The sequence below is a fragment of the Balaenoptera musculus genome, chromosome 5, assembly GCF_009873245.2.
Source record: "Balaenoptera musculus isolate JJ_BM4_2016_0621 chromosome 5, mBalMus1.pri.v3, whole genome shotgun sequence".
Lineage (NCBI taxonomy): Eukaryota > Metazoa > Chordata > Mammalia > Artiodactyla > Balaenopteridae > Balaenoptera > Balaenoptera musculus.
This window is the reverse complement of record NC_045789.1, coordinates 68996948-69056755: the sequence shown is the minus strand read 5'-3', so window position 1 is coordinate 69056755 and position 59808 is coordinate 68996948. Positions and strand designations below refer to the sequence as shown.

At 38.6% G+C, this 59808-nt stretch overlaps 1 protein-coding gene across 1 annotated transcript; it reads right to left on the bottom strand.

The window, feature by feature from the left end:
* Positions 1-11984: 11984 nt before the first annotated feature.
* On the bottom strand, positions 11985-59509 carry TXK (TXK tyrosine kinase). The gene is made up of 14 exons (XM_036853258.1): positions 59445-59509; positions 58304-58406; positions 57395-57600; positions 54785-54850; positions 50054-50108; positions 40910-40989; positions 39847-39974; positions 35211-35285; positions 32559-32730; positions 22386-22602; positions 19787-19851; positions 17501-17619; positions 15319-15476; positions 11985-12629 (listed from the first exon to the last, which is right to left on the bottom strand). Exons 1-14 carry the CDS (start codon positions 59507-59509, stop codon positions 12561-12563), a joined length of 1578 nt encoding a protein of 525 aa, XP_036709153.1. The 3' UTR covers positions 11985-12560.
* Between the last annotated feature and the right edge of the window lie 299 nt (positions 59510-59808).

Here is a 59808-nt window from a genome sequence, read left to right as displayed (position 1 = left end):
AGCTGCGGTGTATAGGAAGCCTCCAAGAGGTAAGCTTAGGTTACAAAGAGTCTTAACTTTTATCTGTAACAATGAACAACATATGTTTCCCAGTGAAAGCTTTGCTTGCAAAAAACAAACAAAAAAAGTTTTTTGAGAGAGCCAACTACCTGAGATACCTTTTCCTACTTCGGTCACAAATCACAAAAAAACCTTTCTTCCTGAGGGAAAACCGAATCTCCACTAATGCCATTAGTATGGGAGAAAGCCTTTGAGATAGAAGCCGCTTTCATTTTTATATGTGGAACTTCCCCTGTGGCTGGGGACAGAGGGGGCAGAATCTCTGCAGGCCAAGCCCTACCAGCCTCAAGCCTGTCCAGCCGTCATGAGACAAGGCCTCTCACCAGTTTTCTGCACTGGGACCCTCATAAGACCACATGGCTCTCACTCGCACCCAGCCACATGTAGGTCCCAGCAACTACTTGACTGGGGGGAAGCACATGGAGGGGGTTGGTAGTGGAGATAAGAGCCAAGTTCTGAGCACCATGTTCCCAGAATCCCTTCCCACCCCCTGCCTTCTGTGATCCAGCCAGTAACTCTTGATTGCCAGCATGCAACTCAATCTGGCCCCAAAGCTTGTGGCACTATTTACAATAGCCAAGACATGGAAGCAACCTAAATGTCCATCGGCAGATGAATGGATAAAGAAGATGTGGTATATCTATACACAGTGGAATATTACTCAGCCATAAAAAAGAATGAAATAATGCCATTTGCAGCAACATGGATGGACCCAGAGATTATCATACTGTCAGAGCAAGATAGATATCATATGATATCACTTATACAAGAAATCTAAAAAAATAATAATAATAATACAAATGAACTTATTTACAAAAAAGAACTAGATTCAGACATAGAAACTTATAATTACCAAAGGGGATAGCGGTGGTGGGGGGGAGAGAGAGAAATTAGGAGATTGGGATTAACATTTACACACAACTGTATATAAAATAGATAACAAGGACCTACTGTATAGCACAGGGAACTATACTCAATATCTTATAATAACCTATAATGGAAAAGAATCTAAAAAAGAATAGATTATATATATATATATATATATAATCACTGAATCATTTTACTATACACCTGAAACTAACACAACATTGTAAATCAACTATATTTCAATAAAAAATTTTTTTAAAACTAGGTACAATAAAAGCATTAAAAAAAAAAAAAAAAGCTTGTGAACTGCATTGTGAATGACTTCTATAGGGACTCACCAACCACAGAAACCAAATACAGGGCCCTGATTGTTTAGCATCTATGGATAAAGTCTCTAGATGTTGCCTGGAATGGATCTGGGTAAAGGTAGGTGGCTCCTCCTTGAGTTAATTGTGCCTAACAAACATTCAGAAAATAAACTCAAGGAGATCCCATAGCCTAAGCTCAATAAAACAAGATTGTTTCACAGACCAGGAATGGACAAACTAGCTCTCCGGCTCAGAAGGTCTCCTTGTCTCTCAATTAGCTTTTGCCTTTGTTTTCACTATGAACATTTCATCATATTACTAGAAGAGATTTAGATAAAGTATATTTGAATAAAAGAGATCGCTCTTCTTCTGAAGCCATGGAATGGCAGAGCTGAGTTATAATGGGCAAGCCTTGCAAGAAACAGAAAATAAATTCTTATGGATAGAATGGGGTTTTATTTACCCTTGTTACCTTATTTGCACTTAATTCCTTCTGAGTAATCTTGCATGCACAGAAAAAAGGGCAAGGCTTTGAGAGTAGGTATCACAGGAGCGCAGGGTGTAAACTTAAGGAAGGCAGTGATTCAGCCTTTTCAGCAAGTACTGAGACAGACAGACACTCAGCAAAGGGAGGGTGCTGGATTGAGTCCACATGGGCAAAAAGGAGGATCAACATCAGCGGCTTCACAATGTGGTTTCACTGTGAGAACCAAACTGGTTTAGAATCAGGCAGGCTTAAGGAATTCAGTGCAATTCAGGTTACACGCAGCAGTTCCACTTCTTATGGGGACGTGCCTGCTGATGGGAGATTAGCCCGCAGCCAAAGGAAAAATAAAAAGCGTGGAGGAACTGGTCAAACAAGATCAAGCGTTATATTACTTGTTTTGCTGCACAGTGTGGAGTAGCTGGGGCTGGATGAAGCAGGTCACCACGACATGATCACATGATGTACCTTTACAACATCAGGATAATTCACAGTCTAACAGATTGAAGGTTAAACGCCTCTACCAAACACATTTGTGTGTCCAGTGTCTCTGAAAGTCCATGACTTCAGGATCGTCAATGAGACATAAAGGCTGAGATCTAAAACATGTAGCTGAACAGAAACACGTCCAATTTGGTTCCCAAGCAGACAAGAAAACGAGGCTTACTTTCAGAGTCAGAAGTCAATTCACCTGACTTTCATTTCCCCCAATCAACCAGCAGATTTCACAAAACAACAAACCCCCTTCCTAAAATATTTGAACTTTTGGCTCTTTCCTGAGGTTTCATGGAATTCTGCATGTCGTGTGTGCCACTACCCACCTCCCCCCATCGCGCCCCCATGAGATATACAGAGTAGAATCCTCTACCAGGTTCTTGGCTCCTTTAATATCTTCTCCAGAGACCTGGTAGGACCGCTATCAAGTGAGGAGAAGCTGCAGACTTCCTGCCTCTGGATTTCTGGCTCCTTGTAAAAAGCCATTGTATTCCCTCTGCTCTCCTTGGCTTTGATTCCCTGGCCATGCTGGTGTCTTAAGGCAGGCTGGCTAAAGCATCCAATGCTTAGTAAGGGGCCTCCTGTTGAACAGCTGTTAGTCATCAGGCATTGATGAGACATCTTTCTCCCTTAGTTCCACCTTTTAAAAAACTTCACAAGAAGCCTTGACCCAGAGTAAACACATCTATACATACATAAAGTATTTTATCTCATACAATGATGTTTGGCCCTAACTGCACATTACTTCCACCTGAGAAGGCTTTTGTACATTCCCGTGCCTGCGCCCCACCCTGGACCAATTAAAGAGAACATGTGAGGGTGGGGTACAGCAATGTTATTTGTTAGAAGCTCTCCAGATGATTTTTCATATGCAGCCAGGGTTGAGAACAACAGATCTAATCTAAGACCCCACCTATACAAGTCACATCCCAATTGCAAAGTTGTGTTTTTAAAAGTGCTGAAATATAATATATGCACATTCTGTGGTTGTGGTTATTTTCAATTTCTTAGACAGATTTCAACAATCTTTGAAGTGAGGTACATAACCTGCACCTGCGTAGAAGCGTATAGTAGCTTCCAACAGAAGAGCTCTAGATAACTGCCAACAGAAGAGTCAGTAGAGATGTATCATTTAGGAACAGGTTTGGCTTCAGGTAATTCAACGTCTGACTAATATACTGCCGTAAAGAAATGGGGATTCATTTGTCTCATAAACAAGAAGTCTGGAAGTGAGCAGTGCAGAGTTGGCGCAATGGCTCCACAACGACAGGAGAGACTCATGCCCTTTGTATCTTTCTGCTCTATAGATAAGGCTGCCAGATTTAACAACAACAACAAACGCCACCCAGCTGAATTTGAATTTCAGACACACGACACATCAATTCAGTATAAGTATGTCCATACAATCTTTGGAACACACTTACTGTAGCAAAGAGTCTGACTCCATTTTTGATGTTTGACTAATGAATGACAGTTTTCAAGCCCCATCAATGTCTCCTTCTCTTCTGCCCACGCCTGAGCGAGCTAATAAGAACGGCTGCTCCCTCCTTCGGTACCAGCCAGAAGGTCAAACAACGCAAGCTCAGCCCCTTCCCCTCAGCTCCAGCCCCCCTCACCACAAAACCCCAAGGCAGCTGCCCCTCCCTGCTCTCTCAAGTCATTTTTGGGTCTGCTGGGGAACCTGTCCCCTGATGTCCCCAGAAACCCTCACTATGTGAGTCGGAAATCTTTCCTACTCTCTCGGTATGTGTATGACGTCAACAGTCTCAACATCGGAATCAAATTTGGGATAGGGGTTCATCCATTTCTGGGGGTGACCACAACAGGAGAAAAGGCTACAACACTTTCACTAAAAAATTGTTTGTTGGGACTTCCCTGGCGGTCCAGTGGTTAGGACCCGGTGCTTTCACTGCTGAGGGCACAGGTACGATCCCTGGTTGGGCCACGCGGCGGCCAAAAAAAAAAGATTGTTTGTTGATTATCTGAAATTCAAATATAACTGGGCTGACTGTATTTTATCTGGCAACTCCATCCATGGGCCTTCATCTTCATGCTTATTTCCTCAGAGTCACAGATAGGCATTATACCTTCAGGTCTCAAAGCCATGTTCCAAGCAGGAAGAAGCAACAGTTTTCCTTTTGGTGAGACTTGTTTTTTCCTTCAGGAAGGGAAGCTCTCATCAGGTGCTTCTGGCTGCATCTCGTTATGTGGAACTTTCTCATGTGGGTATGCTTGCCACAAGAGAGCCTAGAAAATTGAGTATTTCAACCTTTCATAACAGGAAGAATAAAGGGTTATACCTGACTTTTGGAAGATAAACCCCCAACTCCTACAAGGAAGTAGGGAACGGGTATACTATCTTTGAAATACCTTCACTTACCCAATACCTTCTCCTGACCAATTCAGGAGAGGCCAACCTATACCAGCCACCGATATGGTCTGCAAATGCCAGCAGGGCAAGCAGTGACCAGGCTGATAAGAAATGTTGCTGAGACCAGAGGTGCCAGGGGACATTGCTCCAATCCAAGCAGCCCTCCCATTCACGTCACCACCTCGAGGTCACCTTGCCAGGGCTGATAGTCGCCGTCTGCATCAGAGCGGCTGGACGGATTATTGGCATCAGCATCCATTCTGATTGGTCTGTACCTGTACCAAATCAGTTGGTAAATATTTTGAATATCAACCCCAGATAAAGCCACCCTTCTCTCTTCTATGCCCAGATGCTACCTTGGCAGAAACAGAGGGAAAGGCAAAATCTGAGAGACAACCCACTTCACCCACAGAGAATATTTTCGTTTTTGTCCTGGACTAAAGTTACAAGATTGAGCTAAATTGAGTTTTCCCAGCAAGTAGGGACACCCGAGGAAAATAGGAAAATTATAGACAAAATAAAGTATCTGCAGGTTGCTTGTACATCTGGCAGTAGTGTGAGGAAATTTCCATCCTTGCTGCAGACATAAGGATTATCCACTTCCTCTATTAAATATTGATGTGTCTATATGGATTTATATTTCTCTGTAGATTTATTCAGGTATCTTTTTTTTTCTATTAATCTGACATCAATCCCTAACATAATGTATTTTTCTCTACGTAAATAGGGAAAGGGAGATATAGAAAATTTATGTGTAAGTCGAATTGTTCTGGAAAAAGTAAGATTTCTTCCAAAAAGAAGAATGGACGACCACCTGAGGTTATACACTACAACCAGAAGGAAAAATGATCCACCATCGTGTGGAAAAGCAATGGATTGGCCCAGAATCCCAAGATGAGAGCTGCTTACCAGACTGGTCCCCCACCTCTGGAAGACGAAGCCTCTGGATAATTCCACTGCTTTTATTTCATTGGGTTATCCCATGAGTATTTATTTAGCTTAACTCTGTGTCAGGCCCTATTCGAGGACCTGGGGATACAGCAGTGAACAAAACAGACAAAAATGCCTGACCTCACGCACGTTACAGTTTCAAGGGTAGGGAGACAGAAAATAGACAGAATAAATAAAAATAAATTTTTTTTTTTATATAGTGTTAAGAGCTATAGAGAAAAATTATACAGTAAAGGGAGACAGGGAAAGTCCATGGTGGGGTTATAATTTTAAATAGGGTGATTCAAGAAAGCCTCACAGAGAGGGTGACATTTGAGCAAGAACCTTGAGGAGATGAGGAAGCAAGCCATGTAGATATCCAGGAGAAGCACTCCTGGTAAAGGGAACGGCAGGTGCAAAGGCCCTGAGATGAGGAGTGCCTGGGACATGCGAGGGGCGGCATGGCGAACAGGGGAGTAGCAGGAGACGTGGTCAGTGTGTGCATGGGCACAAGTGACAGAAGGAAACAGTGCACTGCTTCAATCCAAGCCGATTCTTCACCTGCACTTTCAGCTTTCCCAGACAGCTTATCATACAGGAAGTCACCAAACCCGCCACTACTGTCACTAAAGGAAGGCACCTCATAGGACTTTTCAGCTTTTTCTTAAGATCCTCATATATTGCTAAGGCTCTCTCTTTAATTGTGAGAAAGTTTACCCCAGATCACTTCAAAACATTAAAGTGCTGGAGAAAACTGAACCTGGCCCAACTGGTACTTAATACTGACAAACCCCCAATTTACCAATTATGTTTGAGCTAATCTGCGTTAAGGAAGTAGGGATCAGAGCCGAACAGCTCCAAGTTGTTACTAGTGAAGATGGTGGACCGCATGTTAAATGGCCAGAAAGCAAGAGAGTAATTGGGAAGAGAAGAATGGTGGACATTTGTTGATTATCATTCCTGCGTCTATTACTCACTGCCCCCCTGCCCTCCCCAGAGCTCTCAGTTTCTATCTCCAGGTGGTTGCAGGTAAATGGATTTCATCCCTGGCTCTTTTGGGAACATGTGACCAAGGCTAAGCCAATCGAAGCATTCCATGCCCAAGCTGCAGAGACTTGTTCAGGGAGGCTTGTAGATCTGATCCAGTCAGAGAGAATATGAGAGTATCAGGACTCTGGTGGAGATGCTGGGACAAAGATGTTTCCTCCCTATGGATAATATGGTGTGTCAAGGTGAAGTATGTAAAAAATTAATAAAGAGAAATCTCAATGAAATAGAGTTGGGAGACCAGAAGCAGGAGCTCTCACGCCCTGAGATGACAGCAGAGCCCCACAGGAAGAAGAAAGACTCTTCTTTCCTGGCAAGGACTCAGCCAATGAAAAGCCACAGACTCTGTTTACTAGAGCCCTCCCAAGTTAATTTTCCCCTCTATAAAAACGTTCTCCTTCCCTTGCCATGCGGGAACTTGTACGTGGCTCATCATGCTTGCAGAATCTGAATTGCAATTCTCTGCTGATCCCAAGTAAACCCATCTGTGCTGGAGAAATATCTGGCCGTCTATTTATTTCAGGTCAACAGGTATGTGAGTATAGCAGCCGCTTTTCATCTGGGGGTGGAGAGGGGAAGAAAGGGAGGCAGCCTGAAGACCAAGAAATGGAGCTGGAACTATGATAACAGGGTGAATTTCTGCACCCCTGGACTTCAGTCACCTGGTCCAATAATACGCTCTTCAACCTTGGCACTATTGACCTTGTGGGCTGGACAGTTCTTTGCTGCGAGGGATGTCCTGTGCATTGCAGGATGTTGAGCAGCTTCACTGGTCTCTGCCCACTAGATGCCAATAGCATCCCCTACAGTAGTGACAGTCAAAAATGCTAGTCTGAATTGGGTTTGGGGTTGGGGTGGGGGGTTCCTTCTTGTTTTGGAAGTGAAATGGAGCCTACAGAGAGATTTGATTTCATCTACTTTCTCCCTCTCCAACTGGCCAGATGTGGGAGCTCTGGGGGAGAAGAGAGGCTGAAATGCTCATCTGGGGTAGGACTCCACACAGGCTCGAGGAGCCGGTTGGTATCCAGCCCCTCTCTGCTGCCAAACATGGGAGCAGTTGAGACTCTACTCATCACACCTTGGTCCCCCGACAGGGGCAGAAGGCAGGTGGAAGGAGGACACCCAAAGCAGAACTGAGGAGCAGCCCTGACAACGTATGGAAAGTGGGCAGGGAGGTGGCTCTGAGGACGGATGTGCACACTGGCCAATCAGCCTACAGGACTGGCCCAAATGAAATCCTCATGGGGCTTCCTTTAAGGCAATGATAAGCATTTGATGGGTGTGGCCTAGCACATACAGACCTTTGCAAATTCAGAAACTCTGTTCAAAACAGGGGTTCTTAATTTTTTTAATGGTACGAATCACTTTGGAAGTCTAGTGAAACCTTTAAACCCCTTCTCGGCATAATGTTTTTAAATGAATAAAATAAAAATACACACAACTAATAAGGTAACCAGTTATACTGAAAGTTATCAAAATATTTTAAAAACATGTGTGCCTTAGTAACATGTCTTGTTTACTGTGTTAAGTGACAAGATCTAGTGGCAGTCCTAAAAGCTGAGACTTTGAAGTAGTGATGAATGCAAATTCTTTCTCAAGAAAGCTGAAACAACTCCCACATGATATGAAAATAACAGTTCTTTGCATTAAGACAAAGTCACAGACATTGCTAATATAAGGTACTGGGGTTTTGGGGGGGCAGGGGGTTGGTTGTTTTGAGGTTTTGTTTTGTTTTGTTTTGTTTGCCTACATTTAGAATGACAGGAAATGCTAAATTTTAGTTAAAGCCTAGTAAAAACAAAGATGTGATTTTTCTTTTTTCCTTTCAAGTTCATGGATCTCTTTAATCTCAGGTCAAGATCCTTTTGTAATTAGATCAGTGGTTCCCGAGCAAGGGTGGCTTTACCCCGCAGGGAACATTTGGCAACGTTCTAGAGACATTTTTGGTTGTCACCACTAGGGGGAGTGGGGTGTGTTACTGGCATCTAGTGAGTAGAGGCCAGGGATGCTGCTAAAGATCCTACAATGCACAGCACATCCTTCCACAGCAAAGAATTATCCAGCCCGAAATGTCAATAGCACGGAGACTGAGAAGCCCTGAACTAGAGGAAGATTTTCTAAAGGGAGTTGGGAAGTCGGCCCCTGGCCCAAACCACATACCCAGTCCTTAGGAAGCCCCAGAAGAATATAACCCTCCACCCTCACTCTAGGTGCTGCTGTGTTTGGAAGATGCTTCCAAGGGAGCACAATTTGGGGCAGATACAAGGAAAGAGCAGAGGACAATACAGGCAAGGGAATAGGGTGAGTTATTAAAAGAACAGCAACCAACTGGTAAAAAGGCATTTGGACTTTGGCACTATTTACAAAAAATGAACCTAAACATATGTTTTGGCTCTGAATTCCACCCCTAGGCATATACCTAACAGAAATGCATACATATTTTCACCAAAAGACATGTAGAACAATGTTCATAGCAGCATTCATCTTAATAGCCAAAAATTGGAAACAACCCAAATATCCATCAAGAGTAAAATAGATAATTTGTGATATAAATAAACAGTAGAAGACTATATGCAAATGAGAATGAATGAATACAACTATATGCAACACGGACGGATCAAACAAACGTACTAAGTAAAAGAAGCCAGGCGCATAGTGTACATACCATAGGATTCCATTTATAGAAAGTTCAAAAATACCTCATACTAATTCATGGTGTTAGAAATCAGGATACTGATTACTATTAGTTTAATGACTTAAATAGAAATGAGAATGGATTCTGAAATTCTAGAATGTAACCATTTCTTGATATGAGTGCTAGTTACACAGACATATTCACTTTGTGAAAATTAAGCCATATACATATGATTTGTGTACTTTTGTTTATGTATATGTGAGCAAAGGGTTAACAGCAGGCCTGTGCTCTTTTTCTCCCAGACCTAGACCTTCCTGGGAGGATTTTAGGTTTGTCTTCTCCCAGCATCAGTCCCCTAGATATGTCCCCAAGTTAAGACAGATTTGGAATGTTGGGTACCAAGGCCAGACATGTATTTTACACACTGTGAAATCTCTGATCTGTGAGACAGCACACGGGCTGGGAGACCCATCATCTGTAGGCCTACATGACGGGTGATAAACCCAGGGAGAAGCTTCTTTGTATGAAGATGAACCCCACACCCCATGGCCTCATCACCAGCAACTATATACAAGTCTCTAGGCAAGAGAGGAGGGGCCCAAGCATCGATGCACATGGAGAATTGTTGGCTTCCACTGAGACTGAAGGGCTGTGCATGCTCTTTCCTGTCCTCAATCCTTCTAAAAAGCTAAGCAAACTAAGAGCTGGATCAAACGCTACTGTGTCTTCTGAGTTTGATTGCCAGTCAAACCTGTTACCAATGCAATAGCGGGACAGTGTATTGTACTTCAATAAAAAGTTTACTAAAGAAAAAAATTCCTTCGGCTATTCTTGCCAACCTATTATTCACACTGATCATATCTTCTGCTTGGCCTCCAAATTCCTTCCATTTTTCTGAGCTTCTCCTCTCTCCTCTGACCTCCTGTCTTCTCCTTTTAGGACTCTCACCCACAACCAACCCTTAAACTTCCTGTTCATTTCTAACACAGAGCTGATTAAGTATTGTACTATCTCACCCCAAACTAGTTAAGCTACCCACAGAGAGCCCACATCAATAACTCATATTGAGATTCATCGCAAAACATAGTTCTCTTCCAGGAGAAATCGTGTGACTACTTCTTAAAGAATTTTTTTCTTTTGCTAGACGGAGAATGCTGAATCTCTGTCCATAGACATTCCAAATTCACACATAATCTGGAGTCTCAGTTACCTATGTGACAATCCAGTTGTTCCTTTCCTAATTTGGTGTCTCAAACTTTCCTGACTTGTTAAAACGAATAGAATTTGCTTGCCAACACCAATATATGCTCTTAGGAGTGCCAGCTGCTGCCATATGATCCCCAGGCATAAGTCTGCTCTGTACTGTCTCCCTGCATTGCATCTATAGGGGTGGTAGATGCCCTGTGTTTGCAGTGTTTGGGTTTGGTTTTTTTTTTTTTTTTTTGGAGGGGGGAGTAGGGACTTCTAAGCTTAGCAAAACCTGAGAAAGACATCTTCCTGCATATATTAATACTTCTTTATTTCCTATGTCATAATATTAACCTCGCCTCCCTTGGCTTTTGCTGTTAAATAGTCTCATGTCTTCTGGAGCTAGGCTTTCACATATCTCACTTGAACTAAGGTCTCAGTAGTAGGAGCCCTCTGTCTCACCTCCCCATAGCAGGAATCATTAGGAGAAGGGAGATGATAGTTTCAGAAACAGCACAGTATCTCAAAGATTTCTGAGACCACCCCTTGCATGATCAAGATTGATAATTCTTGTGTCTGATGCTCACTATTTCAATGCACACTGACTGAGTACCACTGATAGTGAAAGATGTCCTGGAGTGGGGAAATATGATTTAAAAGTCACAACTACTGACAGCCAGCATCTTAGAATCTCATGAGAATCATAAAACACGTTCCCCCAGAACCATGATGCAGAGTGGGACAATCCACAAATAATAGGCTCCCATTGTTAAACCTAATGGTAACGACTCCAGCTTTCTGCAGCACCCTTTTCCCTATGTACTTCCAAAGCACTCAGGATGACAAAGATCAATTTCCAATCATTCCTACAAATGGTACATGAAAAATTAAGATTTAATTGTGATTCCTGGTTCTTTCATCTTGAATCCAATACCCTGGACTTCAGAAATAATGGAACTTGGTGTAATATTTGAATATCTTGTTTTTGCCTCCTCTTGTTCTTTTTTTTTTTAAATTTATTTATTTTACTTATTTTTTATTTTTGGCTGCGTTGGGTTTTCGTTGCTGCATGTGGGCTTTCTCTAGTTGCGGTGAGTGAGGGCTCCTCTTCGTTGCAGTGCACAGGCTTCTCATTGTGGTGGCTTCTCTTGTTGCAGAGCACGGGCTCTAGGCGTGCGGGCTTCAGTAGTTGTGGCTCGCAGGCTCTAGAGTGCAGACTCAGTAGTTGTGGCGCACAGGCTCTGCGGCATGTGGGATCTTCCCGGACCAGGGCTCGAACCCGTGTCCCCTGCATTGGCAGGTGGATTCCCAACCACTGTGCCACCAGGGAAGCCCTCCCCTTGTTCTTGTGGAAAAAGAAAGTCCTCTTCTAGAAAAGGTACTGGAGGTACTTCCTACGACAAAATGAGGCTTCTTCAATTGTCCAAGTTCACATGTACAAAGTATGAAATCTCAGAATTGAGATTCGGGTTCTGAATTGTCCTGGACAATGGATCTCACTAGAAATAGAATCATCACCAGGACCTGTTCAAAGAAGAACTTTCTCCTATAACACTATTCAATACTGGAACACCGGAAACTGTCTCCAAAATAATCAGATCTGTGCAAAAATAATTTGTTAAATAACATAGGGAAGATTATGAAAGACAGTTCCAGAATGCCCACATTCATGTGGTTTGTAAAGGTGCGTTTTTCATATAGATCTGTACAGTTCAAAAGCATGAGATTCTGCAGGGGTGGCTCCTTTATTCCAGGAGCGGGCAGAATTTATTTTCATCTCCCATGCATGGGCCACCAAAATAAAGGATGTTCCTCCTCTTCAGTCTTTTCCTCGGTAAAGGATCAGGTTGTCAGGTATGCTCAGGGCTCTCTGGGCTCTTCCTGTGAACAGCAGCCACCATAAGACCACTATGGAGCATTTTTCCCTTCTTCACATATGGGACATGAAGAATATTACAGAAAAATCCGAGTTTAGAAGTCACTGTCAAACACACGTAGAAAAATTATTGTCAGAATATTCTTAAGCTTTAAAAAGTTGGAAAAGCCTGTGATCTTTGAACTGTTTCCAGGAGTCAGCGACTCTAAAGGAAGATATTCACCATCAGTGACCCCACCCAGGGTTTCCTTTTGTGACCATCGTGCACCACGATCCTCGGGGTTGGCATTCTCTTCAGGTCACCAGGTTTCTGCAATCTCTGTGAGAACCTGCAGCAGCTCAGCAAACGTCGGGCGGCCTTTAGGTTTCTGGAAAAGGGAAGTAGAGGTGGTCAGCTCAGCTTAAGACCCACTCAGACACCAGCTCTGGAACTTGCTGGCAGGACCTGGATCCGGGCTGGCTCACCACAAATGGAAGAGAAAGATATCTTGGCTGATAGGCAGGACATGAATGGCAGTTGAGTGAGGCATGCGTGAGAAACTATAAGGGTAGAGAGCACTCCAAAAGTAAAATAGCTAGAGCTGCAAACACTAGCCACATGTGGCTATTTAAATTCAAATTACTTAAAAGAGGATACATTTTAAAATTCAGTTCTCAGTCACACTTAGCCACTTCTCAATTCTTCAATAGCCAGGTGTGGCTACCATATTGGATAGTGCAGACACAGCACATTTCCATCATCACAGAAAGTTCCATTGGACAGTACTGCCCTAGAGATCTATTTGGATGACTTGATACACAGAGTAAAGGAAGAGCTGGGAGAGAGGGGCCTCTAGAGCCCCAAGCCCCCAAGCTCAGCCCCAATTATTCACTACACCTGACCCCCTGTAGAAAGATGGATTTTAGTCAAAAAGCAAAAGGCATGTTTTCATGAGGGACTTTGCAGGTCTTGGAGCACAGACTGTGCTGTCTTAAGGCTCAGTCAACAAAATCTCCAGCCATGAAACCAAGGATTGGAGCCTTTTTCCTACTTCACAGTGGGATGCGGTTTGACTTTGGCTCCAAGAAGAATCTCCACGGCATCTTTGAAATCCATGGGAAATAGAACTATTCATGGTAGCCACATTCTCACAGAGGTCCCTGGCAGCAGGGTTAGCGGGGAGACACCACCCTTAGTGGCTTGTAAACAGAAGGCATCAATAAAAGGAGAGAGCAAGAAACAACCTAAATGTCCATCGACAGACGAATGGATAAAGAAGATGTGGTACATATATACAATGGAATACTACTCAGCCATAAAAAAGAATGAAATAATGTCATTTGCAGCAACATGGATGGACCTAGAGATTATCATACTAAGTGAAGTAAGTCAGAAAAAGAAAGACAAATACCATATGATATCACTTATATGTGGGATCTAAAATATGACACAGATGAGCTTATTTATGAAACAGAAACAGACTCACAGGCATAGAGAACAGACTTGTAGTTGCCAAGGGGGAAGGGGGTGGCGGAGGGATGGAGTGGGAGTTTGGCAGATGCAAACTATTATATATAGAATGGATAAACAACAAGGTCCTACTGTATAGCACAAGGAATGATATTCAATATCCTGTGATAAGCCATAATGGAAAAGAACATGAAAAAGAATGTATATATATGTATAATGGAATCACTTTGCTGTACAGCAGAAATTAACACAACGTAAATCAACTATACTTCAATAAAATAAATTTTTAAAAAATAAAATAAATAAAATTTAAAAATTAAAGGACAGCAGAAGGATATGTGAGCACACATGAGAGTCCTCCTTGAGACTTCAAGAATAAATAGTGGAGCTTTTTGCTGGTGCTGAGGTTGTGCAGGTAGTAAAGCCTATGAAACAAGTGTATCACTGCTAACATAATCACATTTGAATCTAGAGGTGCATAAGCGCCTCGTTTACTTCGTCCTCTCGTCAGCATCTTATATACTCCTTTCTCTGTCTCCTCTCCACAGATATGTAAAATCTCAATAAGTATTATATTGTATGTGCATGTACAAGTATATTGCTTAATATACAATATATATTCCTAAGCTATTTACATTGTTATTGCAAAGATGCTCTTAAGACATCTGTTTGCTACTAACAGCTTACTTAATATTTTTTATGTCTTTCAAGATTCCTTGCAGAACAGTTAATCATATGCAAAGTATTTTCATACACTGGGGATCTTTATAAAATTAATACTTCTCTGGAATGGAAACAACCATGTCACTCTTGAAATATTGAATTTTTTTAGTGTTTGTGAATTGGGAGTCAAGTGATTTCTTTTTCAGCCAGGAGGAAATCCTCATCCAGCTGTAGTTTTTTCTGGGCTGAATCAGTCAGCTGGAAAGAGAGAACTGTCAGAATCACAGAGGGGTCTGATGAAGGGGAGGGGTGTGCTGAGTGAGTGCCCAGAAAAGACAGAGATGGGATATAAACCCTCTGGCTTTATTTTCAAGCTTGGCATTTCAAGTAAAAGAGAAATTGGCCTCCCAGGAGATAATTTTCCCAGTAGAAGTTCCTGGCACGCTTTCTGCCTTCATTTCTATTCTCGTTTAATCTCTCTATCAGGAGTCTTGAGTGCCATAGGAGAGATGAAACCCATTACTTTTAGCCTTGGAAAAGCAAGACAAATTAGAGTGAAGTAAATACAAACACCATCCTTCTCTTTCAATGTGGAAATTGAACAAGCCTGATTCTACCCTTAGTTTCCACCCAGCAGTTCTTAAAAGGAGTAAAACGTCGCATCACTAAGGCTTTATAACATTGAGAGTTTCTGCAGGAACCAACTTCAGCAAGATAAGACTTAAAAAATGCACTGAGTTTCCTCAGATGAAAGGCCATTGTTAAAAACAAAATGGATTAATGATTTTGTAGTGGAAGTACTTCTTCTGGCTCTCAGGGGTCATTACCGAGAAATAGACACCTTTTCCTGCCATGACGAAGTCCTGGAGTAATGTGGGTGATAACCAGATCTACTCTCAGATGGTGGAACTGCCAACCTTTGCAGGAAAGCAAGGGACACTCACCTCATGCCAGCAGCTGTACATGACTTCATATATGGAAATCGGTGCCAGGTGAGGTCGGTACAGCCTGAAGCCTTTAGAAATTGCTTCCACAACTTGCAAATTTGACTTATTTTCAAAAGGCATTTTTCCTTCTGTAAAGACTTCCCACATCAAAACTCCTGCAAATAAAATGCATGAAAATAAGAGGTTAGAGAAATGGTTACTTGGAACTGAAACAGATGTTTCAAATTACAACCCATTATTTTCCTCCTGCAGTCATTGAGTTACAATCATCCAGAATGACAGCAGTTCTATCTAGGAAGCAGACCCTGTGCATCTTACTTTTTGAAGAGGCCTATGAACTGAATATATTCCAAGTGAAAACAATGCCTTTCCTTTTCCATTGGTCATGACTGCCTCCTTATTGGAAGAAGAATGCTGGCAGCATCTTCATTTCAAAGTACTGCTCATGTCTCCACACCCTGAAATCAGTGAAACTTTGCCATTCCATAGAAAATGACAGAATTGTGTGATCCCCTGCTGCCTGCTAAAGCCAAGAGTTTACCAGCCAGTAGATGGCATGCGTTCCCATCTTCCCACTGAAAGACTGCTGGGTAGAGTCCCAGAAAATCTGGCAGGGGCTCTGTTTATAAGCAGGTGTTCAAAAATCATTGATTGATTGATGAAACTCCTTCAAGGCTCCCAATTTGAGTTCATTTAATTATTCACTTATTCTACAAATATGTATTAGGTATTGATCAGAGGCCACGCCTATGCTAGAGCCAGAGGATTCTTAGACTGAAACCAGTCTATATGCTCAAGAAGCTCACTGTACAGTGATGAAGAAAGACAAGTGGTCAAGTAAAACTCAAGGAGTTCTAAATGTTCTGCAACCACCTGATGAGATCCTTGTGTTGCTATCCACTGGTCTCACAACTTAACTGCTCTCCAGTAGAGCTTATAATGTCACCTGCCAAGACTACCACATGTCAGTGGAGAGCTAATGAGATCAATACAAGCTTAACCTTATTGTGGGCAATAATATTCACACCCTTTGAGGGTGCAGATGTCTCTCCAAAGCCAAGAAGCCACCCAGAAAGGTACAGGTGAAAGAGAATAGATAGATTATTATACATTTGTTGCCATTTTTTGAAAGTCAACTCAAAGAACAAACTCCATGGGACAGAGGTCCACAGTATCTCTTTTTCAATGAAGAACATTACCCAATATAAACAGCAATTGCTAGATCCCAAGGAAGCCTATGTCTAATTTCACAAAATAGGAAGGTGATAATGTAAATGAGATGGCATCACTCAAAGTCAGACAATGAAGTTTATTAATTACACTCAAGATTCAATGATGCCATAAGATCAGTTTTCCTTGCAAGTCTCTGTGGTGTGGGAAAGTTGGCTGAGTTCGTTTTCTAGATCAGTAGACTCTGTTACGGTTTTACAGCAAGTGCTCAGTGGGAAAGGAAAAGATCCAAAAGGCAAACAATGTAAGAAGGTGTATGACACCAGTTGCCAAAGACAGCCTGATGTATTTAGAACACCTAAGACAGAAACACAGTTATAAGAAGACCTTTAGCTACATCATATTAAGAAGTCAAAGTTAAAAGAGCAATCTCTATTTTATGAGAACCTACTGTATAGCACAGGGAACTCTACCCAGTGCTCTCTGGTGACCTAAATGAGAAGGAAATCCAAAAAAGAGGGGATATATGTATACATATAGCTGATTCACTTTGCTGTACAGTATAAACTAACACAATATGGTAAAGCAAATATACTCCAATAAAAAATAAATAAATAATTTTTTTTTTTTTAAAGAGCCATCTCGGGCTTCCCTGGTGGCGCAGTGGTTGAGAATCTGCCTGCCAATGCAGGGGACACGGGTTCGAGCCCTGGTCTGGGAAGATCCCACATGCCGCGGAGCAACTGGGCCCGTGAGCCACAACTACTGAGCCTGCGCGTCTGGAGCCTGTGCTCCGCAACAAGAGAGGCCGCGATAGTGAGAGGCCCGCGCACCGCGATGAAGAATGGCCCCCACTTGCCGCAACTAGAGAAAGCCCTCGCACAGAAACGAAGACCCAACACAGCCATAAAAATAAATAAATAAATAAACCCAAAGTTTAAAAAAAAAAAAAGAGCAATCTCTATTTTATTAAATCAAGCTCCAACAAATGAACATCAAATTCACTCACCAAATGACCAGACATCAGATTTGCTGCTATACTTATTGAAATGGAAAACTTCAGGAGGGGACCACTTGACTGGGAACTTGGCTCCAGAAGAACTGATATATTCATCATCCAAAACGTACCTAGGGCCATGAGATTTCAGAGCACATTGTGTTAATTACCTCTAAGTTCAGTTTACTTCAAATCCTTTTAGTTAACTCTGATTTCTAAAATACAAAGTATTTTACCACAGAAAGGTTCAGTATACCTTCTCTTCTTGCTATCAAAGTGAGAAAGTAGCCCTTATAGAGTTTCCTCCTTAAACCAAGCCTCAATTGCGTTTATTGTATTTGGATCTCAGAAAACCATAGCAATTCTTCAGTCTAAAACATGCCCCACTGATTAGTTATGATAAATTCTTAATTCTGCAAAGAAGCATGCTGAATGCACTAACAACCAAGGTTATTTTTTTAAAAAGATAAATATATGTGAAAGAATAAATTTGAAGTTTGATGCCTTATTTTCTTTCTATATACATATAATTTTTGCAGGACAGAGAAGGGGAAAAATAAAAGTATTTGAACGTAATACATTTAGCGTATAAAATCTCTAATGCCTTTATTCAAATGGAAATAAATCAGGAACAACTATCATCTCCTTTAAAAAAAATAACAACACAACAAAATTAAACCCTCTCTCTTTTTTGAAAATCATACACAGTAACATCCAAGTGTGGGAATCTGGAGAAAAGAGAGGATAGCTAACGTGTGCTATGTAGCTCCTTGAGTATGCAATATAGTATTTTTGAAATACTATATATATATATATAGTATGCTATATATACTATATATATTCAATATAAAATTAATATATTTATTAATGCTTCCCCACACACCCACTTGTTTCCCACATACCTTACCTCACCGCACCTTTAGTCCTTTATTGAGCCAGAGGTCATTCTACTAGAGGAAAGAATGAATAACAGAAAACAAAAGGAAAAGAGCCATTTTTTTTATAGCTTTTGAGTTTCAAAAGTCTAGACTTTCCAGAGAAGGAGAAGGACTGAGTTATGAACAAAATATCTGGGAGAATGGCTCATGAATACAAATGATATCTCACTACCACCACCATCCATTCTGCTACAAAAATATCCCTTGTGCTGGGGGTGTGGGAGAGATTCGAAAGAAAGGGAAGGAGTATTAGACACCATGGGGAGGCTGAGGTAGGGTCCTGTACCCTGCACCCTATGAGGGCTGCCCTGGTCACACTGCAGCGAAAGAAGACCCCACTGCCCTACAGTCGGTTGGTGGGATTCAAGAGCAAAACAGAACCTGTGTCCTCTTTCCCAGGCCAAGCCCTGGGAAACACAGAAAGATTCCAGAGGACAAATGGCTATGGGTGTGCCAAGGCAGATGGGGCCTTAGCCACGTGGAGAGCTCTAGTCATGGCGAATATCAGACATGAAGGAATCTTACAGGCAGAAATTCAAGATGAGTCAGCGGCCACCTGTGTGGATGGCCAGCCAAAGACAAAAGAGGAGGATGGTGGCTGTAAGGAAGCCAGTGTCAATGTGTGAAGGAATCTTACAGACAGAAATTCAAGATGAGTCAGCGGCCACCTGTGTGGATGGCCAGCCAAAGACAAAAGAGGAGGATGGCGGCTGTAAGGAAGCCAGTGTCAATGGATAACAACAGGGACCAGACAGGCCATCTCCAGTATGTGGCCCCATGAGACACACAGAATTTGGATTGTGACCCTGAAGAGCATCAGGGAGAAACCGTGAAATCACTGGGATGAAATTTCTAGCAACCTGAAGGAAAGGAGATGCAAAATGTAAACCACACTGAGTTGCTGAAAATAAGGTCAGATGATCCACACTCTTGTGCTGTAGGCTTAGAGTCAGCTACTCCACTTGATAAGAGAAATGCATGATGACGACAGAAAAATCAGAGCTGAGAAAACAAATTTATTCTTTCTCTATTTCAGAAATATACATATACAAGGAAAGCTTTTTTCTTAACCTTATATATATGATAAGTAGACTGAGAAATTCTTTTGAATTTTAAGATATGACATAGCTTTATTAATAACCACCTGAAAGAAGATCAGAAGAATAGCCCACAGCCTCCGTTTCCCTCACAGCGAACACTGGTGCATGTCCTAAAGTTCAAAGTGGGTCAGCAGGCCATACAACCACATCAACACTGGCCCAGAGAAAGAAAAGTAAAGCCAAGAACATCTTCAATTTGTCTGTAGACTAATGTAAGATTCCCTCCCGTGAGTAAACAAACCAAAAAGAATATCATGTACCTTGTCATTCCAAAGTCCGAAATTTTTACTATACTTGTAGAACTGACCAAACAATTCCTCGCGGCCTATAGGGAGAAGGAAAGAACCCACGTGTGAATACAAAGTTTCTCTTTCCAGAGTTTCTACTCTCCTTTTCCTTAGTTTCTTTGGGCCCCAGCACTACCTCTCTGTGTGAACAGCCATGTTATTTCATGGTGATACCTATCGATGCTATATATGATTTAATGTATTTGCCCTCATGTGATGGATTTTAATGACTTTTCGAAGAAATGACAAAAAAATGAAAAGAAATTTTAACACTTTTCCTTTTTAAAATGTGTAATCTTTCTCAAGAAGTATCCTTGATAAGTATCAGGATTAACTCAATCTAAGAGATAATAAACTATGTATCTTGGTATAAAAAATAGTTTGTATTTAAAATTTTATCTTCATAAATAAAAAGAGGAAAGTCCAATATGCATGAAAAATAACAGATCGTCATTGTATATCTTTGGGATAGTCATTATATATAATTGCTAATAAAAACAAAGAAACTGTATTTTAAAACTTACATTTCATTGAACATAACTCTTTACAATATTTTCATATTTATTAAATTACCACAGTGAATTAAATACAGTACTATATAATTCAGAAACAATCTATTTGATGCCAAAACAATCCATTTTCAGTCAGCTTAGTCAGGAAAATCATTGACTTGGTTATTTAGCCTCATGTAGGCCAATGGTTTGATAGAATTTTTCTCTTTTGAGCTAATTTGTGGTTCAGTTAGTTCAAAAACAAAAGCAAAAAACTTGAAATGGAGAGCCAGAAGGAGCCAGTTTGGAAGATGTTGACAAGTGCCAGCAAATGATCTCAAAGCTAAACCACAAGGCAAACCCTCGACTGAGAAAAGATTCATAGTTGGCTAATATATTTTAAGTGGCATGTAGGTGGAGAAAACAGAACTCAAAGGAAAGCAATCAAGGAAGGAACCAAGACTAGGAGGGTCTGCAGGAAGCCACCTGGAGCAAATAGAATAACCAGAACTGTCACCTAACTGAATTTTGAATTCTAATCCTTATCAGGAAGGACAAACTGCAGAGACCAGGAAAGTGAGTTAGGTGGAATTGATACCAGAGCCATACATTCAAAAATGTGCTCAATGGCTACTATGGGCTGGACCCTGGGGAATGTGCCATGAGGCACGCAAAACAATGGTCGAGCATTGCTGAGCTTTTCTATGTGCCAGACACTGTGTTTTAAGTGCTTACACATATTAATTCATGTAATCCTCCCAACAAGTCCATATGTGGGAGGTGCTATAATTAATACCACTTTACTAGTTAACTACCTTACTCAAGCTCACATGGCTAGTAAGAAACAAAAGCGAGATTTCAACTAGCTCTTGAGCAGGGTTCTCGATCTTGACTGCACAGTGGACTCACCAGGGAAATTTTCCAAAAATGCTGAAGACTAGATTCTACCCGCAGAGATTCTGATTTCATTGGTCAGCGGTATGGGCTGGGTACTGTGATGTTTTTAAACCTCCCAGGTGATTCTAATGTACAGCTAAGTTTGACAGCCATTGATTGGCAACTTGTATTCTCATGATGCTGAACTGCAGCTCAGAAGTCTACGCCTTGATGTCAAGGGGTTTAGAGTCTAATATTTGTGTAAACAACTATTATAGGAAGTAGTAAATAATAAATGCTCTGACAGTTCTAAGTCATGTGTAGGGCAAGCAATGGTGTGCTAGGGCCAATGAAATTATGCCTCCTTTCTCTCCCCAAAATATTCCAGCCTGAACGATAAATAATATGGTCACCCTGGTGATGGCTGATGGAAGTTCAGGATTACCTCTAGATGACAGTATCAGGGATTTCTCAGAAATTCTCAAATTCTCATTGGATTTAATTTGGGAACTTAGAAATGAGAAATGGAAGGACATAGAAGGAATAGTATGAATATCATGAATAAATATGGAGCAGATAGAAAATGTTTTTCAAGGGGAGGTAGCAAGGCAGGGAAGCAGAGCTATTTGCTTTGGGGGCAAGTCAAGCTTCAATCTTCTTTATTTGTTTGGAGAGCTGTTCTGAGCATTATGCAACAGAATGGTTTAGCATTTTGACTCCTTCTCAAAAATGCCAGTAGTGCTGCTGTGATACTGCAAGAACCTAACCACCTCCACCTGAGGCAGTTTCACCCCTGGGTGAGACCCACTGGGGTTCTTCAGCATTGTACCCAGCACCTGGCAGAGTGCGTGGCATATATAGGCACTCAATACATATTTGATTATTCGTTGAAAGAAAGAAAGATAGAAGGAAGAGAAGGAAGAAGAGAGGGGGAAGAGGAAAGAAAAGTAAATTAGTTTTAGTTAGTTGATTAGTGTGGTGATTAATTACTTCAAGGCGTATTTAGAGTAACACCTTACTTGGCTCCAGCATCAATGAGCAATTAAAAATAAAGCTACATTTCCCAACAGGTTACACAAATAGGAAAATGTTTAAAAATTAAGTCAAAGAATGCATTATTCAAAGTATTGAAAGTCCTAACTTATCATGTCCTTCTGAATACAAGTGTAATATATACATAATCAGCAAATTTGCACCGTACTTACTAAATCCCTGTGGATAAAGCAGTTCCTCTCCAGATACTCCATTCCTTCACAGATATCTTGACATGCACTCAGTAGCATCTCCTTCCTAAGTTTTCCTTTCCTCTCTCTGAGATAGTTAAGCAGGCAGCCATTTTCCATAAACTCCGTCACAATATAAAGGGGCTTCTGCTGTATACACACTCCATAAAGCTGAACGAGCCTTGAATGAGATAACTTCCTGTTGAAGAAAAACACAGACCCGAACCGTTTTTGCATTCTGAAGTGTTTGAAATCAACTGGTGATATTTACCAGCTCCATATAATGTTCATCATCAAGCTATGATTAAAATTAACCCAACCACAGAGATAGTAGAACAGTTTCCTTTCTACTTTATGCGCTGAGAAAGGGGGGTTGAGAGTTTACGCAGTACTTCCTAAGTCACTGTACATACAGAATAGTACACGCTCCATGTTCTGCTGTTCTCTTTTCCATTTTGTAAGCCTTTTGCTTCCTCAATACTGCTGCTCCTTGCCCAGTTCCTGTTCCTTCAGTTTCAACCTCCCCAACTGCAGCTGCTTAGACAAAAAATTCTGGACAGACAGGAGGGAGGAAAGAGTGATTGATGCACATTAAAAAGAATATTAAATTCTAAAGAATAAAGGCATTTAAAGGAAATTTTTAGATTAAGTTGAAGACTGAAAAACATTTACCAACGTGAAACCCTTCTCTGTATTTAGTAATCACACACACAGACACACACACACAAACAAGTCCTCAAATACTGCCTGTTAAAGTACACACACTAAAATAATTTTTTTTTAAAATTTATTTTTGGCTGTGTTGGGTCTTCGTTGCTGCGCGCGGGCTTTCTCTAGTTGTGGCAAGCAGGGGCTACTCTCCATTGCGGTGCGTGGGCTTCTCATTGCGGTGGCTTCTCTTGTTGCAGAGCACGGGCTCTAGGTGCCCTGGCTTCAGTAGTTGTGGCTCGCGGGCTTCCGTAGTTGTGGCTCGTGGGCTCTAGAGTGCAGGCTCAGTTGTTGTGGCACACGGGCTCTAGAGCACAGGCTCAGTAGTTGTGGCACATGGGCTTAGATGCTCCGCGGCATGTGGGATCTTCCCGGCCAGGGCTCGAACCCGTGCCCCCTGCATTGGCAGGTGGATTCTTAACCACTGCGCCAGCAGGGAAGCCCCCTAAAATAATCTTTTTAGTCATTTATACTTCAAAAGTTTATTGTTTCTTCTCGACTATAGTATTCAGTTTTTAGGGAAATTAGAATTACTTATATATTTTTACTATTATAAATGTAATTAGTTCACGTATTTTTCTATATGCACTGCTACTAATAAGCTACATCCAGAGACACAAACCCATAGTTGATCAACTAAAATAAAGGATCCTTTAAAAGCAATGCAGTGTTATAATAATTTAAAGAAAATGTCATGCTCCTAAACAAAAGAGCTGAATTCAAGCTGTTTTATCTCCTATTGATGCATGACCAGGAGCAACTTATTTAAAATTTCTAAGCCTCTGTTTTTTCACATGTAAAATAAGGATAATAAAACCTGTCCTTCTTTCTTCTAGTGAATATTAAATGAGATAATGTATGTGAACGTATTATAAAAAGTATAAACCATGGTAAAAATATAAAGAAAAAAATTTTAATTTTAGTAGAAATTTATGGGCTGAATAAAAGACTGGTTTTCTTTCATTTTCCTAAATAATCTTTTAGCAGGTACTCTGGAAACACCATGAGTACAGGCCCCCAATTTAGGCTATATTCCAAAATATAGTAATTAAGAACACAGTAGAGATTTGAAGTTACTCTGCTAGTGCACTGGAAAACGTACACGGAATGACAACAATTTTGGTTAACAATTATGCCTCCTATTATAAGATCTGGCATATAGTAGTTGACCAATAAATATCTGTTGATTATTATGTTAGCTAAGACTATGGACTTGGTACCCATACAGTTCACAGTTTTGATTACAATTAGACACTACCAATGTTTTGTTGAGGAACTGTGGTCAAATTACATAAGTTTTCAAAATTCCCTTTTTATCATGTATAAAATTGGGGTCTTTTTAAAAAATTTATTTATTTTTTTATACAGCAGGTCCTTATTAGTCATCCATTTTATACACATCAGTGTACATGTGTCAATCCCAATCTCCCAATTCATCACACACACACACACACACACCCGGATGCTTTCCCCCCTTGGTGTACATACATTTGTTCTCTACGTCTGTGTCTCAACTTCTGCCCTGCAAACCAGATCATCTGTACCATTTTTCTAGGTTCCACATATATGCGTTAATATACAATATTTGTTTTTCTCTTTCTCACTTACTTCACTCTCTATGACAGTCTCTAGATTCATCCACGTCTCTACAAATGACTCAATTTCATTCCTTTTTATGGCTGAGTAATATTCCATTGTATATATGTACCACAACTTCTTTATCCATTTGTCTGTCGAAGGGCATTTAGGTTGCTTCCATGACCTGGCTATTGTAAATAGTGCTGCAATGAACATTGGGGTGCATGTGTCTTTTTGAATTACGGTTTTCTCAGGGTATATGCCCAGTAGTGGGATTGCTGGGTCATATGGTAATTCTATTTTTAGTTTTTAAGGAACCTCCATACTGTTCTCCATAGTGCCTGTATCAATTTATATGCCCACAAACAGTGCAAGAGGGTTCCCTTGTCTCCACACCCTCTCCAGCATTTGTTGTTTGTAGATTTTCTGATGATGCCCATTCTAACTGGTGTGAGGTGATAGCTCATTGTAGTTTTGATTTGCATTTCTCTAATAATTAGTGATGTTCAGCAGCTTTTCATGTGCTTCTTGGCCATCTGTATGTCTTCTTTGGAGAAATGTCTATTTAGGTCTTCTGCCCATTTTTGGATTGGGTTGTTTTTTTAATATTGAGCTGCATGAGCTGTTTATATATTTTGGAGATTAATCCTTTGTCCATTGATTCATTTGCAATTATTTTCTCCCATTCTAAGGGTTGTCTTTTCATCTTGTTTGTAGTTTCCTTTGCTGTGCAAAAGCTTTTAAGTTTCATTAGGTCCCATTTGTTTATTTTTGTTTTTATTTCCATTACTCTAGGAGGTGGATCAAAAAAGATCTTGCTGTGATTTATGTCAAAGACTGTTCTTCCTATGTTTTCCTCTAAGAGTTTTATAGTGTCCGGTCTTACATTTAGGTCTCTATCCATTTTGAGTTTATTTTTGTGTATGGTGTTAGGGAGTGTTCTAATTTCATTCTTTTACATGTAGCTGTCCAGTTTTCCCAGCACCACTTATTGAAAGGACTGTCTTTTCTCCATTGTATATCCTTGCCTCCTTTGTCATAGATTAGTTGACCATAGGTGCGTGCGTTTATCTCTGGGCTTTCTATCTTGTTCCATTGATCTATATTTCTGTTTTTGTGCCAGTACCATATTGTCTTGATTACTGTAGCTTTGTAGTATAGTCTGAAGTCAGGGAGCCTGATTCCTCCAGCTCCGTTTTTTTCCCTCAAGACTGCTTTGGCTATTTGGGGTCTTTTGTGTCTCCATACAAATTTTAAGATGATTTGCTCTAGCTCCGTAAAAAATGCCATTGGTAATTTGATAGGGATTGCATTGAATATGTAGATTGCTTTGGGTAGTATAGTTATTTTCACAATGCTGATTCTTCCAATCCAAGAACATGGTATATCTCTCCATCTGTTGGTATCATCTTTAATTTCTTTCATCAGTGTCTTATAGTTTTCTGCATACAGGTCTTTTGTCTCCCTAGGTAGGTTTATTCCTAGGTATTTTCTTCTTTTTGTTGCAGTGGTAAATGGGAGTGTTTCCTTAATTTCTCTTTCAGATTTTTCATCATTAGTGTATAGGAATGCAAGAGATTTCTGTGCATTAATTTTGTATCCTGCAACTTTACCAAATTCATTGATTAGCTCTAGTAGTTTTCTGGCGGCATCTTTAGGATTCTCTATGTATAGTATCATGTTATGTGCAAACAGTGACAGTTTTACTTCTTCTTTTCCAATTTGTATTCCTTTTATTTCTTTTTCTTCTCTGATTGCCGTGGCTAGGACTTCCAAAACTATGTTGAATAATAGTGGCGAGAGTGGGCAGCCTTGTCTTGTTCCTGATCTTAGAGGAAATGCTTTCAGCTTTTCACCACTGAGAATGATGTTTGCTGTGGGTTTGTCAGATATGGCCTTTATTATGTTGAGGTAGGTTCCCTCTATGCCCACTTTCTGGAGAGTTTTTATCATAAATGGGTGTTGAATTTTGTCAAAAGCTTTTTCTGCCTCTATTGAGATGATCATATGGTTTTTATTCTTCAATTTGTTAATATGGTGTATCACATGGATTGATTTGCATATATTGAAGAATCCTTGCATCACTGGGATAAATCCCACTTGATCATGGTGTATGATCCTTTTAATGTGCTGTTGGATTCTTCTTGCTAGTATTTTGTTGAGGATTTTCGCATCTATATTCATCAGTGATATTGGCCTGTAATTTTCTTTTTTTGTAGTATCTTTGTCTGGTTTTGGTATCAGGGTGATGGTGGTCTCATACAATGAGTTTTGGAGTATTCCTTCCCGTGCAATTTTTTGGAAGAGTTTGAGAAGGATGGGTGTTAGCTCTTCTCTAAATATTTGATAGAATTCACCTGTGAAGCCATCTGGTCCTGGACTTTTGTTTGTTGGAAGATTTTCAATCACAGTTTCAATTTCATTACTTGTGATTGGTCTGTTCATATTTTCTATTTCTTCCTGGTTCAGTCTTGGAAGGTTATACCTTTCTAAGAATTTGTCCATTTCTTCCAGTTTGTCCATTTTATAGAGTTGCTTGTAGTAGTCTCTTAGGATGCTTTATATTTCTGCAGTGTCTGTTGTAACTTCTCCTTTTTCATTTCTAATTTTATTGATTTGAGTCCTCTCCCTCTTTTTCTTGATGAGTCTGGCTAATGGTTTATCAATTTTGTTTATCTTCTCAAAGAACCAGCTTTTAGTTTTACTGATCTTTGCTATTGTTTTCTTTGTTTCTATTTCATTTATTTCTGCTCTGATCTTTATGATTTCTTTCCTTCTGCTAACTTTGGGTTTTGTTTGTTCTTCTTTCTGTAGTTCCTTTAGGTGTAAGGTTAGATTGTTTATTTGAGATTTTTCTTGTTTCTTGAGGTAGGCTTGTATATCTATAAACTTCCCTCTTAGAACTGCTTTCGCTGCATCCCATAGGTTTTGGATCATCATGTTTTCATTGTAATTTGTCTCTAGGTATTTTCTTACTTCCTCTTTGATTTCTTCAGTGATCTCTTGGTTATTTAGTAACATATTGTTTAGCGTCCACGTGTTTGTGTTTTTTACGATTTTTTCCCTGTAATTGATTTCTAATCTCATAGCATTGTGGTCAGAAGAGATGCTTGATATGATTTCAATTTTCTTAAATTTACTGAGGCTTGACGTGTGACCCAAGATGTGATCTATCCTGGAGAATGTTCTGTGTGCACTTGAGAAGAAAGTGTAATCTGCTGTTTTTGGATGGAATGTCCTATAAATATCAATTAAATCTATCTGGTCTATTGTGTCATTAAAAGCTTGTGTTTCCTTATTAATTTTCTGTTTGGATGATCTGTCTATTGGTGAAAGTGAGGTGTTAAAGTCCCCCACTATTATTGTGTTACTGTTGATTTCCTCTTTTATAGCTGTTAGCAGTTGCCATATGTATTGAGGTGCTCCTATGTTGGGTGCATATATATTTTTAATTGTTATATCTTCTTCTTGGATTGATCCCTTGATCATTATGTAGTGTCCTTCCTTGTCTCTTGTAACATTCTTTATTTTAAAGTCTATTTTATTTGGTATGAGGATTGCTACTCCAGCTTTCTTTTGATTTCCATTTGCATGGAATATCTTTTTCCATCCCCTCACTTTCAGTCTGTATGTGTCCCTAGGTCTGAAGTGGGTCTCTTGTAGACAGCATATAGATGGGTCTTGTTTTTGTACCCATTCAGCGAGCCTGTGTCTTTTGGTTGGAGCATTTAATCCATTCACGTTTAAGGTAATTATCGATATGTATGTTCCTATGACCATTTTCTTAATTGTTTTGGGTTTGTTTTTGTAGATCCTTTTCTTCTCTTGTGTTTCCCACTTAGAGATGTTCCTTTAGCATTTGTTGTAGATCTGGTTTGGTGGTGCTGAATTCTCTTAGCTTTTGCTTGTCTGTAAAGCTTTTGATTTCTCTGTCGAATCTGAATGAGATCCTTGCCGGGTAGAGTAATCTTGGTTGTAGGTTCTTCCCTTTCATCACTTTAAATATATCACATCACTCCATTCTGGCTTGTAGAGTTTCTGCTGAGAAATCAGCTGTTAACCTTATGGGAGTTCCCTTGTATGTTGTCATTTTTCCCTTGTTGCTTTCAATAATTTTTCTTGCTTTAATTTTTGCCAATTTGATTACTATGTGTCTCGGTGTGTTTCTCCTTGGGTTTATCCTGCCTGGGACTCTCTGCACTTCATGGACTTGGGTGGCTATTTCCTTTCCCATGTTAGGAAAGTTTTCGACTATAATCTCTTCAAATATTTTCTCGGGTCCTTCCTCTCTCTCTTCTCCTTCTGGGACCCCTATAATGCAAATGTTGTTGCGTTTAATGTTGTCCCAGAGGTCTCTTAGGCTGTCTTCATTTCTTTTCATTCTTTTTTCTTTATTCTGTTCTGTAGCAGTGAATTCCACAATCATGTCTTCTAGGTCACTTACCCGTTCTTCTGCCTCCGTTATTCTGCTATTGATTCCTTCTAGTGTATTTTTCAATTCAGTTATTGTATTGTTCATCTCTGTTTGTTGGTTCTTTAATTCTTCTAGGTGCTTGTTCTTTAATTCTTCTAGGTATTTGTTAAACGTTTCTTGCATCTTCTCGATCTTTGCCTCCATTCTTTTTCCGACGTCCTGGATCATCTTCACTATCATTATTCTGAATTCTTTTTCTAGAAGGTTTCCTATCTCCACTTCATTTAGTTGTTTTTCTGGGGTTTTATCTTGTTCCTTCATCTGGTACATAGCCCTCTGCCTTTTCGTCTTGTCTATCTTTCTGTGAATGTGGTTTTTGTTCCACAGGCTGTAGGATTGTAGTTCTTCTTGCTTCTGCTGTCTGCCCTCTGGTGGATGAGGCTATCTAAGAGGCTTGTGCAAGTTTCCTGATGGGAGGGACTGGTGGTGGGTAGAGCTGGGTGTTGCTCTGGTGGGCAGAGCTCAGTAAAACTTTAATCCTCTTGTCTGCTGATGGGTGGGGCTGGGTTCCCTCCCTGTTGGTTGTTTGGCCTGAGGCGACCCAACACTGGAGTCTTCCTGGCTCTTTTGTGGGGCTAATGGCAGACCTGGGAAGGCTCACGCCAAGGAGTACTTCCCAGAACTTCTTCTGCCAGTGTCCTTGTCCTCATGGTGAGCCACAGCCACCCCCCGCCTCTGCAGGAGACCCTCCAACACTAGCAGGTAGGTGTGGTTCAGTCTCCTATGGGGTCACTGCTCCTTCCCCTGGGTCCCAGTGCACACAGTACTCTGTGTGTGTCCTCCAAGAATGGAGTCTCTGTTTCCCCCAGTCCTGTCAAAGTCCTGCAATCAAATCCCTTCAAAATCTGATTCTCTAGGAATTCCTCCTCCCGTTGCCGGACCCCCAGGTTGGAAACCCGACATGGGGCTCAGAACCTTCACTCCAGTGGGTGGACTTCTGTGGTATAAGTATTCTCCAGTTTGTGAGTCACCCACCCAGCAGTTATGGGATTTGATTTTATTGTGATTGCGTCCTCCTACTGTCTTATTGTGGTTTCTCCGTTGTCTTTGGATGTGGGGTATCTTTTTGGTGAGTTCCAGTGTCTTCCTGTCCACGATTATTCAGCAGTCAGCAGTGATTCCGGGGCTCTCGCAAGAGGGAGTGAGCACACGTCCTTCTACTGCGCCATCTTGAACCAATCTCTAAAATTGGGGTCTTAATAGAACCTACCTCATAGAAATGTGGTGAGGATTCATTAACTCATTCAATAATCCATAAATATTTGTTGAACACCAACTACATGCTAGCCATTATTTTAAGCACTCACCCGGTTGTAGAAGAGAGATAAATAAGGTCCCATTATCATGGAGCTTACGTTCTACTGGGGGAGAAACAAAACAAATACATGTGAAGGTTGGGAGTAGTGACAAGTGCTTTGATGGAACTAATACAAGGTGATACAACAGAAAGTATTTGGGGGTAGCACTGCCAATTAAACAGGGTAGACAGGGGAGCTCTCCTGGTAGAGGTGACATTGAAGCTGTATGCTTACAAAAAGGAAGGTAATATGCCAAGCTGTATATTCTTGGCAGATAGAGCCCAATGTATGTCAGCTATTTAACTTTTTAAAAATGAATGTATTTGCAAAAGGATATTAGAATGGGACTTTTCCTGCCTCACAATCAAAAAATCAGGAAAAAAAATCAACTGTGTTCAAACCCAAGAACACATTATGTCCATCTGAAATGACTTAAAAATTAGCCTGTAGCCTAATTCCTGCCTCCATAAACTGACAGGAACTATTTCTCTTCTCCACACTCCATGCATCTTCCATTGCCCTCAAAATATCTTCCTCAGAGATCCTGGGCCCAGGCTTGAGCCTTTCTAGACTCCTCACATTGTGATAGATATTAGACATCTCATTTTAGCAGGTTCTTTTGGGGAGCAGTCATTTCTCAGACACTCAAGTAACCAGACAGCAACAACCCAAACATTCAAATAAAAAGAACTGTAGTTTATCAAAAGGGATCTGAACAATGTGTAATGATATTTAAAGTAAAAGTGATACCTTTTCCCCAAAAGTTTAAATTGCCTTTATGAGATGCATATATTTATTTTTTATTTATTTATTTTAATTTTTGGCCACAGCATGCAGCATGTGGGATCTTAGTTCCCCGACCAGGGATCAAACCCGTGCCCCCTGCATTGGGAGTGTGGAATCTTAACCACTGGACAGCCAGGGAAGTTCCTAGATGCATATATTTAAACATCTCAGAAGGGGGATTTAAATTCTATTTCTTTCTTTTTGATAGCGATTCTAGTATGACTTCAACTTTCCCTGAATCATATGTCTCCCCTTCATTCTTTTCTTATTGTATCTATTTAATCCAACACACAGGAATATAATTTTTGTCTGTCCTTTAGGTGTAGGAAAACCATGGTCTGATGCAGGTAGTATCAGGGAGCAAAGGCCAGTAGGGTAACCAAGGGGCACAAAAACATCTTTGAGAAACTGATACCACTGGAAAGTTGTGTTTATCATTAACTTCTCTGAGAATTCATTTTATTCTAAGTGGATGGAAAGAGTATTTTGATAGTACTTGGAGTATGGGTTGAGAGCCCCAAGAGACACATTGCTCTGCCTTCAAATAATGGATCAAGTTAATCACCACTGGTTTTGGGGGGTTTGCTTTTGTTTTTGTCAACTGGGGTCTGCAAATTTGGAACAGAACTAAATTGCTTTGGATAATAAAACAGAATTTAAGTAATGCCACCTGCGGTCTTCCTTCTTTACCACATTGCTCTTCCTCTAAGTAAATGTTCAACAAGTACTTAAAGAATATTGGTTTGAATTGTGCTAAATTATTGGCCTATCCTGGTCCAGCCCAGGTAACTGACATAAACCATAGCCACAGGTTCAAGTGAGGCAAAAGGCTGAATCTGGGAAATCCGAGAAGCTAAGAGCAGCGTCCAGTGATCTGCAAAGAGCCACTTCTGTTAGAACTCATGATTCTTGAATTCTCTGAAAGCAAATAGTATATCCTTATATTACTATTTAGACAAAATCAAGATTTTTGCTTCTGGGAAAAGGAAAAAAATGTAGTCATTAAGCACCTATTATTGAGCTGAAAAGAACACACCTACTTGTCACTTTCATAGATTATCTCATTCAATTCACACGCTGATCCAGTGAGTGAGGTATTGTTATCCCCATTTTACAGGTGAGAAAATTGAGGCTTAGAAAAGTGAAATAACTCACCCAAGTGACACAGAGGTCAAATAATTTGCCCAGGTCCCACAACTAGCTTGGGCAGAGTTGTGACACAAATCCAGATGTGACTGACTCCAAAATCTGTGTTCTTTCCATGACACCAGGATGTTGTACGATACTTATCTGGGTATTGTATGTACTTACATCATCACTTTAGCCTCTTCAATGAAATCCTCTTCAGACATGGAGCCTTCATTGATGGCCTTGATAGCTACCTGGACATGTGCTCGCCATTGGCCTAAATAGACCACCCCAAACTGGCCGCTTCCAATCTCCTTTACAAAAGCCAACTCAGATGGATCTATCTCCCACTTTTCTAGAAAAGTAAAACATCCACGTTACAAATAAGGAAAAACATGTTAAATTTTTAGAGCTAGAAAAGATTTAGGAATTTTCTCGACCTATTCTCTTCTTTTTCAGAGAGGTTTAAAAAATTTATAAATGAGTGGAAAGGACCTGTAACCATTTTTAATACTCTTATTGTGGCTTAAAAGTATAATTCCAGAATTCAAGTATAAATATACAAACCTCACTTACTTGGAGAGGAATTATGGATATCAAAACATGCTTTCTCTTTCCAGAGAGACCCAGGATGAAACAGTTCTGTGCCTTTCTAAACTAAACCTGCCGAAACCAGACCTGGAACCTAAATATGTATGCCCCCAGTCTGTTTTTATCCTGGTGAGTAAACCTGTGAGATTAGATAAAATTTGGGGTCCCCCAACTCAGTTTCTTTTATTGTTCCTTTGCCCACTCCCACCCCTAAAGGGCTTTCCTGCCCTTTCTCCTTTGCGAAAAGTCTAATCAATTCATCTGATAAATATTTTCAATATTAAGATTCTAACCCATATCTAAGTGTATGTTTGAAATGATGCTTGCATTACTGAATATTTCTCACTCTACAGAAGTAAATCAAGAAAAAAAAGAACTGTTTTTAAAATAACCCTTTGGAAAACTCTGAGAATTAAATCTTAACTTTTTAGTAACCACTTTTATATAGCAACACCACCATCTGCTGGAACTTTAAAATAATGCATTTAAAAGAATTGTAATGGCCAGTGACCCCTTGTACCAGGCTTTGCAAGGTACTCCCCTTCCCAATAGTAGGTGTGTTTTTAAAATAACATGGGAGAATATATTCATGACCTTGGGACTGGCATAGATTTATTCAACAGAATATAACTATAAAGGAGAATACTGATAGATTATACATCATAAAAATCCTATTTATCAAATACACCCCATTAAGAAAATGAAAATGTAAGCCACAGACAGGGAGAAAATATTTCTTAAAACATATAACCAACAAAGAATTCCTATTCAAAATAAGAATAAATCGATTAGGAAAAGGAAGATAATCCTATTCTTTAAGGGTTAAAAAAAAAAAAACTTGAATAGTGTATTCTCTCACAAAAGAGAATATCCAAATGGTCACTGAACCTATGAGAAGTTGATCAACATAATTAGTCATCAGGGAAATGCATATTTAAACCAAAATGAGATACCACTACACATGCACCAGATTGGCTAAAATGAAAACAAAAACCAAACCAAACCAAACAAAAACCATAAGAATACCAAATATTGGCAAGGGCAAAGATGTGGAACAGCTGAAACGTCCATACACTCTTGATTAAAGTATAATCTGGTATAAACTCTTTAGAAAACTGACTAAATCTGAGTATGTTCATACTCTACGACCCAGCAATTCTACTTTTAAGTATATATCCATCATTGTCGGGGCATATGTGTGTATTAAACGTTATCAAAAGGCATACAAGAATGTTCATAATAATATTATTTAGAAGAGCCAAAAATTGGTTACAACCCAAAAGGCTATCTGAAGAAGGATGGGCAAATCCATTGCGGTATAGTCATGCAGCGTAGCAGTTCACCGCAATGCAGGTGGACCAACCACACCCAACATCGTGGGTGAATTCACATGTGGAAGGATGGAAGAAAGAAGCCAGACATGGATGCCCGGTGTCCAACTTCATTTATATAAAGTAGTCAAAACCAGACTTATGAACTGTGCACTCTTCTGGATAGTGAAAAATTGAAAAGTTTTTTAACTAAAAAGGACCATGTTTAACTTAGATAAATGGCTAATGATAGAATTTTTTAAACATATAGTATTTATGGGGCAGAGGAATAATCTAGGCACCCATAACACCCTGAAATCACCTTTCCATCCCAATTCACAGAGACCCTGAGTCCTGCTTATCTGTTAACAATAATTGTGTTATCTTTTTTTTTTTCTTCAGTATATTCTGAGTCCCCCTAATGAGATAAATTTAAGGAAATAAAGTATCACCAAATTAGAAAGCAGGATTCTTTGGCTCTTATTTATTCTCACAGATTTGCAACTATCACATTCACTAGAAAATAGTTCAAATCAAACTTGGTCCAAGTTCTATTCGAAAAAGGTGACAAGGACACTTTTAGCAACTCACTTTAGCAGGTTCTCTTGGGGAGAAGTCATTTCCCAGCCACCCACGTAACCAGAGAGCAACAACCCAAACGTTCAAATAAAAAGAACTGGAATTTATCAAAAGGGTTCCAAATAATGTATAATGAAATTTGAAGTAAAAGTGAAACATTTTCCCCCAAAGTTTAAATGCTCTTAGGAGCTGTTTTATATTTAAACGTCTCAGAAGGGAGATTTAAACTTTTAGAAGAAATGTATCTAGACAGACTCTACCTCAAAAGAGCTGAGAATTTAAAGAACATAAAGGGAACTTGGGGTAGGTTCTTCACTGGATTTGATTTTTACTTGAGCACATGTGCATACTTTACCATAGCTAAAACCAGCTGTGGCCGGCAAACAACTGCCCATCAGCCCAACTGGGTGGCGGAGACGGGACATGAGCCCTGGGGAGAAAAAAAGTCAGCATTTCAATCCTAATTATTAGTACAAAAGAAAAAGCGAAATATACTAGAATATAGTGCTATTCCTTAAATAGATCAGACAAAAAAGCATTCTACAGTTAGTCTGTTTGCTTATTTTTCCCATTAGAAAAACACTTTTCACAAAATAATATATGCTCATTGAACAGAAACTAAAGAATCCAAGAAAATACAAAGATGAAATAAAGGTCCCTTACAAAATCTTAGTATCCAGAGATACACTGTTATCACTTTGGTGAACATCTTTGCAAAAATTTCCTTATGCGTGTTTAAAACATCTGATATGTTTCATAGAAATGTAAATGTTTTGCTCCAAGATTTTTACACTCAAAATGTAACTGACATATGTCAATGACTATAAATAGACCTTAAAATTATTTCCAAGATTTCACTATTGTAAAATATGCTATATATTTTTGAACATATATTTGTATGCACCTCTCAAATTATTGCCTCAGGCATAAATTCCTTAAAATGTGACTTCCTGATCAAAGAGTGCCTAGAAAGTTTGTACTAATTCATTCAACCACCAACAGTGTTTAAGTGTACCCATTTCCCCATCCTCCTCTTGAGAGTAGTTTATTATTATTTTTTAATAGCATGGTAGAGTAATGAGACTTCTTTTGATTGGGTCCACATGTAGTATTCTATATAGTCGATTTCAGTTTTTGTTCAACAAACATTTATTATTTATTTCTTCAACTAACATTTCTTGAAAGACTGCTTTGTGCCAAGAATTATCTAGATGGTGGGAGACAGCAGTGAGTAAGACAGTGATGGTCCCTACTCTCATGAAGCTTACATGCCAGTGGGAAGAGAGAAAATAAACAAGTACATGCACACACAAGAAAAAGCAGATGATGAGTGAAGTAGAGTAGATGAAGTAGAGCTTCTTTAGAATGAGTGCCCACAGAAGGCCTTTCTGACAAGACGACAGCTATGCTGACATTGGTTGATGAGTAGCCATCTTACAAGGATCAGGAGGAACAGCATTCCAGGCAGATGGAACAGCATGTGCAAAGGCTGGAAGACAGGAACAAACTTGGCCAACTTAAGAACAGAAAGAAGCATTATTAAGTGTCCATTGTGTGCAAGACACTTCTCTAAGTAGATCCCAAAGATTCCAGAGGACCAAAGATGAGGAAAATGAGGACTCTGCACATAGGGGCTCCATCTCAGTGAGGGAAGACAGGCAGAGAAAGGCAATTCCAATGTAAAAGGAGTAAGTTCTGTGATGAAGATACGCAAGGTGCTCTGGGACACAGAGGAAGAGAACCTCGCACATTGTTGGATTCAAAGAAGTCTTCTGTCAGGAGATGATACCTGAGATGGATCTGACAAAAGGAGTCCACATTGTAGGCAGAGGTAGCAGCATGAGATGATATTGATACTTAGAGGTACGATGCAGGAAGAGCTACTTGAGCAAAGAGTGAGAGGTAGAAGGGGCAAGAAATTACACATGAGAGGTAGGTTATATTCTGGTTGTGGTCAAGGCCTTGTATGCTGTGCAAAGGAGCATTACATCTTCCTGCAGGTGGGAGGGAGCCATTGAAAGATCCTAAATAAGGGAGTGGTGTAGTCAGATTTACATTTTGGTACATCATTCTGGCATCAGTATAGAGGATGGATGAGGGGAAGTCAACCTTGAAGGCAACAAGACCAGTGAAGAGGCCACTGTAATTATCTAAGTGAACAATAATTAGGGCAGTACTAGTAGACAGGGAGAGGCATGGACCTACATGAGACATATATAGGATATGAAATTAATTGCACTTGATAATTAATCAGAAGTGCAAGGAGAATGGAAGTATCTATTCTGACTTCCATGTTTCCAGCCCCTGTAATTGGCAAGATGATGATACGATTATCTGATGATGATACACCAGGAAGAGTAAATTTGGAAGGAAAGTAGTAGTATAAGATGAAGAGCTCCATTTCCTCATTGAAGTCCAGGGCGTCTGGGATTGCAGGTATCTGTGTCTACCAGGCAGAAGAATCATGCAATTGAAGTATAGTTGATGTACAATATTATGTAAGTTACAGGTATACAATGTAGTGTTTCACAATTTTTAAAGGTTGTACTCCATTCATAGTTATTATAAAATATTGGCTATATTCTCTGTGTTGTACAATATATCCTTGTAACTTATTTTATACATAATAGTTTGTACCCCTTAGACTTCAATTTTCTTAATGAAGTAGATGGTTAGGCAATTTACTGATGGGCAGTGGATAATACTAGAAAGGGGGTCTTGAGGAGAATGGTAAAAGTTTGAACAGAAAACAGGAAAGGATGCTTACCAGTGACTCTGAAGACCTAGTTGGGGTTAGAGCCCTCATGAAGTTGGAACTCTATAACACATGATCAAAATAAAGAACATAATAGGAATTTCCTTAAGACCCTAACACCTTCCTCTAACTTCAAAGTTTTTGTTTGCCAAATATTTTTATTCTGTGAATTACTACCAGTGGTTTAGTGATGGTTTGTCTCTCTGATAGAAAAAAAAAAAAAAAAGTCTGTCACTCTCTTTGCATTGTCCTTACTTCTGGTAAAGAGATGGACTGCCATGAGCTAAATTGATCAGAAGTCAAAAAGTAGATGGGATAGTCATGGGTTTCAATTTACAGCTTCATCTAAACTGGATCCTCCAGTGATCTAAGTTGCCTCTTTCTGGAGGAGATGACAGTCATTAAACACAGACTCTGGAGCCAGTAGGTTCTATGGCTCCAATGGTTTCAAAGATTTCTGTGAATTCAAATCTCAGTGCAAATACTTATTAACGGTGTGACCTTGAGCACAACTCATGCCTCAGTTTCCTCTTCTGTAAGATAGAGACATCAACAGCATCTACCTCACTGGATTTCTCTGAAGATGCAATAAATAAATATACATCAAATAGGGTCTGGTCCAAAGTAAGTCTTCAGTAAATATCAACTATTTCTGAGTCCCATGCCTTTCCTCTTATCATCCTTCTTTCTCTTTGTTTTATCTCTTTTCTACTTTCTTTTCTCCCTCATAAACAGCCACCATAGTTAGAAGTTCTCAACCCCTGTTTTTCTTTTTTTTATTGTTTGATCTAGCTTTAATTTTAAAAGTTATCTGCGTGGTATTTTTTACATTATAAGAATAATTTATATACACTGTAATTTTTTAAAACCCTAGGGCAATCTACAAAGCAGAAAATAAGTCTCCCTTACCCCCAGTCTCATTCCCCAGAGGTAAACATTAACAGTTTGTAGTCTGTTATAATCTTATTAGTTTAAAAATTATTACCTAAACTTTAACAGGATCTTTCTATGTATGCAGGTATGTGTGAATGTGTATATTTACTTTTCAAAAGTAAGACTATAAATATACTGTTTTGCACCTTTTTTTCTTTACTAAGCAACTTATCACTAACATCTTTTCAGGTCAGCACATCCTGATCCGCCTTGGTATTTTTTTTTAACGACACCACCACCACCACGTTTCTTAAATTTTTTCTTTGAAGGAAGGGGAAAGAAGAGTGTGAAGAAGAAAACTCCTGATTCTAAGGGTTTCTATAGAAACCTAGCCACAAATATGTCCTCACTGGCCCCACTCAGACATGTTGTCACTTCCTCTCTAACCAAACGCCCAGTGACCATCAGGAATATCCAGGTGGACTCACTCCATAAGTGAAAAAAAACTCCCTTGGATTTATTCCTGATATTTAGAACCAGTGTAATGGAAAAGTGGCCGCTTTCCAAAAGGGATTTGTTTGGTCATCACAACTTTTCATGAGAAAAATCTAAAAAAAGTACTGCATGTCAAGAAGTCAAAAGAATATGAAAGTTACAGTGGGTTCCAATTTCTATAACGCTGAGGTAAGGAGATTTCCCCCATGAGCTCAGAGTAGTCCAGTACAGGTTGGATGAGGGCTGAAGACCGGAGCTGTGATTGTAATTGTGGTGGAAATTTCTGGAATTCTATATCTTTCCATAGATGATAGGTTTGCAAAAATAGCCATTATTGCAAATTACAGCTGGGAAAGGGGGTTAAATATGCCTCTGGTATATTCAAGTCAAATTGTAACTGTGTAAGGCTGTGTCCTGTGTAAAACATTTTCTGTTTTCCATACAAGAAAGAACAGAGAATGAGATATTTAAGGGTAATTTTCTATCACAACTTTCTAAAGTTAAGAGCAAATTTATAGGGGCAAAGAGAAAGAAGCATGAGTCTTTAGGACATTTGAAATTTTATTACATTTAGCTCTATGTAAATTTCAAGAACAAATGCATAATGACTAAATGGCCTTTTGCTTCTTTGTCATCTATCATTTTTCTAACCTGGCAGAAATGTAAAAAAATCAACCTACCTCTTGCCCCCTGACTAGAAAAACAAAAACGCATCAATGAGGAGGAGAATTGCACAGAAGACAGGTTGTATTTCAACTCTTAAACATTTCTACAGGGATATTTGCTCCTGTTAAGTGTCTGACCAAAGATGCATTGCCTCTCTGGGGCCTGGCTCCCCAACTCTCCCAGCCTGAAGTTTCTGACTTACCAGCTGCATTGTGCTGGTGATACCAGATCAACTCGGGGATTGATTGAAAGAGGCGTCTTTCAGCCACGTACCACTGTCCTGAGTCATTCCTTTTAATCTGATAATGTTTGATGGTAGCCTCCATACTTCTACAATCAGTAAAATGTGAGTTCATAAACAAGCAAAAGACCACTTTGGAACCAAGTCAATCATTAAGCAACAGGACTCCACCTCTAAAACTCGTATCCTAGTAACACTACACACTGAAGAGCAGATAGGATTAAATTAAACAGGTGTCTCCCCATCCCAGGAAAATTCCTCAGCTATGGTACTGGGGTCTTAGATTCAAACATAACTTCAGCCAAAGTTGTCTAGGTGACAAGTCTAGTGTCCAAAAACGTACAGCTCGTAATGGACACTTATGAGCATTTATTGAATCAAGTATCAGTTCAATGAATGAACGAATGCACTGTGAGAGATGTGAGACAAAGAAGGGAGGAAAACCAGTATCGGGTGTATTGATGAGCAGGTCTGCTATGGGCAGCTGGGGCTTAATCCCTCTAGGAAGCGATGAGAGACTGTGGAACACACCTCAGAGTCTTCCCACTAAAGTGCAAAGGAGCTGAAGGGCTGATCCTCCACTCAGCACGGATGGAGGGTCACTCCTAGGAAGCTAACTCTCAGGTACTTCCAATCCACCCCTGGGGACCACAAGAACCCACCGCCAGAGAACATCCTCGGGCAGAAAGAAACAGGAAGCTTTCTGAGTACAAGAGAGCTCTCTGCAGGGTAACCCTGGGGTAAACCAAGGTGAGGAGAGAATGGCACCAGCAGTGTCTGCTACAACTAATCAAATCTCCTCACTTGATGCTTGAGAAAAGGGGACGAGAGAGTTTAAGTAACTTATCCAATGTCATACACAGAGCTTGTTAGGGGATAAAATTTGAACCAATTAGTTGTCCCAACTTCCAGGCCAGCAATTTTCTATGTTAGGCTCTCACATTCTCTATGTGATGGTGTCTCCATAACAATGACTGACCCAGGGATTGCTATTTCCAGAGAGACCAAAAACACAACTGCTTACCTCCCAGCTCTTATAAACACAGAAATGGTGTAGGATCCCAAATGTCTTGAATCTCTGACAACAAATGCACCTTCTTTAGACTGCAAAACAATTCATTCATTGTACAAGTTTATTCCTTATTAGGAAGAAAGACAAACATCTCAATAATGAAAACCAAAGCTATACTGACTTACTGTAAAAGGATGATACTGTTTTTACAAGTACACACAATCTTATCTCTTAAACCTTTTATAGACTTAAATGTCATACCTATAAAATAAAATATAATGGGGACAAGAATTTGCAATGCGTGAGTATTTTAAAACTTTGCTCCTGATTTTTCTAAGAATTCTGCATTTGACAACCTTGTGCCCCACCATTTAGTTATTTTTGTTCTACTGATCAAGATAATAGATAAAAATAGCTGATGAATAAGAAGAACTCCAAGACAGACTGACAGGATTGTTCTTTAGAGGAAAAGAAACAACATGGTAAGTGGGGGGTGAAGGAGGCAGGGAGGAATACATCTGGGAAGATGAGGAATGGGAAGAGAGACCAGAGTTCATGATATGGATGGAAAGAGAATAGACTTGGGAGAGTCTGGAGAGAAGAGCAAGGACAGCCATTCTGCTTGCTCTAGGGATACAGGAGAGGCAGAAAGAGAAATGGCAGGAGGGAAGAATATTATAATAAGTTTGACGGTACATTATCAATTGGATCCCCACTGACATTCTTTGGGAAACTCCACTAAAGCTGAAAATTGCTTTCAAATAAGCTTAAAGTTTGGACTGTTTGGCTTAGTTTGATACCGTAAAAAAAGTTCTCCCCTTATTAAGTGTGCTTACACTCATGAAGAGGAAAATATCTCAGAATCTTGGCAAACCCGTGAAAGTTTACACTTATCAAGTGTTGGTGGGTTGCTTGAGAACTGCACAATCCAAACAGCATGATGTGACTCCTCAAGATGAACATAATACATCTTCTCCTTCTCCTTCCAGATTCTTACCAAGAAACAAGCCTCATTTTCTGGTCAAATTTTTTAACCAATAGAAAAGAATAGAGAGCCCAGAAATAAACCCACACTTATATGGTCAAATAATCTGTGACAAAAAAGACAAGAATATACAATGGGAAAAAGACAGCCTTTTCAATAAATTGCAATGGGAAAACTGGACAGCTACATGCAAAAGAATCAAACTAGGCTACTTTCTCACACCACATACCAGAATAAACTCAAAATGGATTAAAGACTTAAATGTAAGACCTGAAACCATAAAAGTCCTAGAAGAAAACACAGGCAGTATGCTCTTTGACATCGGTCTTAACAACATTTTTTTGGATTTGTCTCCTCAGGCAAGGGAAACAAAAGCAAAAATAAACAAATAGGACTACATTAAACTAAAAAGCTTCTGCACAGTGAAGGAAACTATCAACAAAATGAAAAGGCAGCCTACTGAATGGGAGTAGATGTTTACAAAAGATATATCTGAAGAGGGGTTAGTGTCTAAAATACACAAAGAACTCATACAACTCAACGTCAAAAAACAAACAATTCTATTTGAAAATGGGCAGAGGACCTGAATAGACATTTTTCCAAAGAAGATATACAACAGACCCATGAAAAGATGCTCAACATCACTAATCATCAGGAAAATGCAAATCAAAACCACAATGAGATATCACCTCACACCTGTCAGAATGGCTGTCATCAAAAAGACAACAAATAACAAGTGTTGGCAAGGATGTGGAGAAAAGAGAACACTTGTGTACTATTGGTGGAATTATAAATTGGTGCAGCCACTATGGAAAATAGTATGAAGATTCCTCAAAAAATTTAAAATAGAACTACCATATGATTCAGCAATTCTACTTCTGGATATTTACCCAAAGAAAACGAAAGCACTAGTTTGAAAAGATATATGCACACCAATGTTCATAGCAGCACTATTTGCAATAGACAAGATATGGAAGCAACCTAAGTGTCCATCAACAGATGAATGGATAAAGAAGATGTGGTATATATATATATATATATATATATATATATATATACAATGGAATATTACTTAGCCATTAAAAAAAGAATGAAATCTTGTGATTTGTGACATGGGTGGACCTAGAGGGTGTTATGCTAAGTGAAATAAGCCAGACAGAGGAGGACAAATACCGTATGATCTCACCTATATGTGGAATCTAAAAAACAAAGCAAACAAGCCAACAAAAGAAAAACAGACTCATAGATACAGAGAACAAATGGGTGGTTGCCAGATGGAAGGGGGTTTGGAGGGGGCATGAAATAGGTGAAGAGGACTGCATTACAAACCTCCAGTCATAAAATAAATAAGCCACAGGAATGTAATATACAACATAAGAAATACGGTCAATAATACTGTAATAACTTTGTAAAGGGACAGATGGTGACTTAACAGTGATCATTTCATAATGTATGCAAATATTAAATCACTATGCAGTACACCTGAAACTAATACAATATTGTATGTCAACCATATTTCAATTAAGAAAGGAAATTCAAATAAAAATGAAAAAATCTAGAAATTGATAAGGAAACACTACATATCAGGACCTCTGTTATATAGGTCAGGCAATACTCAGAAATAAATTCACAGTCTCATTATTTATATCAATAATTGAAAGGACTATAAAATAAACAGATCCAACTCAAGAAGTTATGTTAAGAATTATAAAATAAACCCAAGTAAAGTAGAAGAAAAGATCTAGAGACTGTCATACAGAGTGAAGTAAGTCAGAAAGAGAAAAACAAATATCGTATATTAACGCATGTATGTGGAACCTAGAAAAATGGTACAGATGAACTGGTTTGCAGGGCAGAAGTTGAGACACAGATGTAGAGAACAAACGTATGGACACCAAGGGGGGAAAACCGCGGTGGGGTGGGAATGGTGGTGTGCTGAATTGGGCGATTGGGATTCACATGTATACACTGATGTGTATAAAATTGATGACTGATAAGAACCTGCAGTACAAAAAAACAAACAACAAAAAACAACAACTAATACTAAACTTTCTTTGGGTTATTTGTATGGAAATATGTTAATATAAATGTTTCAGACATTACATGAAATTTCTAAAACTCTTATATGTTCTGGTATAACGTTATAAGTCATAATTCTAGTTATTACTTTAAAATGTATATCTCAGAAATAACTAAATTTCCTTGTCAATTGCATTATTATGAAAAAAAAGAATAAAGACAAAAGCAGAAAATAATAAATTATAAAAACAAAAATATAATACAGCAAGTAATTAAATTCAAAGTCTGGTTGTCTAGGGAAAAACGATAAAATAGATAAACTACTACTTAACCTAATCAATAAATAATGGGGAGAATCTATTAAAAAATAAGTCACAAGGATCCAGAAAAAAATTAAAGAATCTTCTTGACTCTATTAAATACATTTGAAAACTTGAATAAAATGGGTAATTAGCTAGCAAAACATAAAATTTATCAAAATTGATTCCAGAAAAGCTAGAAATCTTACTGGACCAATTGAATTGAAATGCGGATAAGGTTTTAAAAGAGCTACAACATTAAAAAGCATCATAGTTACACATTGTGATGTTACTAAATCTTAAAGAAATGATAGACAGATCAATTAAATAATTCCAGAGCATATGAAAGAAGAAAAACTTCTAAATTAAACAAAGTGGTTTAACATCCATACCAACAACACAGCAAAGATTGTGTACAAAAGGGAAAACAACTAACCAGTCTTCACTTATATCAATGCAAAAATCCTAACTAAATGTTAACAAACTGAATCCAGTAGCACAATAAAAGAATAATACACCATGACCAAGAGGGATTACATACAAGAATGCACAAGTAATTTAATATTAGGGATTTTAGTAATATGATTCATCGTTTAATAGATCCAAGGAGAAAAATCTCATGAACAACTCCATAGATGTTGAAGAAGCATTTGACAATTTCAACTTATATTATCAGGATTTTCTTATTTTTTATAAAATGGGAATATATGTGTACTTCTTTAACACAATAGCCCTTATTTACTTTAGTCCCAAGTCCAACATCATGTTTTACATAGAAATCATTCTAACTAAAACCAGGAAAAAAGAAATACCCATTGTCAGCCCTGGTATTTAATTCTGTTCTGAGATACTAGCCAGTGCAATTAAATGAGGCAGAAATTAGCAACACTGATTTAAAATTGTAAAAGAGGGTTGAAATAATCACTGTTTATTGCTGATAAGATTACATACCTGAAACCCAAGAGAATTACCTGAAAAAATACTACAAAAATTTTTTTAATTCATCTAAGTCATCAGTTACAAACTAATTCACAGAAATCAAGAGCTTTCAAAAGTAAAAATAACAAGATAAGCCCATTTATAATAGCAACAAAAAGATAAAATACCTTAAAATAAACTTAAAAATCCATGTGCAAGGACTAAATGAAGAAAACCTTAAAATGCTCCTGAAAAATACAAAAGTATTTGCTTTTTCTTATTAGGTCTTAAATCCATCTAAGATCTATTTTTGCTTGATGTAGGGATCTAATTTTAATTTTTTCTATATGAATAATTAATATATGGGTCCTGAAATAAATGGTCCCTAAACCCCACTGATCTGTAATGCATGAACAATTTTCTCTAAATTAATCTGTAAATTTAATGCAACCAACAGGAAAGTTTTTTAAATGAGGCAAAGTAATTCTGAAGTTCATATGGACAAAATATGTATCTCCAGAATGTTTCTAAAAAAGAAGAATGGAGGCTAGCCACACCAGAGAAAGCTTCAGTGTTTAAAACATTATAATGGCAGAACATGAATAGACAGGCTGATCAATGAAACCATGTAGTAAGTCCAGACATAGTTTTTTGTGCTAATGATGAAAGTGGCATCTCAAATCAATGAAGACAAGAAGGACACTTGGTAAAGAAAAAAATTAACTTGGATCCAAACCCCATGATAACAGGGAAAATTACAAATGGATCAAACATGTATACATAAAAAATAAAGCCACTAAAGTAGTCAAGAAACATGGGAATTTTTTTTTTATAAACTTGGAGTGGACAAGGCAATTCTAACCTGACACAAACCCTGAAGTCTTATAAAACTTTGTCTTAAAATTTCAAATACTATTCATGGCAAAAAAAAAAAAAAAAAGACAAAGCAAAAATTGGAGAAAGTATTGCCACATATCACAAAGAGTTAATTTCCTCAATATAGTTACCTAGGTCCTACAAATTGTGGGGGAAGCATCAAAAAATCCCACAGAAAATTTTGCAAAGGATATGGACAGCTACAGAAAAGGGAATACAAATGTATAGACTTTAATATAGAAAAAACTGCTTAACATTCCCAGAATAAGAGAAAAGCAAATTAAATCCACACTAAGATGAGATGTCAGAGAGCAAAGTTCCAAATGTTTCATTAAAACGCTTGCTGAAGAGGTTGTGGGAAAATAAGCACTCTCTTACATGTCTAAATGTAAGACAGATATATAAATTGATACAACTCTTATAGAGGGCATTGTGATATCTAACAAAATTGGATGTGTGCATTCTCTTTGACCCAGAATTTCCACCTTTGGTGATTTATCCTACAAATATTCTCACATAAATGGAAAGAAGACAAATGTGTTGGTTACCTACGGCAGGACTGTTTAATAGTAAAGAAGTATATACTACTTAAATTTCTATGATGAAGGATCAGTTAAATAAATTGTGACAGGGACTTCCCTGGTGGCGCAGTGGTTAAGAATCCACCTGCCAATGAAGGGGACACGGGTTCGAGCCCTGGTCTGGGAAGATCCCACATGCCGTGGAGTAACTAAGCCCGAGTGCCACGACTGCTGAGCGTAGGCTCTAGAGCCCGCAAGCCACAACTGCTGAAGCCCGCACACCTAGAGCCCGTGCTCCGCAACAAGAGAAGCCACTGCAATGAGAAGCCCGCACACCGCAACGAAGACCCAACGCAGCCAAAAATAAATAAATAAATTAATTAATTAAAAAAAATAAATTGTGACACATTCATGCTAAGAAATACTGTGCAGGTGTAAAATGAATGAGGACACTTTACGTACTGATGTGGAAAGATTCCTAAAATATACTATTAAGTGAAAAAAAAGTAATGTACAGAAAAGTATAATAATTATGTTACCGTTTGCGTAAAAATAACACAAGAAAATATTGATATATTGTACTTGCTTGTATATGTAGTAAATATCTGTGAAAGGACACAAAACAAACTAATAATAGTAGTTCGTCTATGGGGAGGGAAATTGATGGGTTGGAGACAAGGATGAAAGAAAATTCAAAGTCCTTCCTTTTGATTTTTGAAGTATAAAAATTTATTGACTACTGAAATATGAAATTAATAAAATTATAAGATACTTTTATAAGTAATTTATGCAATAAATTTGAAAATAAATATAAAATAGGCAATTCCTTAGGTAAATATAAATTAAATCCCAAAAAAAATGCAAACAGAAAAGGAAATTAAATTGTAATCAGACATCTATCTGTTTGAAAATGCAGCTTGCCAGACTATTTTACAAAAGATATATCTAACCTTCAGGAAACAAATAACTTCTATCTAATATAACAATTCCAGAGATTGGAAAAAGAGATAAAAACCCCACATCCCAACTCATTTTATGATGCTAGTATAACTTTTATACTAAAACCAGACAAAGAGAACAGAAAATTAGAAGCCAGGCTAACTTTGAACTTAATAGGACAAATGCTAAATAAAATATTAGGAAACCCAAACCAGCAATATATATTTTAAATGCCTCATAACCAAATAGGATTTAAACCAGGTATATTTTTAAAAATAAAAATTAGAAAATATGTAAATTACAAAAATATTTTAAGATATAGAGAAAAAATATGTATATATTTAAAATATCACACACACTCTTCAGACAGATTAAAGATCTAAATGTGAAAAGCACATCTTTAAAACATTTAAAGAAAAATATAAAATTCCTTTATTACTTCGGGAGAGAGAGGACTCTCTTACAGTAAATAAAACAAAAAGCAGAGATCATAAAGGAAAATATTGAGAAATTTGACATTAACATTTAAAAAATTCTGTATATGAAAACAGACTAAAGTTTTATAGAAAGCCAGAAACCAAAAAAATATAGTTGTAACACATAACTGCCAAAAGATTGGTATTCAGAATATATTTTAAAAATATGTATTGATCAGTATAAGAAAAGCAAACACACTATAGAAAAATGAACAAAGGATATTAACAGGCATGTAACAGCAGAGGCAGTACAACTGGCCAAAAGACACATGAAAAGTTACTCAGTCGAACTGTTTACCAAGGAAATGCACATTTTAAAAAATATATAAAATTTCTCTTTCAATGAATTAGAAAAAAAAAAGTGTAAAACTACCAGCTGTTGGCAAGAATGTAGGGAACCAGTTTTACTCATTCCCTGTAAGAGTATAAATTAGTACAAGTACTTTGAATCATGATTTGAATACACAGTATCTAGTAATGTTAAATCTGCACACACCCTCTGACCAGATGGTTTCATTTTGGGGTGTAACTGAAAGAACCCCTTGACCTTGTGTACAAAATGACATAGACAAGGAAGTTCTTTGCGGCACTGTTTGTAATATTAAAAAATTAGAAAAGATTTGGATGTTTATCTATAGTGAAATGGATACATTTTTATATACTCATATCATGAAATATTATACAGCAGTTAAAGGAATGTGTTTGATCCATGTGTACCCATATGAATTAAATTGAAAATATAATGTTTAATTTAAAAATCAACACACGTATGATCCCCTTGATGTCAAATGTTAAAACACATAAAATAACACTATAGGTTGTCTATGCACACATATATGATAAAAATTAAACACATGGACAAAATGGGAACACACCCTTCTACTGTGGTTGCCTCTGCCGAGTGAGGGAGGACCAGAAAGCTGAGGGAGGGGTGGGCTTTAACTGTATCTGTAATGTCTTATTTTGTTAAAGAATGTTATGACCAAATGTTACTATTGATATTTACGATATCTGGGTTGTGGGTATGGGAAGGTTTGCTACAAAATTCCCCATTCTAGCCTTTGTAGGGAGGTCAGACACTTGCCCTGTTCTGGTTTCCTCTCAGATGTAGAACCTCACGTAGAAACTGCCCAGCCCAGAGATTCGGGCCATATTACCTGTGACCAGCTTGCTTACTGTGGACCTACTTGTCGACTTTCCTTCTCCACTTCTGCCTGCCTGTCATCACATCTTCTTTGTCCATTCTGCACCCACTAATGTATAATGTCATCATGCCAGGCAGATATTGCATTTGCTGCCATGCTCCATGTCCTCGCAGCCAGTGAGGCCGGGCCAGACCTCCAGCCTCTGTCCCCACCACCACCTGAGGCTGGTCTGTGTCCCTCGTGCTCAGCCTATCCCCCAGCTACTAACTGGACCATCCCTGTGTCCTGAGCCATTACTGGCACTGAGTTTTGAGATACAGAACTGATTCTTTCTCGCTCATATTTCTAGATTTCCTCAACATCCGACATCAGGTCATAATGACACATATACTTCTTACTTACTTTCTAGTTCTGACTGTACATTTACCCACAGTTGATATTTACCGTCAGTTGGAAATTTAAACTATACGCAGTTTTGTTTTGTTTTGACCTAGATGAGCAGTTTTGATCTGAGTTTGATATTTTGGCTACTCCACTCTTCCTTTTGTTCCCAAAGAACGAAAGTGCAGCCCCGTGTATTTTTCTATATCTGTGTTTTTCATGAGTCTAAGCTAAGCTCAGGAGGGCAGACTATATATTGGATTGTCATTGATGCTAAGGTATACAGGCAATTCAAACAGAGACTCTTCTGGCAGAATGCACTTCAGAGTGAATGAAGGAGTTTTAGTATGTTAGAGCTGAAATCATTTCAGGAGAAAGACATTTCTGAAATTACGGTGAAAATCAATGAAAAACACGATTTGATACAAAGATATCTAGTTTACGACATAGAAAATGTGTAGTAGAGATGAAGTTGTAACAATATTTTAGAACTAAAAAAACAAAACCAGCAAGTAATACAACTTTTTAGTTGGGTAAAGTCTTTATAATGTGCCTCTCACAGAAATTTTGAAAATATTCACAAATAAATTGAATTACCTCTTGTCTCAAAAGACGTTCTGCCTGATTTCTGGTGATATTTCTATGGTACCACCTGTAAAAGTAATAAAAATAATTTTTAAATGTTATATTCCATTTCTTTCCAGAAAAAAAAAAAAAACAAAAAACCCAAGCTGCTCCATTTCCTTCATTTTTAAAAAACTTTCTCCAGAACTGATTTTAGAAAACAGAGTGATTTTTAACTCAGATAAACAATAACGTACTGTAATGTGTCAGTTAGTTTAATACAGTTTTATTGATTGCAAGCCAAGATCTCACTTATTCTATCACATCTCAATTCAACTTTCTGACACACACTTATAATTTTGAATGATTTAACCTCCTGAAAATTTCCATAAAAGGTATGTGGTTAGGAAGTCATCATCTTCAATTAACACCTTATGGAGCTTTGGTTAAACAAACTAAAAAATAGCCATTTCTTTCCCCTCAGGAACATCTTGTTTACATGCTTACATATGTGTTATGTTACCTTTCTGAACTTAAAACTCATACTAACTTATTTGACTCTCCTAAGTTTGTTACCTTGCGGTAAAGTCAGTGGTTTGATAGAGTAAACAGAACCAATATACAAATCATCCTGCCCCACTCCCTCACGGGTCTCATCGAGCTCCTCCTTCTCCCCTCGCTCACTAAGCTTGGGCCACACTGGGAATCTTTCCTGGCTCAAACTCACCAAGCCCTTTTCCACCTCCGACCTTGCTGTTATCTCTGCATGAACCCATCATTAAATGACTTTAAAATACCAGAGCTACACACAGTAATCATAATTAAGTAACACTGTAATTTAAACATATGGTTTGGTATAACAACACAATCAGTAGGCAAATGTGGTACAGGAAAGAGAGAGGAAACGGTAGAATAAAGGAGAGAGACAGAAAAATGGAAAAGCTTTCATTTCAAAACAAGATTTTAAAAAGGAGTTAACCTAACATTACCAGAAATAATATTTTTGTGGACAGTGGAAGGAAGAGTGCATATATAACGATGCATTAAGTCAAGTGGGGGGAGCCCAAAGGTGGCTGATTGAAACTCATACCTGCCTTGGAGGATGGAACCTATATCATGTGGACTTCCCCTAACCTTCAATAGTAGAAAGTTGCCACTAAATTAGAAGGGTCAGGTTCTTTAAACACTAATGCCCTCAAATTGAAAACAGTCTTTTAAAAAGATGAACCACAGAGAATAGGGGATGATTACAGATGATTCTAATCAAAGTAATATGACTATATGACTACTTACTGCTACTGGAAACAAGAGTAACTGTGATGTTAAACGGTGCATATCATTCAGTACTTTTTAATGACTATTCATATTGTGGAAGGGAATTTCAAGATGAGTCTGAGACCTCTTGCTGTAGAAAGAAGAAATTCTTTCAAAATAAATGAGGCAGATTTAAAGACACAGGGAACCAATTTAATGGGCCCCCCACTGGCTAAGTTCTGAAATATGGGTGCTAAAAGGAAAATGATGATTATAGCTCACTGAAATAACTGAAGCTGTAAAAAGCCAAGACTGCATAATGATACTCAAAAGGGGAGAGATTAACATAAATTGATTTTTTTCTAAATAATGTTTTTTACCTGCTATTGTGTTGGTGTTAATTTTGTTGCTTTGTACTTATTTATTATAGTGATAAATAAAATAAATATATTAATTTTGACTAAATATAAATTAAAAATCCATCCATGTGGAAGTCATACTTAGAATGACTTCAAAGTAGTAACAAAATAGCCAGATAGAAGTATATGATGAATTTAAGACCCTTTAAAATAATGCAGAATTCCATCTGCATTATTATAATGATATATGTAAGGCAGGAAAAGATAGGATGAATGCAATTTAGAGGAGGTGGGAGCATGGTATTTCAGAATTTCATCTCTTTAAATCAGTTGGTAAAAGTTAGAAGAGTTTTTGTTCTGTTTTGCTTTTTTCAAATAGGTAAGGCTGTAACTCCTTTACTGAGACAACACTGATTATAAAACTAATATTGAGGGGCTTCCCTGGTGGCACAGTGGTTAAGAATCCACATGCCAATGCAGGGGGACACAGGTTCGAGCCCTGGTCTGGGAAGATCCCACATGCTGTGGAGCAACTAAGTCCGTGTGCCACAACTGAGCCCGTGCTCTACAGCCTGTGAGCCACAACTGCTGAAGCCCACACACCTAGAGCCCCTGCTCTGCAACAAGAGAAACCACCGCAATGAGAAGGTTGTGCACCACAACGAAGAGCAGCCCCCGCTCGCCGCAACTAGAGAAAGCCCACTCACAGCAATGAAGACCCAACGCAGCCAAAAATAAATAAATAGTAAATACATTTAAAAAAATTTTTTAAAAAACTAATATTGAATGATTTCATTGGAAGCCCCAATACACAGGATTGTGGTGGGCCTTCTATTGACATATTAAAAAAAATCCTGGCTCAAGCTCACCAGGATTAGACTCACAGTACGTCCAACTATGGTTGAGTACAACCATCTTATATATATGTAAGCCTCCCATGTGCCAGTCTTAGATTTCTGATCAATAAGTAACAGTATTGTGGTCTTGAGTTTTAGCCCTAGAAACCCTATTAGATCTGAGAAGGTTAAGCACTTCACTTAGTGAATCTGCTTCACTTAGTGACTTTCTAACCCTGAGAAGGTTAAGCACTCAGTGTAGAGACAATTAGATAAATCAGACTCATATTTCCACAGCTCAGGATAATCAATGTTTGCTATTTAAAATATCTATAATTTTAAGAGAATCTGGCATATCAGGTTTTTGTCTTTGATTTAAAATTTATAATTAATCTTAAACTTGTTATTTGAAGTTTGAGGGAATTTAACCAATTTTTAAAATAACATTCATATGGTTAAGAGAACTCGATTTACCACATATATCTGTTTAACTTATTACACTTCCAGGATCATGTAAGGACTTATAAAGGGCTATTACAATTGCAAATTTGCCCTGTCAGGCATGTGAAGTACAATACTTAAAAAGAAAACTGAATTTATTCAGTTTATCAATGCAAGTTAGATGGTCCCAGAAATTTAATTAACTGAGCTTATAAATAGGATGGATTGTTTAAAGACATTTCGTATGTTGAGTATGAATTAAGGTGATTGTTCTTAATTTTTTTAGACTTACGCGTAGTATATCAAGACTTACAAGTTAAATCTGAAGGCTTACTGAAAACCAGGGTTTTACGTTGTAATGTTGATAATCTGGATATTAATTTCAAACCAAAGTAGCCATAAATATTTCTCTGAATAAAGGTTCCCCCGAAATGTCAGAAGCCCATGTGGACACAGCATTCCTTCTCCCCTCGGCCCCTAACTCCCTCCTGCCCCCTTTAGGCATTAAAGTCACTTCCTCAGAAAGGTCTTCCCCACCCAACACGCTCATTTAAATTATATCCCCTTCCCTCTCCCTGTGCCCCATACTGTTCCTTCATAATATCACAATTTAAAATGATATATTTATTTGTGAATTCGGGGTTGTTTAATGTCTATTTTCCCATGAAGCTGTAAGTTGCGCGAAGGCAGGGACTGCTTCTGTGTATTCTATATTGTGTTTCCAAGGCCTGGAACAGCTAACATCTGGTACATCCTAAGTGCACAATAGAAAAGACTGAACAAATAAATTGACTGGAGGACTGAAGTATCTATGAATGTGGTACACCTGTAATACTAGGCAAGGTGGACCAAACTGTAAATGCCTTCCCTGTTCATTTCACAGTTCAAGACGGGTTTGAGCCCTGGTCCAGGAAGATCCCACATGCCACGGAGCAACTGGGCCCCTGCACCACAACTACTGAGCCTGTGCTCTAGAGGCCGCGTGCCACAACTACTGAAGCCCGCGGGCCTAGAAGCCGTGCTCTGCAACAAGAGAAGCCACCACAGTGAGAAGCCCGCGCACAACGAAGAGTAGCCCGCTCCCTCCCTCCCTGCAACTAGAGAAAGCCCTCGCGCAGCAACAAAAACCCAATGCAGCCAAAAATAAATAAAAATAAATAAATTTAACATCTCAACCTTAGTTTCTGATCTGCAGAATGAGGGGCAGAATGATCTGCAGAGTGATTGCTAAGATTTCCATCTTGTAAACCTATAAGGGTAACAAGAATGTATTTCTAAGCAGAACTCTAGTAACATACCAAAAGTTCTTCCAAACTACAACATTAGCCAACTTCTCATCTTGATATCTAAAACATTTCAAAACATGAGCCAAATACAGTAATGTGTCTATATAGTAAGTCTAATTTCATTTATGCACAATTAATGCCATTTTTAATTTTTTAAAATTTTTTGGCCACGCTGCATGGCATGAGGGATCTTAGTACCCTGACCAGGGATCGAACCCATGCCCCTTGCAGTGTAAGTGCAGAGTCTTAACCACTGGACCGCCAGGGAAGTCCCCATTTTTTAAATAATAACTTTTCCATTTAGGACATGCATTAAAACAAGTGCAAGACGAGTGTTTGGTTTCATATTGTCATTGTTAAAAATTTTTTCAATTGGCCGTACAAAACAAAAGTGATTTTAAGAAAAAGAAGTTTCTGCATCAACCATTATAAGGGTCAAAGATCTCTTAGGCTAAAGCTGCCAACCGTGTTACTTTCTTTTCCTTACTTTGGTCTTACAGAACAAAAACGCTATGTATACTTATAAGCTGCCCAAATGTACATAATTTTCACAGATTAACCATAGGACATACTTTGGAGGACACTTACTCATATATTTCTAAGTTGGTTGGTTTGTTTTCAGTCACATAGTTGCTTGGAATTAAGCCTTCATTCCTACAAAGATAAAGCAAAAATCAAAATGCTTGGCACATCTGTGGCATTATTGTGGCAAAAATCCTTTTAAAAACCTCAAGGATGCAGGGGAAAATCAAATTCATTTGACTAATTAAATTGTTGAAAGAAGAAAGAAAAGTTTTTTCATTTCAACTAAAATCTCTGCATGATAAATACTAAGTTTCTGACTTATAACGTGAATAGTTTAAGACGTTTTCTGACAAAAATCTTTGCAAAGAGGAAAAGGTGTACTTACGTGATCACTGGGACATCATAGTGACTAGATTAAAAACATACCAATTACAAAGATATTGACTTAATTCTTTTTAATTGCCACAGAGTATTCCACAGAATAGATATTCTAGTTTAGCCATGCCCCTATTACAGCAAAGCTGGAAAGAAATACTTGAACAAGCCTTCTTGTGTACAAGTAAAAGTATTTCTCTAAGACAGATACCAAGCAGGGAAACTGCTGGGTCACGGAGTATGTGCATCTTTCAGTAGATACAGTAAATTGCTGTTGAAGGGAAATGTACCAATTTATACACTCATCGGCAGGGGAGGGGTTTCTCTTTTCCTATACCTTCGCCAATGAAATCTGAAATTTAAAATTATGAAAAGATCTCCAAGACATGTTATTGAGGAATACAAAAGTTGCAGAGCAATGTATAAAGTATGGTCAGATTTAGGTAAATTATATCTGCAAGTAATACCATATGTTTCAATATGTGCATGAGAGTGCATTGAGAATGATCTGGACAAGTACTCACTAAATGAATAATGGTGCTTCCTTTTGGGAAAGAGACTGGGTTTGGAGGTGTGGCAAAGCAGAATTTGGGTACTATTTATCATGTTTGAATACTAAAAAAAAAAAACTATATTCAGTTATTAACTTTGAAGTTAAAAATTGTTGTTGTTTCTCTTTAAGTCTGAGTCATGCCAATAGCCCACCTGCAGCAGTAGCTAATTACACAGCCCTGAACCTACTAACTTACTGTGATCACTGGGACATCATACCTCTTTTCCCACTGAAAAGTCTCCATCACATGTTGAGACTCAATCAAGAGCTGGTAACACAGCCAAATCATCAGGAAAATATAAATAAAGAGGTACGTATGTACTTCTGATGCTTAGACACTTATAATCTCCAAATCTTGACAAGGATCAGAAATCAATGCCAGCATTCTCTCCCAGAAAGCTCACATACTCCTCAGAATTCTTCTCTACCCAGGACTCCAGTCTGGCATTAGTAATCTATTGCAACTGACACAAAGAAGTCTTATTGCATCCCAGGGTCTTTTTTCTTTCCAATTTAATTCAGAAACTACTGCAATGTTTACTTCCAAAACTAGTCATTGTAGAAATATGAAAATGAATAAGATACTGTTTCTGTTTCTGTCTTAGAGCTTAACAGGAAAAAAATTCAAATTGCCAAAGAAAGCATAAATTAGAATAAGAACTTGTATGGTAGGAACTATCATTCCCATTTTACAAATAAAGAAACAAAAATTCATTAAAAATAGAACTACCATATGATCCAGCAATTCTGCTTCTAGGTATTTGTCTGAAGAAAATGAAAACACTAACTCAAAAAGATATACGCACCCCCATGTTCATTGCAGCACTATTTACAATAGCCAAGATGTGGAAACAACCTAAGTATCCACTGATGGATGAGTGGATAAAGAAAATGTGGTATATATCTCTACAATGGAATATTATTCAGCCATAAAAAGAAGAAAATCTTGTCATTTACAACAACATGGATGGACCTGGAGAGCACTATGCCAAGTGAAGTAAGTCAGACAAAGACAAATACTATATGGTCTCACTTACATGTGAACTCTTTTAAAAAATGAAAAATTGAAGAAACAAACAAACAAGCTCATAGATAGAACAGATTGGCAGTTGCCAGAAGCAGGGGTGGGTGGGGGTGAAGTAGGTGAAGGGGATCAGAAGGTATAAAACTCCCATTACAGAATAAATGTCTCGGGGATATAATGTATAGAATGGTGACTGTAGTTAATAGTACCATATTGCACGTTTGAAAGTTGCTAAGAGAATAAAAGTTCGTAAAAGTTCCCATCACAAGAAAAAAAATCTGTAACTATGTATGGTGATGAATGTTAACTAGACTTGTAGTGAGTATTTCATAATATATACAAATATTGAATCATTATGTTGTATACTTAAAACTAATATAATGTTATATGTCAATTATAACTGAGAAGAAAGAGAGAAATGAAGGAAAGGAGGGAGGGAAACAGAGAGGGTAAGTGACTTGCCCAAGGACACACAACAGTACACGGCAACATCAGGATATAAAGCCACATGTACCTAGTTTGGAGAGTCTGCCTGAAATCATGGTGCTATAATGCTCTTTCATACAGATGGGGAGGTGTGGGAACAGCTTCTGTTTCATTTACGAGGAAGAATTATAAACCTGGATTAAATGAGCCACTAAACGGAGTCTATGTCATGCTTCAGAAGTCTTCAGAGAATGATAGATGAGAGATTTGGTAAAGACTAAGCCATCAGTCTTACCCCAAGCGGTCTCTTGCCTTCCACCAGTGAGGATTACACTTCTCCAAGATCAGGTATTCCTCTGCTCTCTTTAAGGCTAAATCACAGGGCTCTCTGGGCAGGAAATCATACAGTGCCTTGACTTGGATCTTCTCTTCAGCAAACTCAGAGGCTGGGAGGGGAGGCAGCGGCTTGCGTTTTGATGGCTGCACTCGGCCCCTGTTGGACTGTAAAAACTAAAGAGTGAGTCGTGCTATTGTTTTAGTGATCTGTACTAAAAAAGAATTGGGATAGAGCATATTTGCCTGCCCCCTCACTTCTCCCAGCCAGCTGCACCAAAGCAGAAGCCCAGGTGGGATAAACGTAGGAAATGACTAACTATAGAACAACTTCCAGATCCAGCAACACACTCAACATTTTGTAAATTCTCAAGATCACCAATTCTCTTGCCAGCATTGCACTGAATTTTTTTCATGTCACAATTCTTAAAATTGTATTTCCTCCTTAATAGTTTCACTTCAAGGATTTTTCTCTCTTGGAAAAAGAAAAACCGCTCTTCCCTTTCGTGTGCTGTAAGCTTGTGTTTGGGCTTATCACACTTCCCAAGAAAACTGATTCTCCGCCACTGAACTGAAAATTAATCCTGGCCTCAAAATGGCAGTAGCCAGAATACATTTTTTCCCAATTTCAGTTCTGCCAAAATATAGCAGAGTAGTCTATTTTAACTGTTTTTGTTTGTTGGTTGGTTGGTTGGTTTTTGTCTTTCACTTTCTTCTAGGACATCGATTCACTAAATGTTTACTGAGAACTCATTATGTGCCAACCACGATACTAGGTTCTGGGCATGGCAGCAAACGGTACCTCATGAGGCTCAGACCCTAAAAATGCCACCGTCCTCTACCCCTTCACCCCCATCAAAACGATACTCACTTGCTTCTTACTTGGCAATTCACTGAACCATGGTCTGCGACGCTGCGTGTATTTTTCTGAAAGTTCTTCATCTTTGCTAAGGCTTATTTGTGTCCTCACTTGTCTGACATTGAAAAATAATCATGTTACAAATGATTATTTGTACTTAAGTTATCTATGAATCTACTAGATTACCACAAACTAGTAGAAAAATCTCCTTCCTATTGTTTTTTTTTTAGAAGACTTCCAAACTCCATTTCCTTGGACAAGGTACTACCTCTCAGAACTTCATTTTTTTAAATCTGGGAACTAGAGATGCTAAGAGCGTATAGAGTTGTTATGAAATAAAATTGAGAAAACACATATCATGTGCCCAATACGGAGTCTGGTGCATATTAAGGGCGTACAATTATAATCATGATAATGAAGATCCTACTCTGTCAGGCACAGTGTTTATCATTTTATATGCATCACCTCATTCGATGGTATCTATTGTTATAAGTAGACATGGTGTAGCGATAAGAACATGAGTTTAGATCCTAGATCTGCCATTTTCACAGTGTGGCCTTGGGTAAGCAATCTAACCTAAGCCTCAATTTCCTCATCTGTATAATGGGGACTGTAAAAAAAAAAAAAGGGTGGTTTTGAGAGTTACTTGAGCTAAAATATGCAAACTTCTTAGCACAGTCTGACATGTAGAACACTCCCATTAAATGTTGGCTCTTATTATTATCATGGTGTGCTGGATTTTATCCTTATACATCATTTGCTGGGCACCAAAGTGTAAAACACACTGATAGTTTCGGGGAGATACTCAAATAAACAAGACAGGATTCTTGCCCTTAAAAGGTAAAAATTACAGAGTGAAACACAGATATACAAATAGCATACATGAAATAAGTATTAAATAAAGAACCAAGCCGCGTGCTCTGGGAACACAATGGAAGGAGCAACTAAATCCAAGAGGATCAAGGAAGCATCACAGACCTGACATTTGACCTATAGCTAGCTTTAAATGAATGGCCATTCAACAGGAAGAAAATGGGAGTAGGGTTTCCCAGGCAGAGGCAACAGCAGATACAAAGAGACGTGGAGACTCGACAGACAATAAGGAAAAGGAATGAATTAATTTCCAAGAGGTTGCCCTCGGAAGAAGACTTACCGCTTCTGCACGGAACAGCAACAGCAGAAAATCGACTGGATGGTATTATCTGAAAAGCAGATCATTCTCAACTGTTAGAAAGCCGTGAGTCCATGATATTGGATAGTGGAGGCTGCTGGTGCTAGTTCAAAGGAGGAAATCCCTGAGGGTACAGGTGACAGAAAGTATTGCAAAGCATATGCAAAGTCTTGACCGTGCCCTTCTTCACTAGTAGATGAAAAACTGTCACTAACACAAAAAGAAGTTACTGGCACCCCGGCCACTGTGGTTTCCCTTCTCAGGCTCTTGTTCCTGGGTCTGGTTTCATGCATTTCCTCAGTCTGTGAATGATAAATGACCATTGTATTCCTCTTTACCTTGATCA

What these genes read in the sequence shown, in the direction of transcription:
- TXK (XM_036853258.1), bottom strand. Translation starts at nt 59,509, where the DNA reads ATGATCTGCTTTTCAGATAATACCATCCAGTCGATTTTCTGCTGTTGC. An exon ending in AATTGCCAAGTAAGAAGCAA is followed by an intron (nt 57,601 to 58,303) that starts GTGAGTATCGTT and finishes TAGTTTTTACAG; the next exon opens with TCCAACAGGGGCCGAGTGCA. An exon ending in GTGTTTATAAGAGCTGGGAG is followed by an intron (nt 39,975 to 40,909) that starts GTAAGCAGTTGT and finishes TACTGATTGTAG; the next exon opens with AAGTATGGAGGCTACCATCA.